We start from the raw sequence: 72,089 nt of genomic DNA, 5'->3' as shown, positions 1-72,089 counted from the left end.
GCCAAAGGCATGTGTCCAGGTAGATTGATTTGTACCGGGTTATTCGAACCCATTGTTGTAGAAATATCTCCGGAAACAGGTAAAGGAGTGTGCTCTGCCTGGCCCTGCAATAACCTTTTGGCCAGATCATCAGTTCTTTCCTTGGATAGGATTAGTTCCCTTCTGAGAGCATTAGTCTCCTGGTGGGCTGAGTGCACTTCTGCCCGTAATTCCTCTAAAAGATGGGCCAGCTGATCTGTCTCGGAAGTCTCCATAGCGCCCAGGTGGGAAATTGTGGTAAGGCTTCGCGTTCTGTAACGCTCACCTGGTTCCCACGGAGGCGCGGCGTCGAAGGCGCAGAACTCTGAAGATGGACAGGAAGGGCCCTTCTATTCTGGCTTCCCTGGCTCGTTGGATACCCTCCTGTGCGTGAAAAGGGAGTATTACCAACTGTGGAACAATGCTCAAGCCTCCCACTCCCTTCCAACCCTCCACGATACCTCCTCCACGATTCCCCGTGAAGCCTCACCTTAGGGTTTGGAAGGATGAGCTCTCCATCCTGCTTCTGATGCAGGGGCGCGTTGAAACCCAGTTACTTCACTGAATTGAGGATTGATGGGAGTTCAGGTAAGCTTGACTGTTCAGGTAAGGCGCTGTAAAAGTTCTGTTCAAAAGTTCAAGCTTAATAATAATGTTCGTTGTCTAATTGCAGCAAGCGCTAATGCTTATGTCTTTTTCCCCTTAGGGGCCGGGGTTCGGAGTGCCGGAGATATGGAGCCGACCCGAAGTGAAACAGTTCTGGATGAGCGCTCAGGTAATGTCTTTGCATTCGCTCATTCAATGTCTTTGTCTTTTTTCCCCATAGGGGCCGGGGTCCGGAGATGCCAGGAAGCGGCAGGACCCGAAATGCAGTGGGAATAATCCAACAGGTAAGACTTAAAAGGAAACTGAGCTTTCCTTATTCCTTTTCTCCCTCTCACCTTTGTTCTTGTCTTTTTTCCTCTAGGCGCCGGGGCGTAGCTGAATCCGGAAGATCGGTGCTGAAGATGGAAGCGCCTTGCAAAGGTGAGTAAAATGCAGCGCTGCAGCGATCGAAACGAAATGCCTTTAAAATGATTTCTTCCTTTTCAGGGCCGTTGGAGAAATGACTCCGGGATGCAGATTTAGCAGGTAAGGGCTTTTCTTCTCCTATTCTCTTCCTTTCTCCCCTTGCAGGTGTTCCAGGGTGCTGGCAGGCGTGGCTGAAGTCAGGATGCAGGAGCTGACACGGTGAGCGTCCAGCTGCTAGGTGCAGAACAACGCGAAGCATGTGTGGCTGTTCGGGTGGGGTTTAAATAGCCTTGGAAGAAGTTCCTGGTATGTATCCTTCCACCAATCAGGTATGTATCCTTCCCCGACCACACCCGGGTGGTGAAGTAGTCCTACAGGTTAAGTAGTCCCATTCAGGCCTCAAGAGGGCCTGGATGAAGCAGCAAGGTCTGCATCAGGTAAGTGTGCACCCAAGCACTTAAACACATATCCTCTTCTATGAGCCTGGCGCCTAAGGCGCCAGGACTGGGGTCCGCTATGAGCCTGGCGCCTAAGGCGCCAGGACTGAGTCCAAAGGGCCCTGACTTGGGCCCGCTGAGACTTCCCTGGGGAAAATGATGTCTGCCTCTGGGGTTGCTGGGCCCGGCCTGGCTCCTTAGAGGTAGGCATCATGACAGTACCCCCCCTCAAGGCCCCTCCCAAGGTCTTTTCCTCCGGGGGTTTTGGTTTGTGCGGGAATCTTCGATGGAATCTTTGAATTAATCGTGGTGCGTGAACATAGTTACTGGGTTCCCAAGATCTTTCCTTAGGTCCATATCCTTTCCAATCAACAAGATAGAAGAGTTTCGACTTAACTATGTTGGAATCTAAAATGTCTTTCACTTCGAATTCTAATTCTCCATCAATTTGGACAGGGCCTGGGGGCTCAGACAGTCTGGTTCCAGGTTGTACTGGTTTTAGAAGAGATGCGTGAAAAACGGGATGAATCCGCATGTTGGATGATAAATCGAGTTTAAAGGCCACTGGGTTGATAATAGCTTTGATGGGGTAAGGCCCAATGAATCTGGGATTAAAAGTTCGCTGACCCTTGAGGGGTAGATGTTTAGTTGCTAGCCATACCTGATCTCCTACTTGGTAAGGAGGAGTTTTACTTCGGTGCAAATCAGCGTTTTCTTTATACTTTTTCTTGGCTTGCTGTAAGTGGGTTGTAGCTTCTTTGAAGGCTTGGGTTATTGTGGAATGTAGGTGATTTACTGCAGGCATCTCCAGGGTCAGAGGTGGATCTAGGTCAGAGGTCCGAGGATGGTGACCATACAGGGTATAAAAAGGAGTCTGTCCGGTTCCAGAATGCACTGAATTGTTGTATGCATATTCTGCAATCCAAAGGATGTCCTTCCAATTCAACTCGGATTGGTGTAACATGCACCGCAGATATTGATCGAGAGTCTGATTGGTTCTCTCGGTTTGTCCGTCGGTCTGGGGGTGGTGGCTGGTGGATAACCGCACGTCTATTTGTGCTAGTTGGCAACATTTCTTCCAAAAGTGGGAGATAAATTGACTTCCACGGTCTGAGACTAATATGGAAGGGAAACCATGTAACCGCACTATATTTTCCATAAATTCCTTGGCCAAGGTGGAAGCTGACGGCAATCCTTTTAAAGGGATAAAATGGGCCATTTTGGAGAATAGATCCACTATTACGAGAATCGTGTTGTAACCACCACAAGGAGGCAGGTCAGTTATAAAGTCCATTGACAAGGTGTGCCAAGGTGCTGGTGGAATGTCCAAAGGTTGAAGTAGGCCGGCTGGCCTTTTCTTTTGACTCTTATTTTGGGCACAGATTCCGCAAGACAACACAAATGACTTTATGTCTTTTCTCCAAGAAGGCCACCAGAAGTGGCGTTTGACATTTTCTTCTGTTTTCGCGATACCGGGGTGTCCTTCCATTAATGATTCATGATGACGGGTAATGACAAGTTCCTGCAATTCTTTACTTGGCAGAAATAACCGCTCTTGGAAGTAGGGTAAATCATCCTTAACGGTGTAGTGAGGACCCTTTTGACTCCATTCCAGTAAGGCAGAAGAGTCAAAAAGCTGTTTTACTTGAGCTTGGATGTCCTCAATGGTTTTCAATGAAGTCAAGCCCAGAATTCTTTGTTCCGGTATGATTGGCACAGGTTCTAAACTCGAATTGGGTTCTTCCATGCCTATCCGGGATAAGGCATCTGCCTTACCATTCTTGCAGCCAGGGCGATAGGTAATTACAAAATCAAATTCCGCAAAGAATAAAGCCCATCGGAGTTGTCGCGAAGATTGAGCTTTGGCCGTCTTTAAATACTGCAAATTTCTGTGGTCCGTAATTACGGTGATGGTGTGTCTTGCACCGAGAAGATAGTGACGCCAAGCCTTGAAAGCTGATTTAATAGCCAGTAGTTCTTTGTCGGTAATTGCGTAATTGAGTTCAGGTGGAGAGAATTTTCTGGACCAAAAGGCTACAGGGTGTAGTTGGTTAGTTTCTGGGTCTCTTTGCGACAGGACAGCTCCCATGGCCGAACTGAATGCATCGGTTTCCACGATGTAAGGGAGATCTGGGCGCGGGTGCTTCAATACAGGTGCAGAGGTGAATTTGGTTTTCAGGTCCTGAAAGGCTTGTTCAGCCTCAAGAGTCCATTCAAAGCGTTTGTTTTTCTTTAGGAGAGCTGTGATGGGTTGAACAGTTCGAGAAAATTCCGGGATGAACCTTCGATAGAAATTGGCAAAGCGTCCACTTTTCGCGAGTCCATTCGGATTCCTTGAGGTGTCAGGATGAATCCGAGAAACTCCACTTCTGTGGTATGAAAAACGCATTTTTCGAGCTTGGCAAATAATTTGTGCTGGCGCAATTTCTCAAGAACTGCCCTAACATGGTTTCTGTGATCAGATTCTGAGGAGGAATACACCAGGATGTCGTCAATATAAACGATGACACAAACATCGATAAGTTCCCGAAGAACATCATTCATGAAGTACTGAAAGGTGGCAGGTGCGTTGCACAAACCGAAGGGCATTACTTGATATTCGAAGAGCCCAAATTTGGTGCGGAATGCAGTCTTCCACTCGTTGCCCTCTTTTATACGTACCAGGTGGTAAGCTCCTCGGCGATCTAGCTTGGTGTACATACGAGCATCTTTTACTTGGTCGATAAGCTCAGGTATCAGGGGCAAAGGGTAACGATTCTTAATCGTTATCTGATTTAGGGCGCGGTAGTCAATACAGGCCCTAAGGTCTCCTTCCTTTTTAGGTACGAAGAACAAAGCGGAAGAGACTGGTGACTTTGATGGGCGAATGAAACCATTGGCCAGGTATTGATCCAAATACTGGCGCAAATGCAGGTTCTCAGGTTCAGTAAGAGCATAAATCCTACTACAAGGTAGTTGTGCATTGGGTACCAAGTCGATTTGGCAATCGTAAGATCGATGGGGAGGTAAGGTGTTAGCCTGCTCTTTCTGAAAAACGTCTTGGAATTCTTGGTATTCAGATGGTAGCTGTACAGGGGTGGAAGTTACAGAGGCTAGACCCATAGCTGGATTCCTTGGGTAACAGGTTGGTTCACAATCAGGAAAAGTTATCTTCTTTGCTCGCCAGTCTATTCTCGGATTATGTGTTTCTAACCAAGGGATACCAAGAAGTACTTGAAATTGTGGGGCCTTGATCACATCAAACACGATTGCTTCCCAATGTCCATCCTGACCCACCAGTGTCATTTCAACAGTGGAATGCGTTACAGGCCCTGAGGCTATTTCGGTTCCATCAACTGTAGTAATTACATCTTGGGTTACTTTCGGGCGGAGAGGAAGCTTGATCCTGGAAGCCAATTCACGGTCTATGTAATTTCCAATAGCTCCACTGTCTATGTATGCTTTTATAGCATGCAACTGCTGAGGCTGTTTTGGGTTCACAAGCACCATTGGCATGACAAAATGCGAGGTCAAAGAGTTTGTTTTCAAGCTCGGCAAGCGGACCCCTATGCTTGTCGGGCTAGGTCGTTTCCCGAACCAGGTGTCAATAACTCGTTATCAGTGGCTCCAACCACCTTCTTGGGTGGTTTAACTGGACAACTTTGAAGAAAGTGACCGGAAGTTCCGCAATACAGACAAAGTTGCATTTGTCGCCTTCTCTCTCGTTCCTTCTGCGTTAATGGTCCTTTAACACTGCCAATTTGCATAGGTTCGGAAACGTCAGTACTCTTGGAGTTAACGTGGGTCTTGATAGGTACTCTGGTTTCATACTTGAGCCGATCTGCTTTTCTATTTTGAAGTCTGTGATCAAGTTGAACCACTAAGTCTATGTAGTCTGCGCAGGCCTGGGGTGGATCTACTATCTGAGCTATAACATCTTTAAGCTCTCCGCGCAGGCCTCGATGAAACAATGTGATCCTTTTATTTTCAGGCCATCCAGTTTCCACAACTAGTCTATTAAAGGTGGCGATATAGGACAAAAGATCCTGATTACCTTGTCGTAAGGATAGCAGTTCGTTGTCAAGGGCCTGTCCCTGCGAGTGTCGAGCGAACAATCTTTCCATGCTGGCCTGGAAGCCCTGGAAATCCCGGAGAATGGGATCATCCTGATTTACCAATGGAATAGACCAATCGGCAGCACAGCCACTGAGGTAAGATAGTACAAAGGCTACTTTGGTCTGGTCGTTGGGGAAGGCCCCGGGCCTGCATAAAAAGTGTAAACGGCATTGGTTCATAAAAACGGCATATTTCTTGGGATCCCCCGCAAAACGTTCCGGCGGGGCCAAAGGCATGTGTCCAGGTAGATTGATTTGTACCGGGTTATTCGAACCCATTGTTGTAGAAATATCTCCGGAAACAGGTAAAGGAGTGTGCTCTGCCTGGCCCTGCAATAACCTTTTGGCCAGATCATCAGTTCTTTCCTTGGATAGGATTAGTTCCCTTCTGAGAGCATTAGTCTCCTGGTGGGCTGAGTGCACTTCTGCCCGTAATTCCTCTAAAAGATGGGCCAGCTGATCTGTCTCGGAAGTCTCCATAGCGCCCAGGTGGGAAATTGTGGTAAGGCTTCGGAGGCGCGGCGTCGAAGCCGCAGAACTCTGAAGATGGACAGGAAGGGCCCCTCTATTCTGGCTTCCCTGGCTCGTTGGATACCCTCCTGTGCGTGAAAAGGGAGTATTACCAACTGTGGAACAATGCTCAAGCCTCCCACTCCCTTCCAACCCTCCACGATACCTCCTCCACGATTCCCCGTGAAGCCTCACCTTAGGGTTTGGAAGGATGAGCTCTCCATCCTGCTTCTGATGCAGGGGCGCGTTGAAACCCAGTTACTTCACTGGATTGAGGATTGATGGGAGTTCAGGTAAGCTTGACTGTTCAGGTAAGGCGCTGTAAAAGTTCTGTTCAAAAGTTCAAGCTTAATAATAATGTTCGTTGTCTAATTGCAGCAAGCGCTAATGCTTATGTCTTTTTCCCCTTAGGGGCCGGGGTTCGGAGTGCCGGAGATATGGAGCCGACCCGAAGTGAAACAGTTCTGGATGAGCGCTCAGGTAATGTCTTTGCATTCGCTCATTCAATGTCTTTGTCTTTTTTCCCCATAGGGGCCGGGGTCCGGAGATGCCAGGAAGCGGCAGGACCCGAAATGCAGTGGGAATAATCCAACAGGTAAGACTTAAAAGGAAACTGAGCTTTCCTTATTCCTTTTCTCCCTCTCACCTTTGTTCTTGTCTTTTTTCCTCTAGGCGCCGGGGCGTAGCTGAATCCGGAAGATCGGTGCTGAAGATGGAAGCGCCTTGCAAAGGTGAGTAAAATGCAGCGCTGCAGCGATCGAAACGAAATGCCTTTAAAATGATGTCTTCCTTTTCAGGGCCGTTGGAGAAATGACTCTGGGATGCAGATTTAGCAGGTAAGGGCTTTTCTTCTCCTATTCTCTTCCTTTCTCCCCTTGCAGGTGTTCCAGGGTGCTGGCAGGCGTGGCTGAAGTCAGGATGCAGGAGCTGACACGGTGAGCGTCCAGCTGCTAGGTGCAGAACAACGCGAAGCATGTGTGGCTGTTCGGGTGGGGTTTAAATAGCCTTGGAAGAAGTTCCTGGTATGTATCCTTCCACCAATCAGGTATGTATCCTTCCCCGACCACACCCGGGTGGTGAAGTAGTCCTACAGGTTAAGTAGTCCCATTCAGGCCTCAAGAGGGCCTGGATGAAGCAGCAAGGTCTGCATCAGGTAAGTGTGCACCCAAGCACTTAAACACATATCCTCTTCTATGAGCCTGGCGCCTACGGCGCCAGGACTGGGGTCCGCTATGAGCCTGGCGCCTAAGGTGCCAGGACTGAGCCCAAAGGGCCCCGACTTGGGCCCGCTGAGACTTCCCTGGGGAAAATGATGTCTGCCTCTGGGGTTGCTGGGCCCGGCCTGGCTCCTTAGAGGTAGGCATCATGACAGTACCCCCCCTCAAGGCCCCTCCCAAGGTCTTTTCCTCCGGGGGTTTTGGTTTGTGCAGGAATCTTCGATGGAATCTTTGAATTAATCGTGGTGCGTGAACATAGTTACTGGGTTCCCAAGATCTTTCCTGAGGTCCATATCCTTTCCAATCAACAAGATAGAAGAGTTTCGACTTAACTATCTTGGAATCTAAAATGTCTTTCACTTCGAATTCTAATTCTCCATCAATTTGGACAGGGCCTGGGGGCTCAGACAGTCTGGTTCCAGGTTGTACTGGTTTTAGAAGAGATGCGTGAAAAACGGGATGAATCCGCATGTTGGATGGTAAATCGAGTTTAAAGGCCACTGGGTTGATAATAGCTTTGATGGGGTAAGGCCCAATGAATCTGGGATTAAAAGTTCGCTGACCCTTGAGGGGTAGATGTTTAGTTGCTAGCCATACCTGATCTCCTACTTGGTAAGGAGGAGTTTTACTTCGGTGCAAATCAGCGTTTTCTTTATACTTTTTCTTGGCTTGCTGTAAGTGGGTTGTAGCTTCTTTGAAGGCTTGGGTTATTGTGGAATGTAGGTGATTTACTGCAGGCATCTCCAGGGTCAGAGGTGGATCTAGGTCAGAGGTCCGAGGATGGTGACCATACAGGGTATAAAAAGGAGTCTGTCCGGTTCCAGAATGCACTGAATTGTTGTATGCTTATTCTGCAATCCAAAGGATGTCCTTCCAATTCAACTCGGATTGGTGTAACATGCACCGCAGATATTGATCGAGAGTCTGATTGGTTCTCTCGGTTTGTCCGTCGGTCTGGGGGTGGTGGCTGGTGGATAACCGCACGTCTATTTGTGCTAGTTGGCAACATTTCTTCCAAAAGTGGGAGATAAATTGACTTCCACGGTCTGAGACTAATATGGAAGGGAAACCATGAAACCGCACTATATTTTCCATAAATTCCTTGGCCAAGGTGGAAGCTGACGGCAATCCTTTAAAAGGGATAAAATGGGCCATTTTGGAGAATAGATCCACTATTACGAGAATCGTGTTGTAACCACCACAAGGAGGCAGGTCAGTTATAAAGTCCATTGACAAGGTGTGCCAAGGTGCTGGTGGAATGTCCAAAGGTTGAAGTAGGCCGGCTGGCCTTTTCTTTTGACTCTTATTTTGGGCACAGATTCCGCAAGACAACACAAATGACTTTATGTCTTTTCTCCAAGAAGGCCACCAGAAGTGGCGTTTGATCTTTTCTTCTGTTTTCGCGATACCTGGGTGTCCTTCCATTAATGATTCATGATGACGGGTAATGACAAGTTCCTGCAATTCTTTACTTGGCAGAAATAACCGCTCTTGGAAGTAGGGTAAATCATCCTTAACGGTGTAGTGAGGACGCTTTTGACTCCATTCCAGTAAGGCAGAAGAGTCAAAAAGCTGTTTTACTTGAGCTTGGATGTCCTCAATGGTTTGCAATGAAGTCAAGCCCAGAATTCTTTGTTCCGGTATGATTGGCACAGGTTCTAAACTCGAATTGGGTTCTTCCATGCCTATCCGGGATAAGGCATCTGCCTTACCATTCTTGCAGCCAGGGCGATAGGTAATTACAAAATCAAATTCCGCAAAGAATAAAGCCCATCGGAGTTGTCGCGAAGATTGAGCTTTGGCCGTCTTTAAATACTGCAAATTTCTGTGGTCCGTAATTACGGTGATGGTGTGTCTTGCACCGAGAAGATAGTGACGCCAAGCCTTGAAAGCTGATTTAATAGCCAGTAGTTCTTTGTCGGTAATTGCGTAATTGAGTTCAGGTGGAGAGAATTTTCTGGACCAAAAGGCTACAGGGTGTAGTTGGTTAGTTTCTGGGTCTCTTTGCGACAGGACAGCTCCCATGGCCGAACTGGATGCATCGGTTTCCACGATGTAAGGGAGATCTGGGCGCGGGTGCTTCAATACAGGTGCAGAGTTGAATTTGGTTTTCAGGTCCTGAAAGGCTTCTTCAGCCTCAAGAGTCCATTCAAAGCGTTTGTTTTTCTTTAGGAGAGCTGTGATGGGTTGAACAGTTCGAGAAAATTCCGGGATGAACCTTCGATAGAAATTGGCAAAGCTAAGCATGCTTTGCACTCCCTTCACAGAGCTAGGAGATGGCCATTTGAGAATGGCGTCCACTTTTCGCGAGTCCATTCGGATTCCTTGAGGTGTCAGGATGAATCCGAGAAACTCCACTTCTGTGGTATGAAAAATGCATTTTTCGAGCTTGGCAAATAATTTGTGCTGGCGCAATTTCTCAAGAACTGCCCTAACATGGTTTCTGTGATCAGATTCTGAGGAGGAATACACCAGGATGTCGTCAATATAAACGATGACACAAACATCGATAAGTTCCCGAAGAACATCATTCATGAAGTACTGAAAGGCGGCAGGTGCGTTGCACAAACCGAAGGGCATTACTTGATATTGGAAGAGCCCAAATTTGGTGCGGAATGCAGTCTTCCACTCGTCGCCCTCTTTTATACGTACCAGGTGGTAAGCTCCTCGGAGATCTAGCTTGGTGTACACACGAGCATCTTTTACTTGGTCGATAAGCTCAGGTATCAGGGGCAAAGGGTAACGATTCTTAATCGTTATCTGATTTAGGGCGCGGTAGTCAATACAGGCCCTAAGGTCTCCTTCCTTTTTAGGTACGAAGAACAAAGCGGAAGAGACTGGTGACTTTGATGGGCGAATGAAACCATTGGCCAGGTATTGATTCAAATACTGGCACAAATGCAGGTTCTCAGGTTCAGTAAGAGCATAAATCCTACTACAAGGTAGTTGTGCATTGGGTACCAAGTCGATTTGGCAATCGTAAGATCGATGGGGAGGTAAGGTGTTAGCCTGCTCTTTCTGAAAAACGTCTTGGAATTCTTGGTATTCAGATGGTAGCTGTACAGGGGTGGAAGTTACAGAGGCTAGACCCATAGCTGGATTCCTTGGGTAACAGGTTGGTTCACAATCAGGAAAAGTTATCTTCTTTGCTCGCCAGTCTATTCTCGGATTATGTGTTTCTAACCAAGGGATTCCAAGAAGTACTTGAAATTGTGGGGCCTTGATCACATCAAACACGATTGCTTCCCGATGTCCGTCCTGACCCACCAGAGTGATTTCAACTGTGGAATGCGTTACAGGCCCTGAGGCTATTTCGGTTCCATCAACTGTAGTAATTACATCTTGGGTTACTTTCGGGCGGAGAGGAAGCTTAATCCTGGAAGCCAATTCACGGTCTATGTAATTTCCAATAGCTCCACTGTCTATGTATGCTTTTATAGCATGCAACTGCTGAGGCTGTTTTGGGTTCACAAGCACCATTGGCATGACAAAATGCGAGGTCAAAGAGTTTGTTTTCAAGCTCGGCAAGCGGACCCCTACGCTTGTCGGGCTAGGTCGTTTCCCGAACCAGGTGTCAATAACTCGTTATCAGTGGCTCCAACCACCTTCTTGGGTGGTTTAACTGGACAACTTTGAAGAAAGTGACCGGAAGTTCCGTAATACAGACAAAGTTGCATTTGTCGCCTTCTCTCTCGTTCCTTCTGCGTTAATGGTCCTTTAACAATGCCAATTTGCATAGGTTCGGAAACGTCAGTACTCTTGGAGTTAACGTGGGTCTTGATAGGTACTCTGGTTTCATACTTGAGCCGATCTGCTTTTCTATTTTGAAGTCTGTGATCAAGTTGAACCACTAAGTCTATGTAGTCTGCGCAGGCCTGGGGTGGATCTACTATCTGAGCTATAACATCTTTAAGCTCTCCGCGCAGGCCTCGATGAAACAATGTGATCCTTTTATTTTCAGGCCATCCGGTTTCCACAACTAGTCTATTAAAGGTGGCGATATAGGACAAAAGATCCTGATTACCTTGTCGTAAGGATAGCAGTTCGTTGTCAAGGGCCTGTCCCTGCGAGTGTCGAGCGAACAATCTTTCCATGCTGGCCTGGAAGCCCTGGAAATCCCGGAGAATGGGATCATCCTGATTTACCAATGGAATAGACCAATCGGCAGCACAGCCACTGAGGTAAGATAGTACAAAGGCTACTTTGGTCAGGTCGTTGGGGAAGGCCCCGGGCCTGCATAAAAAGTGTAAACGGCATTGGTTCATAAAAACGGCATATTTCTTGGGATCCCCCGCAAAACGTTCCGGCGGGGCCAATGGCATGTGTCCAGGTAGATTGATTTGTACCGGGTTATTCGAACCCATTGTTGTAGAAATATCTCCGGAAACAGGTAAAGGAGTGTGCTCTGCCTGGCCCTGCAATAACCTTTTGGCCAGATCATCAGTTCTTTCCTTGGATAGGATTAGTTCCTTCTGAGAGCATTAGTCTCCTGGTGGGCTGAGTGCACTTCTGCCCGTAATTCCTCTAAAAGATGGGCCAGCTGATCTGTCTCGGAAGTCTCCATAGCGCCCATGTGGGAAATTGTGGTAAGGCTTCGCGTTCTGTAACGCTCACCTGGTTCCCACGGAGGCGCGGCGTCGAAGGCGCAGAACTCTGAAGATGGACAGGAAGGGCCCCTCAATTCTGGCTTCCCTGGCTCGTTGGATACGCTCCTGTGCGTGAAAAGGGAGTATTACCAACTGTGGAACAATGCTCAAGCCTCCCACTCCCTTCCAACCCTCCACGATACCTCCTCCACGATTCCCCGTGAAGCCTCACCTTAGGGTTTGGAAGGATGAGCTCTCCATCCTGCTTCTGATGCAGGGGCGCGTTGAAACCCAGTTACTTCACTGGATTGAGGATTGATGGGAGTTCAGGTAAGCTTGACTGTTCAGGTAAGGCGCTGTAAAAGTTCTGTTCAAAAGTTCAAGCTTAATAATAATGTTCGTTGTCTAATTGCAGCAAGCGCTAATGCTTATGTCTTTTTCCCCTTAGGGGCCGGGGTTCGGAGTGCCGGAGATATGGAGCCGACCCGAAGTGAAACAGTTCTGGATGAGCGCTCAGGTAATGTCTTTGCATTCGCTCATTCAATGTCTTTGTCTTTTTTCCCCATAGGGGCCGGGGTCCGGGGATGCCAGGAAGCGGTAGGACCCGAAATGCAGTGGGAATAATCCAACAGGTAAGACTTAAAAGGAAACTGAGCTTTCCTTATTCCTTTTCTCCCTCTCACCTTTGTTCTTGTCTTTTTTCCTCTAGGCGCCGGGGCGTAGCTGAATGCGGAAGATCGGTGCTGAAGATGGAAGCGCCTTGCAAAGGAGAGTAAAATGCAGCGATGCAGCGATCGAAACGAAATGCCTTTAAAATGATGTCTTCCTTTTCAGGGTCGTTGGAGAAATGACTCCGGGATGCAGATTAAGCAGGTAAGGGCTTTTCTTCTCCTATTCTCTTCCTTTCTCCCCTTGCAGGTGTTCCAGGGTGCTGGCAGGCGTGGCTGAAGTCAGGATGCAGGAGCTGACACGGTGAGCGTCCAGCTGCTAGGTGCAGAACAACGCGAAGCATGTGTGGCTGTTCGGGTGGGGTTTAAATAGCCTTGGAAGAAGTTCCTGGTATGTATCCTTCCACCAATCAGGTATGTATCCTTCCCCGACCACACCCGGGTGGTGAAGTAGTCCTACAGGTTAAGTAGTCCCATTCAGGCCTCAAGAGGGCCTGGATGAAGCAGCAAGGTCTGCATCAGGTAAGTGTGCACCCAAGCACTTAAACACATATCCTCTTCTATGAGCCTGGCGCCTAAGGCGCCAGGACTGGGGTCCGCTATGAGCCTGGCGCCTAAGGCGCCAGGACTGAGTCCAAAGGGCCCCGACTTGGGCCCGCTGAGACTTCCCTGGGGAAAATGATGTCTGCCTCTGGGGTTGCTGGGCCCGGCCTGGCTCCTTAGAGGTAGGCATCATGACAGTACCACCCCTCAAGGCCCCTCCCAAGGTCTTTTCCTCCGGGGGTTTTGGTTTGTGCGGGAATCTTCGATGGAATCTTTGAATTAATCGTGGTGCGTGAACATAGTTACTGGGTTCCCAAGATCTTTCCTGAGGTCCATATCCTTTCCAATCAACAAGATAGAAGAGTTTCGACTTAACTATCTTGGAATCTAAAATGTCTTTCACTTCGAATTCTAATTCTCCATCAATTTGGACAGGGCCTGGGGGCTCAGACAGTCTGGTTCCAGGTTGTACTGGTTTTAGAAGAGATGCGTGAAAAACGGGATGAATCCGCATGTTGGATGGTAAATCGAGTTTAAAGGCCACTGGGTTGATAATAGCTTTGATGGGGTAAGGCCCAATGAATCTGGGATTAAAAGTTTGCTGACCCTTGAGGGGTAGATGTTTAGTTGCTAGCCATACCTGATCTCCTACTTGGTAAGGAGGAGTTTTACTTCGGTGCAAATCAGCGTTTTCTTTATACTTTTTCTTGGCTTGCTGTAAGTGGGTTGTAGCTTCTTTGAAGGCTTGGGTTATTGTGGAATGTAGGTGATTTACTGCAGGCATCTCCAGGGTCAGAGGTGGATCTAGGTCAGAGGTCCGAGGATGGTTACCATACAGGGTATAAAAAGGAGTCTGTCCGTTTCCAGAATGCACTGAATTGTTGTATGCATATTCTGCAATCCAAAGGATGTCCTTCCAATTCAACTCGGATTGGTGTAACATGCACCGCAGATATTGATCGAGAGTCTGATTGGTTCTCTCGGTTTGTCCGTCGGTCTGGGGGTGGTGGCTGGTGGATAACCGCACGTCTATTTGTGCTAGTTGGCAACATTTCTTCCAAAAGTGGGAGATAAATTGACTTCCACGGTCTGAGACTAATATGGAAGGGAAACTATGTAACCGCACTATATTTTCCATAAATTCCTTGGCCAGGGTGGAAGCTGACGGCAATCCTTTTAAAGGGATAAAATGGGCCATTTTGGAGAATAGATCCACTATTACGAGAATCGTGTTGTAACCACCACAAGGAGGCAGGTCAGTTATAAAGTCCATTGACAAGGTGTGCCAAGGTGCTGGTGGAATGTCCAAAGGTTGAAGTAGGCTGGCTGGCCTTTTCTTTTGACTCTTATTTTGGGCACAGATTCCGCAAGACAACACAAATGACTTTATGTCTTTTCTCCAAGAAGGCCACCAGAAGTGGCGTTTGATCTTTTCTTCTGTTTTCGCGATACCGGGGTGTCCTTCCATTATTGATTCATGATGACGGGTAATGACAAGTTCCTGCAATTCTTTACTTGGCAGAAATAACCGCTCTTGGAAGTAGGGTAAATCATCCTTAACGGTGTAGTGAGGACCCTTTTCACTCCATTCCAGTAAGGCAGAAGAGTCAAAAAGCTGTTTTACTTGAGCTTGGATGTCCTCAATGGTTTGCAATGAAGTCAAGCCCAGAATTCTTTGTTCCGGTATGATTGGCACAGGTTCTAAACTCGAATTGGGTTCTTCCATGCCTATCCGGGATAAGGCATCTGCCTTACCATTCTTGCAGCCAGGGCGATAGGTAATTACAAAATCAAATTCCGCAAAGAATAAAGCCCATCGGAGTTGTCGCGAAGATTGAGCTTTGGCCGTCTTTAAATACTGCAAATTTCTGTGGTCCGTAATTACGGTGATGGTGTGTCTTGCACCGAGAAGATAGTGACGCCAAGCCTTGAAAGCTGATTTAATAGCCAGTAGTTCTTTGTCGGTAATTGCGTAATTGAGTTCAGGTGGAGAGAATTTTCTGGACCAAAAGGCTACAGGGTGTAGTTGGTTAGTTTCTGGGTCTCTTTGCGACAGGACAGCTCCCATGGCCGAACTGGATGCATCGGTTTCCACGATGTAAGGGAGATCTGGGCGCGGGTGCTTCAATACAGGTGCAGAGGTGAATTTGGTTTTCAGGTCCTGAAAGGCTTGTTCAGCCTCAAGAGTCCATTCAAAGCGTTTGTTTTTCTTTAGGAGAGCTGTGATGGGTTGAACAGTTCGAGAAAATTCCGGGATGAACCTTCGATAGAAATTGGCAAAGCCAAGCATGCTTTGCACTCCCTTCACAGAGCTAGGAGATGGCCATTTGAGAATGGCGTCCACTTTTCGCGAGTCCATTCGGATTCCTTGAGGTGTCAGGATGAATCCGAGAAACTCCACTTCTGTGGTATGAAAAATGCATTTTTCGAGCTTGGCAAATAATTTGTGCTGGCGCAATTTCTCAAGAACTGCCCTAACATGGTTTCTGTGATCAGATTCTGAGGAGGAATACACCAGGATGTCGTCAATATAAACGATGACACAAACATCGATAAGTTCCTGAAGAACATCATTCATGAAGTACTGAAAGGCGGCAGGTGCGTTGCACAAACCGAAGGGCATTACTTGATATTCGAATAGCCCAAATTTGGTGCGGAATGCAGTCTTCCACTCGTCGCCCTCTTTTATACGTACCAGGTGGTAAGCTCCTCGGAGATCTAGCTTGGTGTACACACGAGCATCTTTTACTTGGTCGATAAGCTCAGGTATCAGGGGCAAAGGGTAACGATTCTTAATCGTTATCTGATTTAGGGCGCGGTAGTCAATACAGGCCCTAAGGTCTCCTTCCTTTTTAGGTACGAAGAACAAAGCGGAAGAGACTGGTGACTTTGATGGGCGAATGAAACCATTGGCCAGGTATTGATCCAAATACTGGCGCAAATGCAGGTTCTCAGGTTCAGTAAGAGCATAAATCCTACTACAAGGTAGTTGTGCATTGGGTACCAAGTCGATTTGGCAATCGTAAGATCGATGGGGAGGTAAGGTGTTAGCCTGCTCTTTCTGAAAAACGTCTTGGAATTCTTGGTATTCAGATGGTAGCTGTACAGGGGTGGAAGTTACAGAGGCTAGACCCATAGCTGGATTCCTTGGGTAACAGGTTGGTTCACAATCAGGAAAAGTTATCTTCTTTGCTCGCCAGCCTATTCTCGGATTATGTGTTTCTAACCAAGGGATTCCAAGAAGTACTTGAAATTGTGGGGGCTTGATCACATCAAACACGATTGCTTCCCGATGTCCGTCCTGACCCACCAGAGTGATTTCAACTGTGGAATGCGTTACAGGCCCTGAGGCTATTTCGGTTCCATCAACTGTAGTAATTACATCTTGGGTTACTTTCGGGCGGAGAGGAAGCTTAATCCTGGAAGCCAATTCACGGTCTATGTAATTTCCAATAGCTCCACTGTCTATGTATGCTTTTATAGCATGCAACTGCTGAGGCTGTTTTGGGTTCACAAGCACCATTGGCATGACAAAATGCGAGGTCAAAGAGTTTGTTTTCAAGCTCGGCAAGCGGACCCCTACGCTTGTCGGGCTAGGTCGTTTCCCGAACCAGGTGTCAATAACTCGTTATCAGTGGCTCCAACCACCTTCTTGGGTGGTTTAACTGGACAACTTTGAAGAAAGTGACCGGAAGTTCCGCAATACAGACAAAGTTGCATTTGTCGCCTTCTCTCTCGTTCCTTCTGCGTTAATGGTCCTTTAACACTGCCAATTTGCATAGGTTCGGAAACGTCAGTACTCTTGGAGGTAACGTGGGTCTTGATAGGTACTCTGGTTTCATACTTGAGCCGATCTGCTTTTCTATTTTGAAGTCTGTGATCAAGTTGAACCACTAAGTCTATGTAGTCTGCTCAGGCCTGGGGTGGATCTACTATCTGAGCTATAACATCTTTAAGCTCTCCGCGCGGGCCTCGATGAAACAATGTTATCCTTTTATTTTCAGGCCATCCGGTTTCCACAACTAGTCTATTAAAGGTGGCGATATAGGACAAAAGATCCTGATTACCTTGTCGTAAGGATAGCAGTTCGTTGTCAAGGGCCTGTCCCTGCGAGTGTCGAGCGAACAATCTTTCCATGCTGGCCTGGAAGCCCTGGAAATCCTGGAGAATGGGATCATCCTGATTTACCAATGGAATAGACCAATCGGCAGCACAGCCACTGAGGTAAGATAGTACAAAGGCTACTTTGGTCTGGTCGTTGGGGAAGGCCCCGGGCCTGCATAAAAAGTGTAAACGGCATTGGTTCATAAAAACGGCATATTTCTTGGGATCCCCCGCAAAACGTTCCGGCGGGGCCAAAGGCATGTGTCCAGGTAGATTGATTTGTACCGGGTTATTCGAACCCATTGTTGTAGAAATATCTCCGGAAACAGGTAAAGGAGTGTGCTCTGCCTGGCCCTGCAATAACCTTTTGGCCAGATCATCAGTTCTTTCCTTGGATAGGATTAGTTCCCTTCTGAGAGCATTAGTCTCCTGGTGGGCTGAGTGCACTTCTGCCCGTAATTCCTCTAAAAGATGGGCCAGCTGATCTGTCTCGGAAGTCTCCATAGCGCCCAGGTGGGAAATTGTGGTAAGGCTTCGCGTTCTGTAACGCTCACCTGGTTCCCACGGAGGCGCGGCGTCGAAGGCGCAGAACTCTGAAGATGGACAGGAAGGGCCCCTCTATTCTGGCTTCCCTGGCTCGTTGGATACCCTCCTGTGCGTGAAAAGGGAGTATTACCAACTGTGGAACAATGCTCAAGCCTTCCACTCCCTTCCAACCCTCCACGATACCTCCTCCACGATTCCCTGTGAAGCCTCACCTTAGGGTTTGGAAGGATGAGCTCTCCATCCTGCTTCTGATGCAGGGGCGCGTTGAAACCCAGTTACTTCACTGGATTGAGGATTGATGGGAGTTCAGGTAAGCTTGACTGTTCAGGTAAGGCGCTGTAAAAGTTCTGTTCAAAAGTTCAAGCTTAATAATAATGTTCGTTGTCTAATTGCAGCAAGCGCTAATGCTTATGTCTTTTTCCCCTTAGGGGCCGGGGTTCGGAGTGCCGGAGATATGGAGCCGACCCGAAGTGAAACAGTTCTGGATGAGCGCTCAGGTAATGTCTTTGCATTCGCTCATTCAATGTCTTTGTCTTTTTTCCCCATAGGGGCCGGGGTCCGGAGATGCCAGGAAGCGGCAGGACCCGAAATGCAGTGGGAATAATCCAACAGGTAAGACTTAAAAGGAAACTGAGCTTTCCTTATTCCTTTTCTCCCTCTCACCTTTGTTCTTGTCTTTTTTCCTCTAGGCGCCGGGGCGTAGCTGAATCCGGAAGATCGGTGCTGAAGATGGAAGCGCCTTGCAAAGGTGAGTAAAATGCAGCGCTGCAGCGATCGAAACGAAATGCCTTTAAAATGATGTCTTCCTTTTCAGGGCCGTTGGAGAAATGACTCTGGGATGCAGATTTAGCAGGTAAGGGCTTTTCTTCTCCTATTCTCTTCCTTTCTCCCCTTGCAGATGTTCCAGGGTGCTGGCAGGCGTGGCTGAAGTCAGGATGCAGGAGCTGACACGGTGAGCGTCCAGCTGCTAGGTGCAGAACAACGCGAAGCATGTGTGGCTGTTCGGGCGGGGTTTAAATAGCCTTGGAAGAAGTTCCTGGTATGTATCCTTCCACCAATCAGGTATGTATCCTTCCCCGACCACACCCGGGTGGTGAAGTAGTCCTACAGGTTAAGTAGTCCCATTCAGGCCTCAAGAGGGCCTGGATGAAGCAGCAAGGTCTGCATCAGGTAAGTGTGCACCCAAGCACTTAAACACATATCCTCTTCTATGAGCCTGGCGCCTAAGGCGCCAGGACTGGGGTCCGCTATGAGCCTGGCGCCTAAGGCGCCAGGACTGAGCCCAAAGGGCCCCGACTTGGGCCCGCTGAGACTTCCCTGGGGAAAATGATGTCTGCCTCTGGGGTTGCTGGGCCCGGCCTGGCTCCTTAGAGGTAGGCATCATGACAGTACCCCCCCTCAAGGCCCCTCCCAAGGTCTTTTCCTCCGGGGGTTTTGGTTTGTGCGGGAATCTTCGATGGAAGCTTTGAATTAATCGTGGTGCGTGAACATAGTTACTGGGTTCCCAAGATCTTTCCTGAGGTCCATATCCTTTCCAATCAACAAGATAGAAGAGTTTCGACTTAACTATCTTGGAATCTAAAATGTCTTTCACTTCGAATTCTAATTCTCCATCAATTTGGACAGGGCCTGGGGGCTCAGACAGTCTGGTTCCAGGTTGTACTGGTTTTAGAAGAGATGCGTGAAAAACGGGATGAATCCGCATGTTGGATGGTAAATCGAGTTTAAAGGCCACTGGGTTGATAATAGCTTTGATGGGGTAAGGCCCAATGAATCTGGGATTAAAAGTTCGCTGACCCTTGAGGGGTAGATGTTTAGTTGCTAGCCATACCTGATCTCCTACTTGAAAAGGAGGAGTTTTACTTCGGTGCAAATCAGCGTTTTCTTTATACTTTTTCTTGGCTTGCTGTAAGTGGGTTGTAGCTTCTTTGAAGGCTTGGGTTATTGTGGAATGTAGGTGATTTACTGCAGGCATCTCCAGGGTCAGAGGTGGATCTAGGTCAGAGGTCCGAGGATGGTGACCATACAGGGTATAAAAAGGAGTCTGTCCGGTTCCAGAATGCACTGAATTGTTGTATGCATATTCTGCAATCCAAAGGATGTCCTTCCAATTCAACTCGGATTGGTGTAACATGCACCGCAGATATTGATCGAGAGTCTGATTGGTTCTCTCGGTTTGTCCGTCGGTCTGGGGGTGGTGGCTGGTGGATAACCGCACGTCTATTTGTGCTAGTTGGCAACATTTCTTCCAAAAGTGGGAGATAAATTGACTTCCACGGTCTGAGACTAATATGGAAGGGAAACCATGAAACCGCACTATATTTTCCATAAATTCCTTGGCCAAGGTGGAAGCTGACGGCAATCCTTTAAAAGGGATAAAATGGGCCATTTTGGAGAATAGATCCACTATTACGAGAATCGTGTTGTAACCACCACAAGGAGGCAGGTCAGTTATAAAGTCCATTGACAAGGTGTGCCAAGGTGCTGGTGGAATGTCCAAAGGTTGAAGTAGGCCGGCTGGCCTTTTCTTTTGACTCTTATTTTGGGCACAGATTCCGCAAGACAACACAAATGACTTTATGTCTTTTCTCCAAGAAGGCCACCAGAAGTGGCGTTTGATCTTTTCTTCTGTTTTCGCGATACCGGGGTGTCCTTCCATTAATGATTCATGATGACGGGTAATGACAAGTTCCTGCAATTCTTTACTTGGCAGAAATAACCGCTCTTGGAAGTAGGGTAAATCATCCTTAACGGTGTAGTGAGGACGCTTTTGACTCCATTCCAGTAAGGCAGAAGAGTCAAAAAGCTGTTTTTCTTGAGCTTGGATGTCCTCAATGGTTTGCAATGAAGTCAAGCCCAGAATTCTTTGTTCCGGTATGATTGGCACAGGTTCTAAACTCGAATTGGGTTCTTCCATGCCTATCCGGGATAAGGCATCTGCCTTACCATTCTTGCAGCCAGGGCGATAGGTAATTACAAAATCAAATTCCGCAAAGAATAAAGCCCATCGGAGTTGTCGCGAAGATTGAGCTTTGGCCGTCTTTAAATACTGCAAATTTCTGTGGTCCGTAATTACGGTGATGGTGTGTCTTGCACCGAGAAGATAGTGACGCCAAGCCTTGAAAGCTGATTTAATAGCCAGTAGTTCTTTGTCGGTAATTGCGTAATTGAGTTCAGGTGGAGAGAATTTTCTGGACCAAAAGGCTACAGGGTGTAGTTGGTTAGTTTCTGGGTCTCTTTGCGACAGGACAGCTCCCATGGCCGAACTGGATGCATCGGTTTCCACGATGTAAGGGAGATCTGGGCGCGGGTGCTTCAATACAGGTGCAGAGTTGAATTTGGTTTTCAGGTCCTGAAAGGCTTCTTCAGCCTCAAGAGTCCATTCAAAGCGTTTGTTTTTCTTTAGGAGAGCTGTGATGGGCTGAACAGTTCGAGAAAATTCCGGGATGAACCTTCGATAGAAATTGGCAAAGCCAAGCATGCTTTGCACTCCCTTCACAGAGCTAGGAGATGGCCATTTGAGAATGGCGTCCACTTTTCGCGAGTCCATTCGGATTCCTTGAGGTGTCAGGATGAATCCGAGAAACTCCACTTCTGTGGTATGAAAAATGCATTTTTCGAGCTTGGCAAATAATTTGTGCTGGCGCAATTTCTCAAGAACTGCCCTAACATGGTTACTGTGATCAGATTCTGAGGAGGAATACACCAGGATGTCGTCAATATAAACGATGACACAAACATCGATAAGTTCCCGAAGAACATCATTCATGAAGTACTGAAAGGCGGCAGGTGCGTTGCACAAACCGAAGGGCATTACTTGATATTCGAAGAGCCCAAATTTGGTGCGGAATGCAGTCTTCCACTCGTCGCCCTCTTTTATACGTACCAGGTGGTAAGCTCCTCGGAGATCTAGCTTGGTGTACACACGAGCATCTTTTACTTGGTCGATAAGCTCAGGAATTAGGGGCAAAGGGTAACGATTCTTAATCGTTATCTGATTTAGGGCGCGGTAGTCAATACAGGCCCTAAGGTCTCCTTCCTTTTTAGGTACGAAGAACAAAGCGGAAGAGACTGGTGACTTTGATGGGCGAATGAAACCATTGGCCAGGTATTGATCCAAATACTGGCGCAAATGCAGGTTCTCAGGTTCAGTAAGAGCATAAATCCTACTACAAGGTAGTTGTGCATTGGGTACCAAGTCGATTTGGCAATCGTAAGATCGATGGGGAGGTAAGGTGTTAGCCTGCTCTTTCTGAAAAACGTCTTGGAATTCTTGGTATTCAGATGGTAGCTGTACAGGGGTGGAAGTTACAGAGGCTAGACCCATAGCTGGATTCCTTGGGTAACAGGTTGGTTCACAATCAGGAAAAGTTATCTTCTTTGCTCGCCAGTCTATTCTCGGATTATGTGTTTCTAACCAAGGGATTCCAAGAAGTACTTGAAATTGTGGGGGCTTGATCACATCAAACACGATTGCTTCCCGATGTCCGTCCTGACCCACCAGAGTGATTTCAACTGTGGAATGCGTTACAGGCCCTGAGGCTATTTCGGTTCCATCAACTGTAGTAATTACATCTTGGGTTACTTTCGGGCGGAGAGGAAGCTTAATCCTGGAAGCCAATTCACGGTCTATGTAATTTCCAATAGCTCCACTGTCTATGTATGCTTTTATAGCATGCAACTGCTGAGGCTGTTTTGGGTTCACAAGCACCATTGGCATGACAAAATGCGAGGTCAAAGAGTTTGTTTTCAAGCTCGGCAAGCGGACCCCTACGCTTGTCGGGCTAGGTCGTTTCCCGAACCAGGTGTCAATAACTCGTTATCAGTGGCTCCAACCACCTTCTTGGGTGGTTTAACTGGACAACTTTGAAGAAAGTGACCGGAAGTTCCGCAATACAGACAAAGTTGCATTTGTCGCCTTCTCTCTCGTTCCTTCTGCGTTAATGGTCCTTTAACACTGCCAATTTGCATAGGTTCAGAAACGTCAGTACTCTTGGAGTTAACGTGGGTCTTGATAGGTACTCTGGTTTCATACTTGAGCCGATCTGCTTTTCTATTTTGAAGTCTGTGATCAAGTTGAACCACTAAGTCTATGTAGTCTGCGCAGGCCTGGGGTGGATCTACTATCTGAGCTATAACATCTTTAAGCTCTCCGCGCAGGCCTCGATGAAACAATGTGATCCTTTTATTTTCAGGCCATCCGGTTTCCACAACTAGTCTATTAAAGGTGGCGATATAGGACAAAAGATCCTGATTACCTTGTCGTAAGGATAGCAGTTCGTTGTCAAGGGCCTGTCCCTGCGAGTGTCGAGCGAACAATCTTTCCATGCTGGCCTGGAAGCCCTGGAAATCCCGGAGAATGGGATCATCCTGATTTACCAATGGAATAGACCAATCGGCAGCACAGCCACTGAGGTAAGATAGTACAAAGGCTACTTTGGTCTGGTCGTTGGGGAAGGCCCCGGGCCTGCATAAAAAGTGTAAACGGCATTGGTTCATAAAAACGGCATATTTATTGGGATCCCCCGCAAAACGTTCCGGCGGGGCCAAAGGCATGTGTCCAGGTAGATTGATTTGTACCGGGTTATTCGAACCCATTGTTGTAGAAATATCTCCGGAAACAGGTAAAGGAGTGTGCTCTGCCTGGCCCTGCAATAACCTTTTGGCCAGATCATCAGTTCTTTCCTTGGATAGGATTAGTTCCCTTCTGAGAGCATTAGTCTCCTGGTGGGCTGAGTGCACTTCTGCCCGTAATTCCTCTAAAAGATGGGCCAGCTGATCTGTCTCGGAAGTCTCCATAGCGCCCAGGTGGGAAATTGTGGTAAGGCTTCGCGTTCTGTAATGCTCACCTGGTTCCCACGGAGGCGCGGCGTCGAAGGCGCAGAACTCTGAAGATGGACAGGAAGGGCCCTTCTATTCTGGCTTCCCTGGCTCGTTGGATACCCTCCTGTGCGTGAAAAGGGAGTATTACCAACTGTGGAACAATGCTCAAGCCTCCCACTCCCTTCCAACCCTCCACGATACCTCCTCCACGATTCCCCGTGAAGCCTCACCTTAGGGTTTGGAAGGATGAGCTCTCCATCCTGCTTCTGATGCAGGGGCGCGTTGAAACCCAGTTACTTCACTGGATTGAGGATTGATGGGAGTTCAGGTAAGCTTGACTGTTCAGGTAAGGCGCTGTAAAAGTTCTGTTCAAAAGTTCAAGCTTAATAATAATGTTCGTTGTCTAATTGCAGCAAGCGCTAATGCTTATGTCTTTTTCCCCTTAGGGGCCGGGGTTCGGAGTGCCGGAGATATGGAGCCGACCCGAAGTGAAACAGTTCTGGATGAGCGCTCAGGTAATGTCTTTGCATTCGCTCATTCAATGTCTTTGTCTTTTTTCCCCATAGGGGCCGGGGTCCGGAGATGCCAGGAAGCGGCAGGACCCGAAATGCAGTGGGAATAATCCAACAGGTAAGACTTAAAAGGAAACTGAGCTTTCCTTATTCCTTTTCTCCCTCTCACCTTTGTTCTTGTCTTTTTTCCTCTAGGCGCCGGGGCGTAGCTGAATCCGGAAGATCGGTGCTGAAGATGGAAGCGCCTTGCAAAGGTGAGTAAAATGCAGCGCTGCAGCGATCGAAACGAAATGCCTTTAAAATGATGTCTTCCTTTTCAGGGCCGTTGGAGAAATGACTCCGGGATGCAGATTTAGCAGGTAAGGGCTTTTCTTCTCCTATTCTCTTCCTTTCTCCCCTTGCAGGTGTTCCATGGTGCTGGCAGGCGTGGCTGAAGTCAGGATGCAGGAGCTGACACGGTGAGCGTCCAGCTGCTAGGTGCAGAACAACGCGAAGCATGTGTGGCTGTTCGGGTGTGGTTTAAATAGCCTTGGAAGAAGTTCCTGGTATGTATCCTTCCACCAATCAGGTATGTATCCTTCCCCGACCACACCCTGGTGGTGAAGTAGTCCTACAGGTTAAGTAGTCCCATTCAGGCCTCAAGAGGGCCTGGATGAAGCAGCAAGGTCTGCATCAGGTAAGTGTGCACCCAAGCACTTAAACACATATCCTCTTCTATGAGCCTGGCGCCTAAGGTGCCAGGACTGGGGTCCGCTATGAGCCTGGTGCCTAAGGCGCCAGGACTGAGTCCAAAGGGCCCTGACTTGGGCCCGCTGAGACTTCCCTGGGGAAAATGATGTCTGCCTCTGGGGTTGCTGGGCCCGGCCTGGCTCCTTAGAGGTGGGCATCATGACAGTACCCCCCCTCAAGGCCCCTCCCAAGGTCTTTTCCTCCGGGGGTTTTGGTTTGTGCGGGAATCTTCGATGGAATCTTTGAATTAATCGTGGTGCGTGAACATAGTTACTGGGTTCCCAAGATCTTTCCTGAGGTCCATATCCTTTCCAATCAACAAGATAGAAGAGTTTCGACTTAACTATGTTGGAATCTAAAATGTCTTTCACTTCGAATTCTAATTCTCCATCAATTTGGACAGGGCCTGGGGGCTCAGACAGTCTGGTTCCAGGTTGTACTGGTTTTAGAAGAGATGCGTGAAAAACGGGATGAATCCGCATGTTGGATGATAAATCGAGTTTAAAGGCCACTGGGTTGATAATAGCTTTGATGGGGTAAGGCCCAATGAATCTGGGATTAAAAGTTCGCTGACCCTTGAGGGGTAGATGTTTAGTTGCTAGCCATACCTGATCTCCTACTTGGTAAGGAGGAGTTTTACTTCGGTGCAAATCAGCGTTTTCTTTATACTTTTTCTTGGCTTGCTGTAAGTGGGTTGTAGCTTCTTTGAAGGCTTGGGTTATTGTGGAATGTAGGTGATTTACTGCAGGCATCTCCAGGGTCAGAGGTGGATCTAGGTCAGAGGTCCGAGGATGGTGACCATACAGGGTATAAAAAGGAGTCTGTCTGGTTCCAGAATGCACTGAATTGTTGTATGCATATTCTGCAATCCAAAGGATGTCCTTCCAATTCAACTCGGATTGGTGTAACATGCACCGCAGATATTGATCGAGAGTCTGATTGGTTCTCTCGGTTTGTCCGTCGGTCTGGGGGTGGTGGCTGGTGGATAACCGCACGTCTATTTGTGCTAGTTGGCAACATTTCTTCCAAAAGTGGGAGATAAATTGACTTCCACGGTCTGAGACTAATATGGAAGGGAAACCATGTAACCGCACTATATTTTCCATAAATTCCTTGGCCAAGGTGGAAGCTGACGGCAATCCTTTTAAAGGGATAAAATGGGCCATTTTGGAGAATAGATCCACTATTACGAGAATCGTGTTGTAACCACCACAAGGAGGCAGGTCAGTTATAAAGTCCATTGACAAGGTGTGCCAAGGTGCTGGTGGAATGTCCAAAGGTTGAAGTAGGCCGGCTGGCCTTTTCTTTTGACTCTTATTTTGGGCACAGATTCCGCAAGACAACACAAATGACTTTATGTCTTTTCTCCAAGAAGGCCACCAGAAGTGGCGTTTGACATTTTCTTCTGTTTTCGCGATACCGGGGTGTCCTTCCATTAATGATTCATGATGACGGGTAATGACAAGTTCCTGCAATTCTTTACTTGGCAGAAATAACCGCTCTTGGAAGTAGGGTAAATCATCCTTAACGGTGTAGTGAGGACCCTTTTGACTCCATTCCAGTAAGGCAGAAGAGTCAAAAAGCTGTTTTACTTGAGCTTGGATGTCCTCAATGGTTTGCAATGAAGTCAAGCCCAGAATTCTTTGTTCCGGTATGATTGGCACAGGTTCTAAACTCGAATTGGGTTCTTCCATGCCTATCCGGGATAAGGCATCTGCCTTACCATTCTTGCAGCCAGGGCGATAGGTAATTACAAAATCAAATTCCGCAAAGAATAAAGCCCATCGGAGTTGTCGCGAAGATTGAGCTTTGGCCGTCTTTAAATACTGCAAATTTCTGTGGTCCGTAATTACGGTGATGGTGTGTCTTGCACCGAGAAGATAGTGACGCCAAGCCTTGAAAGCTGATTTAATAGCCAGTAGTTCTTTGTCGGTAATTGCGTAATTGAGTTCAGGTGGAGAGAATTTTCTGGACCAAAAGGCTACAGGGTGTAGTTGGTTAGTTTCTGGGTCTCTTTGCGACAGGACAGCTCCCATGGCCGAACTGAATGCATCGGTTTCCACGATGTAAGGGAGATCTGGGCGCGGGTGCTTCAATACAGGTGCAGAGGTGAATTTGGTTTTCAGGTCCTGAAAGGCTTGTTCAGCCTCAAGAGTCCATTCAAAGCGTTTGTTTTTCTTTAGGAGAGCTGTGATGGGTTGAACAGTTCGAGAAAATTCCGGGATGAACCTTCGATAGAAATTGGCAAAGCCAAGCATGCTTTGCACTCCCTTCACAGAGCTAGGAGATGGCCATTTGAGAATGGCGTCCACTTTTCGCGAGTCCATTCGGATTCCTTGAGGTGTCAGGATGAATCCGAGAAACTCCACTTCTGTGGTATGAAAAACGCATTTTTCGAGCTTGGCAAATAATTTGTGCTGGCGCAATTTCTCAAGAACTGCCCTAACATGGTTTCTGTGATCAGATTCTGAGGAGGAATACACCAGGATGTCGTCAATATAAACGATGACACAAACATCGATAAGTTCCCGAAGAACATCATTCATGAAGTACTGAAAGGTGGCAGGTGCGTTGCACAAACCGAAGGGCATTACTTGATATTCGAAGAGCCCAAATTTGGTGCGGAATGCAGTCTTCCACTCGTTGCCCTCTTTTATACGTACCAGGTGGTAAGCTCCTCGGCGATCTAGCTTGGTGTACACACGAGCATCTTTTACTTGGTCGATAAGCTCAGGTATCAGGGGCAAAGGGTAACGATTCTTAATCGTTACCTGATTTAGGGCGCGGTAGTCAATACAGGCCCTAAGGTCTCCTTCCTTTTTAGGTACGAAGAACAAAGCGGAAGAGACTGGTGACTTTGATGGGCGAATGAAACCATTGGCCAGGTATTGATCCAAATACTGGCGCAAATGCAGGTTCTCAGGTTCAGTAAGAGCATAAATCCTACTACAAGGTAGTTGTGCATTGGGTACCAAGTCGATTTGGCAATCGTAAGATCGATGGGGAGGTAAGGTGTTAGCCTGCTCTTTCTGAAAAACGTCTTGGAATTCTTGGTATTCAGATGGTAGCTGTACAGGGGTGGAAGTTACAGAGGCTAGACCCATAGCTGGATTCCTTGGGTAACAGGTTGGTTCACAATCAGGAAAAGTTATCTTCTTTGCTCGCCAGTCTATTCTCGGATTATGTGTTTCTAACCAAGGGATTCCAAGAAGTACTTGAAATTGTGGGGCCTTGATCACATCAAACACGATTGCTTCCCGATGTCCGTCCTGACCCACCAGAGTGATTTCAACTGTGGAATGCGTTACAGGCCCTGAGGCTATTTCGGTTCCATCAACTGTAGTAATTACATCTTGGGTTACTTTCGGGCGGAGAGGAAGCTTAATCCTGGAAGCCAATTCACGGTCTATGTAATTTCCAATACCTCCACTGTCTATGTATGCTTTTATAGCATGCAACTGCTGAGGCTGTTTTGGGTTCACAAGCACCATTGGCATGACAAAATGCGAGGTCAAAGAGTTTGTTTTCAAGCTCGGCAAGCGGACCCCTACGCTTGTCGGGCTAGGTCGTTTCCCGAACCAGGTGTCAATAACTCGTTATCAGTGGCTCCAACCACCTTCTTGGGTGGTTTAACTGGACAACTTTGAAGAAAGTGACCGGAAGTTCCGCAATACAGACAAAGTTGCATTTGTCGCCTTCTCTCTCGTTCCTTCTGCGTTAATGGTCCTTTAACACTGCCAATTTGCATAGGTTCGGAAACGTCAGTACTCTTGGAGTTAACGTGGGTCTTGATAGGTACTCTGGTTTCATACTTGAGCCGATCTGCTTTTCTATTTTGAAGTCTGTGATCAAGTTGAACCACTAAGTCTATGTAGTCTGCGCAGGCCTGGGGTGGATCTACTATCTGAGCTATAACATCTTTAAGCTCTCCGCGCAGGCCTCGATGAAACAATGTGATCCTTTTATTTTCAGGCCATCCGGTTTCCACAACTAGTCTATTAAAGGTGGCGATATAGGACAAAAGATCCTGATTACCTTGTCGTAAGGATAGCAGTTCGTTGTCAAGGGCCTGTCCCTGCGAGTGTCGAGCGAACAATCTTTCCATGCTGGCCTGGAAGCCCTGGAAATCCCGGAGAATGGGATCATCCTGATTTACCAATGGAATAGACCAATCGGCAGCACAGCCACTGAGGTAAGATAGTACAAAGGCTACTTTGGTCTGGTCGTTGGGGAAGGCCTGCATAAAAAGTGTAAACGGCATTGGTTCATAAAAACGGCATATTTCTTGGGATCCCCCGCAAAACGTTCCGGCGGGGCCAAAGGCATGTGTCCAGGTAGATTGATTTGTACCGGGTTATTCGAACCCATTGTTGTAGAAATATCTCCGGAAACAGGTAAAGGAGTGTGCTCTGCCTGGCCCTGCAATAACCTTTTGGCCAGATCATCAGTTCTTTCCTTGGATAGGATTAGTTCCCTTCTGAGAGCATTAGTCTCCTGGTGGGCTGAGTGCACTTCTGCCCGTAATTCCTCTAAAAGATGGGCCAGCTGATCTGTCTCGGAAGTCTCCATAGCGCCCAGGTGGGAAATTGTGGTAAGGCTTCGGAGGCGCGGCGTCGAAGCCGCAGAACTCTGAAGATGGACAGGAAGGGCCCCTCTATTCTGGCTTCCTTGGCTCGTTGGATACCCTCCTGTGCGTGAAAAGGGAGTATTACCAACTGTGGAACAATGCTCAAGCCTCCCACTCCCTTCCAACCCTCCACGATACCTCCTCCACGATTCCCCGTGAATCCTCACCTTAGGGTTTGGAAGGATGAGCTCTCCATCCTGCTTCTGATGCAGGGGCGCGTTGAAACCCAGTTACTTCACTGGATTGAGGATTGATGGGAGTTCAGGTAAGCTTGACTGTTCAGGTAAGGCGCTGTAAAAGTTCTGTTCAAAAGTTCAAGCTTAATAATAATGTTCGTTGTCTAATTGCAGCAAGCGCTAATGCTTATGTCTTTTTCCCCTTAGGGGCCGGGGTTCGGAGTGCCGGAGATATGGAGCCGACCCGAAGTGAAACAGTTCTGGATGAGCGCTCAGGTAATGTCTTTGCATTCGCTCATTCAATGTCTTTGTCTTTTTTCCCCATAGGGGCCGGGGTCCGGAGATGCCAGGAAGCGGCAGGACCCGAAATGCAGTGGGAATAATCCAACAGGTAAGACTTAAAAGGAAACTGAGCTTTCCTTATTCCTTTTCTCCCTCTCACCTTTGTTCTTGTCTTTTTTCCTCTAGGCGCCGGGGCGTAGCTGAATCCGGAAGATCGGTGCTGAAGATGGAAGCGCCTTGCAAAGGTGAGTAAAATGCAGCGCTGCAGCGATCGAAACGAAATGCCTTTAAAATGATGTCTTCCTTTTCAGGGCCGTTGGAGAAATGACTCTGGGATGCAGATTTAGCAGGTAAGGGCTTTTCTTCTCCTATTCTCTTCCTTTCTCCCCTTGCATGTGTTCCAGGGTGCTGGCAGGCGTGGCTGAAGTCAGGATGCAGGAGCTGACACGGTGAGCGTCCAGCTGCTAGGTGCAGAACAACGCGAAGCATGTGTGGCTGTTCGGGTGGGGATTAAATAGCCTTGGAAGAAGTTCCTGGTATGTATCCTTCCACCAATCAGGTATGTATCCTTCCCCGACCACACCCGGGTGGTGAAGTAGTCCTACAGGTTAAGTAGTCCCATTCAGGCCTCAAGAGGGCCTGGATGAAGCAGCAAGGTCTGCATCAGGTAAGTGTGCACCCAAGCACTTAAACACATATCCTCTTCTATGAGCCTGGCGCCTAAGGCGCCAGGACTGGGGTCCGCTATGAGCCTGGCGCCTAAGGCGCCAGGACTGAGTCCAAAGGGCCCCGACTTGGGCCCGCTGAGACTTCCCTGGGGAAAATGATGTCTGCCTCTGGGGTTGCTGGGCCCGGCCTGGCTCCTTAGAGGTAGGCATCATGACATGCATCCCCTTTGCTCACCCACTCCTAGGTCACATGACCCGCACTACAGCCTTCTTCCTGAATCGCTTGCTGTGTTTCTTGCATGCATCCCCTTTGCTCACCCACTCCTAGGTCACATGACCCGTAATACATGCTTCTTCCTGAATCTCTTCCTGTGTTTCTTGCATGCATCCCTGTTGCTCACCCACTCCTAGGTCACATGACCCACACTACATGCTTCTTCCTGCATCTCTTCCTGTGTTTCTTGCATACATCCCTGTTGCTCACCCACTCCTAGGTCACATGACCCGCACTACAGGCTTCTTCCTGAATCTCTTCCTGTGTTTCTTGCATGCATCCCCTTTGCTCACCCACTCCTAGGTCACATGATCCTTACTATATGCTTCTTCCTGAATCTCTTCCTGTGTTTCTTGCATGCATCCCCTTTGCTCACCCACTCCTAGGTCACATGATCCTTACTAAATGCTTCTTCCTGAATCTCTTCCTGTGTTTCATGCATGCATCCCTGTTGCTCACCCACTACTAGGTCACATGACCCGCACTACAGGTTTCTTCCTGAATCTCTTCCTGTGTTTCTTGCATGCATCCCCTTTGCTCACCTACTCCTAGGTCACATGATCCTTACTATATGCTTCTTCCTGAATCTCTTCCTGTGTTTCATGCATGCATCCCTGTTGCTCACCCACTCCTAGGTAACATGACCTGCAATACAGGCTTCTTCCTGAATCTCTTCCTGTGTTTCTTGCATGCATCCCCTTTGCTCACCTACTCCTAGGTCACATGATCCTTACTATATGCTTCTTCCTGAATCTCTTCCTGTGTTTCTTGCATGCATCCCCTTTGCTCACCTACTCCTAGGTCACATGATCCTTACTGTATGCTTCTTCCTGAATCTCTTCCTGTGTTTCTTGCATGCATCCCCTTTGCTCACCCACTCCTAGGTCACATGACCCGCACTACAGGCTTCTTCCTGAATCGCTTTCTGTGTTTCTTGCATGCATCCCCTTTGATCACCTACTCCTAGGTAACATGATCCTTACTATATGCTTCTTCATGAATCTCTTCCTGTTTTTCATGCATGCATACCTGTTGCTCACCCACTCCTAGGTCACATGACCCGCACTACAGGCTTCTTCCTGAATCTCTTCCTGTGTTTCTTTCATGCATCCCCTTTGCTCACCTACTCCTAGGTCACATGATCCTTACTATATGCTTCTTCCTGAATCTCTTCCTGTGTTTCTTGCATGCATCCCCTTTGCTCACCTACTCCTAGGTCACATGATCCTTACTATATGCTTCTTCCTGAATCTCTTCCTGTGTTTCTTGCATGCATCCCCTTTGCTCACCCACTCCTAGGTCACATGACCCGCACTACATGCTTCTTCCTGAATCTCTTCCTTTGTTTCTTGCATGCATCCCCTTTGCTCGCCCACTCCTAGGTCACATGACCCACACAACATGACTTGCTTCCTGTGTTTCTTGCATGCATCCCCTTTTGCTCACCCACTCCTAGGTCACATGACCCGCACTACAGGTTTCTTCCTGAATCTCTTCCTGTGTTTCTTGCATGCATCCCCTTTGCTCACCTACTCCTAGGTCACATGATCCTTACTATATGCTTCTTCCTGAATCTCTTCCTGTGTTTCATGCATGCATCCCTGTTGCTCACCCACTCCTAGGTAACATGACCTGCAATACAGGCTTCTTCCTGAATCTCTTCCTGTGTTTCTTGCATGCATCCCCTTTGCTCACCTACTCCTAGGTCACATGATCCTTACTATATGCTTCTTCCTGAATCTCTTCCTGTGTTTCTAGCATGCATCCCCTTTGCTCACCTACTCCTAGGTCACATGATCCTTACTGTATGCTTCTTCCTGAATCTCTTCCTGTGTTTCTTGCATGCATCCCCTTTGCTCACCCACTCCTAGGTCACATGACCCGCACTACAGGCTTCTTCCTGAATCGCTTCCTGTGTTTCTTGCATGCATCCCCTTTGATCACCTACTCCTAGGTAACATGATCCTTACTATATGCTTCTTCATGAATCTCTTCCTGTTTTTCATGCATGCATACCTGTTGCTCACCCACTCCTAGGTCACATGACCCGCACTACAGGCTTCTTCCTGAATCTCTTCCTGTGTTTCTTTCATGCATCCCCTTTGCTCACCTACTCCTAGGTCACATGATCCTTACTATATGCTTCTTCCTGAATCTCTTCCTGTGTTTCTTGCATGCATCCCCTTTGCTCACCTACTCCTAGGTCACATGATCCTTACTATATGCTTCTTCCTGAATCTCTTCCTGTGTTTCTTGCATGCATCCCCTTTGCTCACCCACTCCTAGGTCACATGACCCGCACTACATGCTTCTTCCTGAATCTCTTCCTTTGTTTCTTGCATGCATCCCCTTTGCTCGCCCACTCCTAGGTCACATGACCCACACAACATGACTTGCTTCCTGTGTTTCTTGCATGCATCCCCTTTTGCTCACCCACTCCTAGGTCACATGACCCGCACTACAGGTTTCTTCCTGAATCTCTTCCTGTGTTTCTTGCATGCATCCCCTTTGCTCATCTACTCCTAGGTCACATGATCCTTACTATATGCTTCTTCCTGAATCTCTTCCTGTGTTTCATGCATGCATCCCTGTTGCTCACCCACTCCTAGGTAACATGACCTGCAATACAGGCTTCTTCCTGAATCTCTTCCTGTGTTTCTTGCATGCATCCCCTTTGCTCACCTACTCCTAGGTCACATGATCCTTACTATATGCTTCTTCCTGAATCTCTTCCTGTGTTTCTAGCATGCATCCCCTTTGCTCACCTACTCCTAGGTCACATGATCCTTACTGTATGCTTCTTCCTGAATCTCTTCCTGTGTTTCTTGCATGCATCCCCTTTGCTCACCCACTCCTAGGTCACATGACCCGCACTACAGGCTTCTTCCTGAATCGCTTCCTGTGTTTCTTGCATGCATCCCCTTTGATCACCTACTCCTAGGTAACATGATCCTTACTATATGCTTCTTCCTGAATCTCTTCCTGTGTTTCATGCATGCATCCCTGTTGCTCACCCACTCCTAGGTAACATGACCTGCAATACAGGCTTCTTCCTGAATCTCTTCCTGTGTTTCTTGCATGCATTCCCTTTGCTCACCTACTCCTAGGTCACATGATCCTTACTATATGCTTCTTCCTGAATCTCTTCCTGTGTTTCTAGCATGCATCCCCTTTTCTCACCTACTCCTAGGTCACATGATCCTTACTGTATGCTTCTTCCTGAATCTCTTCCTGTGTTTCTTGCATGCATCCCCTTTGCTCACCCACTCCTAGGTCACATGACCCGCACTACAGGCTTCTTCCTGAATCGCTTCCTGTGTTTCTTGCATGCATCCCCTTTGATCACCTACTCCTAGGTAACATGATCCTTACTATATGCTTCTTCATGAATCTCTTCCTGTTTTTCATGCATGCATCCTTGTTGCTCACCCACTCCTAGGTCACATGACCCGCACTACAGGCTTCTTCCTGAATCTCTTCCTGTGTTTCTTTCATGCATCCCCTTTGCTCACCTACTCCTAGGTCACATGATCCTTACTATATGCTTCTTCCTGAATCTCTTCCTGTGTTTCTTGCATGCATCCCCTTTGCTCACCTACTCCTAGGTAACATGATCCTTACTATATGCTTCTTCCTGAATCTCTTCCTGTGTTTCTTGCATGCATCCCCTTTGCTCACCCACTCCTAGGTCACATGACCCGCACTACATGCTTCTTCCTGAATCTCTTCCTGTGTTTCTTGCATGCATCCCCTTTGCTCGCCCACTCCTAGGTCACATGACCCACACAACATGACTCGCTTCCTGTGTTTCTTGCATGCATCCCCTTTTGCTCACCCACTCCTAGGTCACATGATCCGAACTAGATGCTTCTTCCTGAATCTCCTCCTGTGTTTCTTGCATGCATCCCTGTTGCTCAGCCACTCCTAGGTCACATGACCCGCACTTCATGCTTTTTCCTGAATCTCTTCCTGTGTTTCTTGCATGCATCCCTGTTGATCACCCACTCCTAGGTCACATGACCCGCACTACATGCTTCTTCCTGCATCTCTTCCTGTGTTTCTTGCATACATCCCTGTTCCTCACCCACTCCTAGGTCACATGACCCGCACTACAGGCTTCTTCCTGAATCTCTTCCTGTGTTTCTTGCATGCATCCCCTTTGCTCACCCGCTCCTAGGTCACATGATCCTTACTATATGCTTCTTCCTGAATCTCTTCCTGTGTTTCATGCATGCATCCCTGTTGCTCACCCACTCCTAGGTAACATGACCTGCAATACAGGCTTCTTCCTGAATCTCTTCCTGTGTTTCTTGCATGCATCCCCTTTGCTCACCCACTCCTAGGTCACATGATCCTTACTATATGCTTCTTCCTGAATCTCTTCCTGTGTTTCATGCATGCATCCCTGTTGCTCACCCACTCCTAGGTCACATGAGCCGCACTACAGGTTTCTTCCTGAATCTCTTCCTGTGTTTCTAGCATGCATCCCCTTTGCTCACCTACTCCTAGGTCACATGATCCTTACTGTATGCTTCTTCCTGAATCTCTTCCTGTGTTTCTTGCATGCATCCCCTTTGCTCACCCACTCCTAGGTCACATGACCCGCACTACAGGCTTCTTCCTGAATCGCTTCCTGTGTTTCTTGCATGCATCCCCTTTGATCACCTACTCCTAGGTAACATGATCCTTACTATATGCTTCTTCATGAATCTCTTCCTGTTTTTCATGCATGCATCCCTGTTGCTCACCCACTCCTAGGTCACATGACCCGCACTACAGGCTTCTTCCTGAATCTCTTCCTGTGTTTCTTTTATGCATCCCCTTTGCTCACCTACTCCTAGGTCACATGATCCTTACTATATGCTTCTTCCTGAATCTCTTCCTGTGTTTCTTGCATGCATCCCCTTTGCTCACCTACTCCTAGGTCACATGATCCTTACTATATGCTTCTTCCTGAATCTCTTCCTGTGTTTCTTGCATGCATCCCCTTTGCTCACCCACTCCTAGGTCACATGACCCGCACTACATGCTTCTTCCTGAATCTCTTCCTGTGTTTCTTGCATGCATCCCCTTTGCTCGCCCACTCCTAGGTCACATGACCCACACAACATGACTCTCTTCCTGTGTTTCTTGCATGCATCCCCTTTTGCTCACCCACTCCTAGGTCACATGATCCGAACTAGATGCTTCTTCCTGAATCTCCTCCTGTGTTTCTTGCATGCATCCCTGTTGCTCAGCCACTCCTAGGTCACATGACCCGCACTACCTGCTTTTTCCTGAATCTCTTCCTGTGTTTCTTGCATGCATCCCTGTTGCTCACCCACTCCTAGGTCACATGACCCGCACTACATGCTTCTTCCTGCATCTCTTCCTGTGTTTCTTGCATACATCCCTGTTGCTCACCCACTCCTAGGTCACATGACCCGCACTACAGGCTTCTTCCTGAATCTCTTCCTGTGTTTCTTGCATGCATCCCCTTTGCTCACCCACTCCTAGTTCACATGATCCTTACTATATGCTTCTTCCTGAATCTCTTCCTGTGTTTCATGCATGCATCCCTGTTGCTCACCCACTCCTAGGTAACATGACCTGCAATACAGGCTTCTTCCTGAATCTCTTCATGTGTTTCTTGCATGCATCCCCTTTGCTCACCTACTCCTAGGTCACATGATCCTTACTATATGCTTCTTTCTGAATCTCTTCCTGTGTTTCATGCATGCATCCCTGTTGCTCACCCACTCCTAGGTCACATGACCCCCACTACAGGCTTCTTCCTGAATCTCTTTCTGTGTTTCTTGCATGCATCCCCTTTGCTCACCTACTCCTAGGTCACATGATCCTTACTATATGCTTCTTCCTGAATCTCTTCCTGTGTTTCTTGCATGCATCCCCTTTGCTCACCTACTCCTAGGTCACATGATCCTTACTATATGCTTCTTCCTGAATCTCTTCCTGTGTTTCTTGCTTGCATCCCCTTTGCTCACCCACTCCTAGGTCACATGACCCGCACTACATGCTTCTTCCTGAATCTCTTCCTGTGTTTCTTGCATGCATCCCCTTTTGCTCGCCCACTCCTAGGTCACATGACCCGCACAACATGACTCGCTTCCTGTGTTTCTAGCATGCATCCCTTTTGCTCACCCACTCCTAGATCACATGATCCGAACTAGATGCTTCTTCCTGAATCTCCTCCTGTGTTTCTTGCATGCATCCCTGTTGCTCACACACTCCTAGGTCTCATGACCCGCACTACATGCTTCTTCCTGCATCTCTTCCTGTGTTTCTTGCATACATCCCCGTTCCTCACCCACTCCTAGGTCACATGACCCGCACTACAGGCTTCTTCCTGAATCTCTTCCTGTGTTTCTTGCATGCATCCCCTTTGCTCACCTACTCCTAGGTCACATGATCCTTACTATATGCTTCTTCCTGAATCTCTTCCTGTGTTTCTTGCATGCATCCCCTTTGCTCACCCACTCCTATGTCACATGATCCTTACTATATGCTTCTTCCTGAATCTCTTTCTGTGTTTCATGCATGCATCCCTGTTGCTCACCCACTCCTAGGTCACATGACCCGCACTACAGGTTTTTTCCTGAATCTCTTCCTGTGTTTCTTGCATGCATCCCCTTTGCTCACCTACTCCTAGGTCACATGATCCTTACTATATGCTTCTTCCTGAATCTCTTCCTGTGTTTCATGCATGCATCCCTGTTGCTCACCCACTCCTAGGTAACATGACCTGCAATACAGGCTTCTTCCTGAATCTCTTCCTGTGTTTCTTGCATGCATCCCCTTTGCTCACCTACTCCTAGGTCACATGATCCTTACTATATGCTTCTTCCTGAATCTCTTCCTGTGTTTCTTGCATGCATCCCCTTTGCTCACCTACTCCTAGGTCACATGTTCCTTACTATATGCTTCTTCCTGAATCTCTTCCTGTGTTTCTTGCATGCATCCCCTTTGCTCACCCACTCCTAGGTCACATGACCCGCACTACAGGCTTCTTCCTGAATCGCTTCCTGTGTTTCTTGCATGCATCCCCTTTGATCACCTACTCCTAGGTAACATTATCCTTACTATATGCTTCTTCCTGAATCTCTTCCTGTTTTTCATGCATGCATCCCTGTTGCTCACCCACTCCTAGGTCACATGACCCGCACTACAGGCTTCTTCCTGAATCTCTTCCTGTGTTTCTTTCATGCATCCCCTTTGCTCACCTACTCCTAGGTCACATGATCCTTACTATATGCTTCTTCCTGAATCTCTTCCTGTGTTTCTTGCATGCATCGCCTTTGCTCACCTACTCCTAGGTCACATGATCCTTACTATATGCTTCTTCCTGAATCTCTTCCTGTGTTTCTTGCATGCATCCCCTTTGCTCACCCACTCCTAGGTCACATGACCCGCACTACATGCTTCTTCCTGAATCTCTTCCTGTGTTTCTTGCATGCATCCCCTTTGCTCGCCCACTCCTAGGTCACATGACCCGGACAACATGACTCGCTTCCTGTGCTTCTTGCATGCATCCCCTTTTGCTCACTGTTAGGAAAGATTTCGTAATTGTAGGTAATTTTCCTTCCATGTGGCAACCCCTAAATTTTTTGCTGTTGTTTTTCACCTTGTTCTTGACTTTGCCAGAGAAGTGCAGCCTTCTGCCGCACTCCTCTGGGCTTTCGCTCCTTTTCTTACGGGGAAACTGACATGCCCTTAAGACAGTCAGTACCGGGGAACGCTGTTTCCCGTAGTTTCTTTTATCGTGTTGCGGCTTTAGTGCAACATGACACAAGAGGGCACTGTAAGCTAAGTTACAGCTCTCTTGGGTCTCTAGCCTTCTACAGGCCCTAGATACTCTTTTAGGATGGTATTTGATCGGTGCAAGTCATTCAGGGACTCGAATGGTGGCAGCGATCGTTTTGTTTATTTTGAGCTCCTTTTGGCGTTCTGAGCACGTTTTTCGCACTGAACCCAAAATGGTGGCCTGGCTCCCAAAATGGCCAGACCACGAGGCTCCTTTGTCTTGTCCACTGACCGTCTTGCTCCCTTCACCTTCCCCAGGTCGAGCGACCCGGGGCCTTCCTTATTTGGGCATGTACTTTCCCGCGAAACGTGGTTGCTTTCGCGGGCTTCTACATGTCGTTTGTGTGCCTCCAGGGTGTGGGCTGGGATGTCTGGTCCCAATACACATCCTGGGTGCCAGAGAGTCTAGGGTGGTGTGAATGCCTGGGACCACCGTGGTCCATGATTGGTCCACGCATGGTATGTGTGTTGATGAGCGGATCTCCCATTGGCTCCCCTCCGTTTTGGCGCGAAGGGAACCGTGGATAAGAGGGGGCTGGAAACACCACTACCAGGTCTATCTCCTGAGTTCTCACGAACGAAGGAATACAGGAGCCAAGTATCCTGCAACCAAGAGGCTGGACCGAGGAATCGCTGGTGACCCGCTGAAGGAATCCTCCTTTGCACTGCTGTCGTCCTGTGAAACCCTTTCCTCCTTTGATCGAACCAGAAGGCCTGTACTGGTGCTTCGACCTTTGGAATAGCAGGAACAGCTATTCCCGGCGACTTCATCATCTCCTGCCAAGTAAGCCTTCGGAAGCGTCTCTAGGCCATCCAGTTGACTGACCAGCTTACAAGGGAGTCCTGCTCTGTAACCGCCGCCAGGTTGTGTTGTATTTCGAGTCCTGGTCACTCTCCCACGCTTCGTACACTTGGCGTTCCCAAGTCTGAAGGGAGGAGTGTACATTTGGCTCGAATACACACGGCCGCTCCGTTGTCCTGCTGCGGCAACAAACTGTGCTGGTTTCGTCGATTGGGACGTCTTTTTGCTCTACACGACTACGAGGCGTTCCCTGCTCTTCTGAACCTGCCAGCTGCTGAAACTAACGTGGAGAAGCCTGGGTCTGCTTGCTTCGGGGACCGGTGAGTAGTTTAGCTAGGATCTGGTCGCCCTCCTGCAGTATCCCATTGCTTTTCCCTGCTGTGTAAAAACAGCACCCTTTTGGCCGTACTCGCGCTCTGCTTCTGCCCGCTGTGGAGGCTGCGCTTGAGTTGCGGAACCTGTTCTCCTTCTGCTGTGCACTAACCCGAACTGCCTGACTTCCTCCGAAGAGCTTCCCCTTTTGCCCGTTGGCACCGGCGTGGCAGGTACTTTGAGCACAAGGCTCCACTCTTCGCAGGGCTCGGACTTCCATCTAGTTAGGTGCCTCTGAAGGCGAACTGAGTCTAAAGCGTTATCGCACTGCCTGTTTTCCTTTCCTTTCAGGTGGACTACACATTTCGTGCTTATAACGCTAGCGACTGTTGTATTTGTATATATATTGTGTTGATATGGTATGTGTTGGTTTAATATTGTGATATTGTGATTTTCTCGCTACGGTCATTGTTTTAAAGGCCTTAAAATAAATGTGTATCTATTTTTGATATAACAACTGTTTGGAGTAGTTTGTAAGCGCTCTTGCTTTGTGTGCTCATTGCGGGCTTTCAGTCACCCTCACCCCTCTTGAGACCTAGTCTTGACCGCCGCGATCGCTACCTTGATTGGTCTGGCTTGTCCAGAGGTTACCCTGTTCCAAGTATATAGGTTGGCCTTCTGAACTTCTGCGCCACCAGGACAGAGTTCAGAAATCCGTCTTAACACTCACCCACTCCTAGGTCACATGATCCGAACTAGATGCTTCTTCCTGAATCTCCTCCTGTGTTTCTTGCATGCATCCCTGTTGCTCAGCCACTCCTAGGTCACATGACCCGTACTACATGCTTCTTCCTGAATCTCTTCCTGTGTTTCTTGCATACATCCCCGTTGCTCACCCACTCCTAGGTCACATGACCCGCACTACAGGCTTCTTCCTGAATCTCTTCCTGTGTTTCTTGCATGCATCCCCTTTGCTCACCCACTCCTAGGTCACATGATCCTTACTATATGCTTCTTCCTGAATCTCTTCCTGTGTTTCTTGCATGCATCCCCTTTGCTCACCCACTCCTAGGTCACATGATCCTTACTATATGCTTCTTCCTGAATCTCTTCCTGTGTTTCATGCATGCATCCCTGTTGCTCACCCACTCCTAGGTCACATGATCCTTACTATATGCTTCTTCCTGAATCTCTTCCTGTGTTTCATGCATGCATCCCTGTTGCTCACCCACTCCTAGGTAACATGACCTGCAATACAGGCTTCTTCCTGAATCTCTTCCTGTGTTTCTTGCATGCATCACCTTTGCTCACCTACTCCTAGGTCACATGATCCTTAGTATATGCTTCTTCCTGAATCTCTTCCTGTGTTTCTAGCATGCATCCCCTTTGCTCACCTACTCCTAGGTCACATGATCCTTACTATATGCTTCTTCCTGAATCTCTTCCTGTGTTTCTTGCATGCATCCCCTTTGCTCACCCACTCCTAGGTCACATGACCCGCACTACAGGCTTCTTCCTGAATCTCTTCCTGTGTTTCTTTCATGCATCCCCTTTGCTCACCTACTCCTAGGTCACATGATCCTTACTATATGCTTCTTCCTGAATCTCTTACTGTGTTTCTTGCATGCATCCCCTTTGCTCACCTACTCCTAGGTCACATGATCCTTACTATATGCTTCTTCCTAAATCTCTTCCTGTGTTTCTTGCATGCATCCCCGTTGCTCACCCACTTCTAGGTCACATGACCCGCACTACATGCTTCTTCCTGAATCTCTTCCTGTGTTTTGCTCACCCGCTCCTAGGTCACATGATCCTTACTATATACTTCTTCCTGAATCTCTTCCTGTGTTTCTTGCATGCATCCCTGTTGCTCAGCCACTCCTAGGTCACATGACCCGTACTACATGCTTCTTCCTGAATCTCTTCCTGTGTTTCTTGCATACATCCCCGTTGCTCACCCACTCCTAGGTCACATGACCCGCACTACAGGCTTCTTCCTGAATCTCTTCCTGTGTTTCTTTCATGCATCCCCTTTGCTCACCTACTCCTAGGTCACATGATCCTTACTATATGCTTCTTCCTGGATCTCTTCCTGTGTTTCTTGCATGCATCCCCTTTGCTCACCTACTCCTAGGTCACATGATCCTTACTATATGCTTCTTCCTGAATCTCTTCCTGTGTTTCTTGCATGCATCCCCTTTGCTCACCCACTCCTAGGTCACATGACCCGCACTACATGCTTCTTCCTGAATCTCTTCCTGTGTTTCTTTCATGCATCCCCTTTGCTCGCCCACTCCTAGGTCACATGACCCGCACAACATGACTCGCTTCCTGTGTTTCTTGCATGCATCCCCTTTTGCTCACCCACTCCTAGGTCACATGATCCGAACTAGATGCTTCTTCCTGAATCTCCTCCTGTGTTTCTTGCATGCATCACTGTTGCTCAGCCACTCCTAGGTCACATGACCCATACTACATGCTTCTTCCTGAATCTCTTCCTGTGTTTCTTGCATGCATCCCTGTTGCTCACCCACTCCTAGGTCACATGACCCGCACTACATGCTTCTTCCTGCATCTCTTCCTGTGTTTCTTGCATACATCCCTGTTGCTCACCCACTCCTAGGTCACATGACCCGCACTACATGCTTCTTCCTGAATCTCTTTCCTGTGTTTCTTGCATGCATCCCCTTTGCTCACCCACTCCTAGTTCACATGATCCTTACTATATGCTTCTTCCTGAATCTCTTCCTGTGTTTCATGCATCCATCCCTGTTGCTCACCCACTCCTAGGTAACATGACCTGCAATACAGGCTTCTTCCTGAATCTCTTCCTGTGTTTCTTGCATGCATCCCCTTTGCTCACCTACTCCTAGGTCACATGATCCTTACTATATGCTTCTTCCTGAATCTCCTCCTGTGTTTCTAGCATGCATCCCCTTTGCTCACCTACTCCTAGGTCACATGATCCTTACTATATGCTTCTTCCTGAATCTCTTCCTGTGTTTCTTGCATGCATCCCCTTTGCTCACCCACTCCTAGGTCACATGACCCACACTACAGGCTTCTTCCTGAATCGCTTCCTGTGTTTCTTGCATGCATCCCCTTTGATCACCTACTCCTAGGTAACATGATCCTTACTATATGCTTCTTCCTGAATCTCTTCCTGTTTTTCATGCATGCATCCCTGTTGCTCACCCACTCCTAGGTCACATGACCCACACTACAGGCTTCTTCCTGAATCTCTTCCTGTGTTTCTTTCATGCATCCCCTTTGCTCACCTACTCCTAGGTGACATGATCCTTACTATATGCTTCTTCCTGAATCTCTTCCTGTGTTTCTTGCATGCATCCCCTTTGCTCACCTACTCCTAGGTCACATGATCCTTACTATATGCTTCTTCCTGAATCTCTTCCTGTGTTTCTTGCATGCATCCCCTTTGCTCACCCACTCCTAGGTCACATGACCCGCACTACATGCTTCTTCCTGAATCTCTTCCTGTGTTTCTTGCATGCATCCCCTTTGCTCGCCCACTCCTAGGTCACATGACCCGCACAACATGACTCGCTTCCTGTGTTTCTTGCATGCATCCCCTTTTGCTCACCCACTCCTAGGTCACATGATCCGAACTAGATGCTTCTTCCTGAAACTCCTCCTGTGTTTCTTGCATGCATCCCTGTTGCTCAGCCACTCCTAGGTCACATGACCCACACTACATGCTTCTTCCTGAATCTCTTCCTGTGTTTCTTGCATGCATCCCTGTTGCTCACCCACTCCTAGGTCACATGACCCGCACTACATGCTTCTTCCTGCATCTCTTCCTGTGTTTCTTGCATACATCCCTGTTGCTCACCCACTCCTAGGTCACATGACCCGCACTACAGGCTTCTTCCTGAATCTCTTCCTGTGTTTCTTGCATGCATCCCCTTTGCTCACCCACTCCTAGGTCACATGATCCTTACTATATGCTTCTTCCTGAATCTCTTCCTGTGTTTCTAGCATGCATCCCCTTTGCTCACCTACTCCTAGGTCACATGATCCTTACTATATGCTTCTTCCTGAATCTCTTCCTGTGTTTCTTGCATGCATCCCCTTTGCTCACCCACTCCTACGTCACATGACCCACACTACAGGCTTCTTCCTGAATCGCTTCCTGTGTTTCTTGCATGCATCCCCTTTGATCACCTACTCCTAGGTAACATGATCCTTACTATATGCTTCTTCCTGAATCTCTTCCTGTTTTTCATGCATGCATCCCTGTTGCTCACCCACTCCTAGGTCACATGACCCACACTACAGGCTTCTTCCTGAATCTCTGCCTGTGTTTCTTTCATGCATCCCCTTTGCTCACCTACTCCTAGGTCACATGATCCTTACTATATGCTTCTTCCTGAATCTCTTCCTGTGTTTCTTGCATGCATCCCCTTTGCTCACCTACTCCTAGGTCACATGATCCTTACTATATGCTTCTTCCTGAATCTCTTCCTGTGTTTCTTGCATGCATCCCCTTTGCTCACCCACTCCTAGGTCACATGACCCGCACTACATGCTTCTTCCTGAATCTCTTCCTGTGTTTCTTGCATGCATCCCCTTTGCTCGCCCACTCCTAGGTCACATGACCCGCACAACATGACTCGCTTCCTGTGTTTCTTGTATGCATCCCCTTTTGCTCACCCACTCCTAGGTCACATGATCCGAACTAGATGCTTCTTCCTGAATCTCCTCCTGTGTTTCTTGCATGCATCCCTGTTGCTCAGCCACTCCTAGGTCACATGACCCGCACTACATGCTTCTTCCTGAATCTCTTCCTGTGTTTCTTGCATGCATCCCTGTTGCTCACCCACTCCTAGGTCACATGACCCGCACTACATGCTTCTTCCTGCATCTCTTCCTGTGTTTCTTGCATACATCCCTGTTGCTCACCCACTCCTAGGTCACATGACCCGCACTACAGGCTTCTTCCTGAATCTCTTCCTGTGTTTCTTGCATGCATCCCCTTTGCTCACCCACTCCTAGGTCACATGATCCTTACTATATGCTTCTTCCTGAATCTCTTCCTGTGTTTCATGCATGCATCCCTGTTGCTCACCCACTCCTAGGTCACATGACCCGCAGTACAGGCTTCCTCCTGAATCTCTTCCTGTGTTTCTTGCATGCATCCCCTTTGCTCACCTACTCCTAGGTCACATGATCCTTACTATATGCTTCTTCCTGAATCTCTTCCTGTGTTTCATGCATGCATCCCTGTTGCTCACCCACTCCTAGGTAACATGACCTGCAATACAGGCTTCTTCCTGAATCTCTCTTCCTGTGTTTCTTGCATGCATTCCGTTTGCTCACCTACTCCTAGGTCACACGATCCTTACTATATGCTTCTTCCTGAATCTCTTCCTGTGTTTCTTGCATGCATCCCGTTTGCTCACCTACTCCTAGGTCACATGATCCTTACTATATGCTTCTTCCTGAATCTCTTCCTGTGTTTCTTGCATGCATCCCCTTTGCTCACCCACTCCTAGGTCACATGACCCGCACTACAGGCTTCTTCCTGAATCGCTTCCTGTGTTTCTTGCATGCATCCCCTTTGATCACCTACTCCTAGGTAACATGATCCTTACTATATGCTTATTCCTGAATCTCTTCCTGTTTTTCATGCATGCATCCCTGTTGCTCACCCACTCCTAGGTCACATGACCCACACTACAGGCTTCTTCCTGAATCTCTTCCTGTGTTTCTTGCATGCAGCCCCTTTGCTCACCTACTCCTAGGTCACATGATCCTTACTATATGCTTCTTCCTGAATCTCTTCTTGTGTTTCTTGCATGCATCCCCTTTGCTCACCCACTCCTAGGTCACATGACCCGCACTACATGCTTCTTCCTGAATCTCTTCCTGTGTTTCTTTCATGCATCCCCTTTGCTCACCTACTCCTAGGTCACATGATCCTTACTATATGCTTCTTCCTGAATCTCAGCCTGTATTTCTTGCATGCATCTCCTTTGCTCACCTACTCCTAGGTCACATGATCCTTACTATATACTTCTTCCTGAATCTCTTCCTGTGTTTCTTGCATGCATCCCCTTTGCTCACCCGCTCCTAGGTCACATGATCCTTACTATATGCTTCTTCGTGAATCTCTTCCTGTGTTTCATGCATGCATCCCCATTGCTCACCTACTCCTAGGTCACATGATCCTTACTATATGCTTCTTCCTGAATTTCTTCCTGTGTTTCTTGCATGCATTCCCTTTGCTCACCTACTCCTGAGTCACACGATCCTTTCTATATGCTTCTTCCTGAATCTCTTCCTGTGTTTCTTGCATGCATCCCCTTTGCTCACCTATATCCTAGGTCACATGATCCTTACTACATGCTTCTTCCTGAATCTCTTCCTGTGTTTCTTGCATGCATCCCTGTTGCTCACCCACTCCTAGGTCACATGACCCGCACTACATGCTTCTTCCTGAATCTCTTCCTGCGTTTCTTGCATGCATCCCCTTTGCTCACCCTTTCTAAGTCCCCAGAACTCTTACTACATGCTTCCTCCCAGAGTGTCTACATTTCACCTGTGAACAATCTATTTTCTGTCGTGCTCCAGGGTCTTTGCTTGCTATTGTATTTGAACTATGGGTGACAGAAACTGGGGACAGAGAGAGGCAGATGAGTGTTGCAATAATTCTCCCCAAACCAGTCAATTATTCCATAAAATGGAGCGGACCAAGGTGCATGAAGAAACCAGCTTTATTTATTTATTGAATAAAAGTAAACAGCCAGAAGAAGCTACCAAGACCTTCTCAAAACACCCCCATCAAGCTCGAGGTTATAAACCCCAAAACCACAACATTTACATAATCATAAAAAACAACATTCTGACACAATAATTAGTTACTATGATATAAACCCCTGTATAACCCCATTCATTGGAACCTACCATTGGTACAACCCCTAATCTCCAACCCCATCCAGGTCCATCCCAATTGATGTGACGTTACTTACCAAACATCATCAGGTCTTATTGGATGGAACATCAACATGCTGACAACAGTGTTGTGCCATTGGTCAATTCTTACTCATGTAGCCCAATTAGTGTTTGATGTGAGGGGAGAGATCAAAACCTAGCTAACAAGAATACTCCCTTCTCCTTTTCCCATGCCGGGCCCCAATAGCTCCAGACATTTTCCGAACCTTGGACCGTTCATCCTGTCCTCCCATCTCGAAACACATTGTTGCCTGCAGGTGCATAATCTAATTAGGTTGTGGAATGCATAGTTACTTTATTAAAAACGTGGTGAGTGACCAGTGTGCAAAACCAATTTCTCTGATTAATTAGTCTTGCCACTGCATTCTAACATGCGTGCACTGGTACTATTTCACCATTAGGGGGCGCTGTGTGTACATCTCGCAGCTGTATTCTAACGTGTGTGCACTGGTACTATTTCACCATTAGGGGCGCTGTGTGTACATCTCGCTGTTGCATTCTAAAGTGTGTGCACTGGTACTATTTTACCATTAGGGGCGCTGAGTGTACATCGCGCTGTTGCATTCAAACGTGTGTGTACTGGTACTATTTCACCATTAGGGGCGCTGTGTGTACATCTTGCTGTTGCATTCTAACGTTCGTGCACTGGTGCTATTTTACCATTAGGGGCGCTGTGTGTACATCTTGCTGCTGCATTCTAACTTGTGTGCACTGGTGCTATTTCACCATTAGGGGGGCTGTGTTTACATCTCGCTGTTGCATTGTAACATGTGTTCACTGGTACTATTTTACCATTAGGGGGTGCTGTGTGTACATCTCGCTGTTGCATTCTAACATGTGTGCACTGATACTATTTTACCATTAGGGGCGCTGTGTGTACATCTCGCTGTTGCATTCTAACGTGAGTGCACTGGTACTTTTTTACCATTAGGGGCGCTGTGTGTACATCTCGCCGTTACATTCTAATGTGTGTGCACTGGTACTATTTCACCATTGGGGGCGCTGTGTATACATCTCGCTGTTGCATTCTAACGTGTGTTCACTGGTACTATTTTACCATTAGGGGGCGCTGTGTGTACATCTCGCTGTTGCATTCTAACGTGTGTGCACTGGTACTATTTTACCATTAGGGGGCACTGTGTGTACATCTCGCTGTTGCATTTGAACGTGTGTGTACTGGTACTATTTTACCATTAGAGCGCTGTGTGCACATCTTGCCGTTGCATTCTAATGTTCGTGCACTGGTGCTATTTTACCATTAGGGGCGCTGTGTGTACATCTCGCTGTTGCATTCTAACGTGTGTGCACTGGTACTATTTTACCATTAGGGCGCTGTGTGCACATCTTGCCGTTGCATTCTAATGTTCGTGCAGTGTTGACATTTTACCATTAGGGGCGCTGTGTGTACATCTCGCTGTTGCATTCTAACGTGTGTGCACTGGTACTATTTCACCATTAGGGGGCGCTGTGCGTACATCTCGCCGTTGCATTCTAACGTCTGTGCACTGGTACTATTTTACCATTAGAGCGCTGTGTGCACATCTTGCCGTTGCATTCTAATGTTCGTGCAGTGTTGATATTTTACCATTAGGGGCGCTGTGTGTACATCTCGCTGTTGCATTCTAACGTGTGTGCACTGGTACTATTTTACCATTAGGGGGCGCTGTGTGTACATCTCGCTGTTGCATTCTAACGTGTGTGCACTGGTACTATTTTACCATTAGGGCGCTGTGTGCACATCTTGCCGTTGCATTCTAATGTTCGTGCAGTGTTGACATTTTACCATTAGGGGCGCTGTGTGTACATCTCGCTGTTGCATTCTAACGTGTGTGCACTGGTACTATTTCACCATTAGGGGGCGCTGTGCGTACATCTCGCCGTTGCATTCTAACGTGTGTGTACTGGTACTATTTTACCATTAGAGCGCTGTGTGCACATCTTGCCGTTGCATTCTAATGTTCGTGCAGTGTTGATATTTTACCATTAGGGGCGCTGTGTGTACATCTCGCTGTTGCATTCTAACGTGTGTGCACTGGTACTATTTTACCATTAGGGGGCGCTGTGTGTACATCTCGCTGTTGCATTCTAACGTGTGTGCACTGGTACTATTTTACCATTAGGGGGCGCTGTGTGTACATCTCGCTGTTGCATTTGAACGTGTGTGCACTGGTACTATTTTACCATTAGGGCGCTGTGTGCACATCTTGCCGTTGCATTCTAATGTTCGTGCAGTGTTGACATTTTACCATTAGGGGCGCTGTGTGTATATCTCGCTGTTGCATTCTAACGTGTGTGCACTGGTACTATTTCACCATTAGGGGGCGCTGTGCGTACATCTCGCCGTTGCATTCTAACGTCTGTGCACTGGTGCTATTTCACCATTAGGGGTGCTGTGTGTACATCATGCCGCTGAGTCTTTGGCTACGGTACTGCATGCACCTGTCAATCAAAGCTTTGTGTGCTCATCTCTGCCATCGTCAGAAACTAAACTAATTGTTGCATATCTGGTCTCGAGCCCTGGGAAAGGCCAACTTGTGCAGTTTCAGGCAACTCTGTTGCATCCCCAGGCTTTATGAGTGCAATGAACCAACACAACTCTATCAAACCATTGAAACTCAAATGCTGTGCAATTCTAACTAAGGGCTTTGCGGGGCCTTGCTTGCACAATGGCGGTGCTAATGCTTGCTTCCCGCCACATATAATGTTCCCCTATGCACCCCATTGCACTATGCAGGCCACCACCCAATGCTTTCCCCGTCAGTGTAGAACACAACCAAAGCCACATGATCCCAGGAGGGGCTATTTATGGCCTCTTTGGCTTATTCACTGAACTGGACAAACGCCTCAGATCCCACAGTACTGCCTTTAAGAAATAAATACATCTTTCATGTACAGCAGAGATCAATCAGAAAGAATCACAATGTTACATTTATTTAAACACATATTCCACAATCAGACCCTTCAACTCAAGGAGAAAGGGCAATGTACCCCTATTGCTAAAACTAGTCTAAGGGAGGGAGAGGAATGTACCGTCTATGCTGTATGATATTCTGAGGGAGGGAGAGGAACGTACCGTCTATGCTATATGATATTCTAAGGGAGGGAGAGAAACGTACTGTCTATGCTATATGATATTCTAAGGGAGGGAGAGAAACGTACCGTCTACGTTATATAATATTCCAAGGGAGGGAGAGAAACGTACCGTCTATGGTATATGATATTCTGAGGGAGGGAGGGGTACGTACCGTCTTCCCTATATGATATTCTGAGTGAGGGAGAGAAAGTACCGTCTATGGTATATGATATTCTGAGGGAGGGAAAGGATATTCTGAGGGAGAGGAACGTACCGTCTATGCTATATGATATTTTGAGAGATGGAGAGGAACATACCCTCTATGCTAAATGATATTCTGAGGGAGGGAGAGGAACATACCCTCTATGCTATATGATATTCTGAGGGAGGGAAAGGATATTCTGAAGGAGAGAAACGTACCGTCTATGCTGTATGATATTCTGAGGGAGGGAGAGGAACGTACCGTCTATGCTATATGATATTCTGAGGGAGGGAGAGAAACGTACCGTCTATGCTATATAATATTCTGAGGGAGGCAGAGGAATGTACCGTCTATGCTATATGATATTCTAAGGGAGGGAGAGAAACGTACCATCTATGCTATATGATATTCTAAGGGAGGGAGAGAAACGTACCGTCTATGCTATATGATATTCTGAGGGAGGGAGAGAAACGTACCGTCTATGCTATATAATATTCTGAGGGAGGCAGAGGAATGTACCGTCTATGGTATATGATATTCTGAGGGAGGGAGGGGTACGTACCGTCTTCCCTATATGATATTCTGAGGGAGGGAGAGAAAGTACCGTCTATGGTATATGATATTCTGAAGGAGGGAAAGGATATTCTGAGGGAGAGGAACGTACCGTCTATGCTATATGATATTTTGAGAGATGGAGAGGAACATACCCTCTATGCTATATGATATTCTGAGGGAGGGAAAGGATATTCTGAAGGAGAGAAACATACCGTCTATGCTGTATGATATTCTGAGGGAGGGAGAGGAACGTACCGTCTATGCTATATGATATTCTAAGGGAGGGAGAGAAACGTACCGTCTATGCTATATGATATTCTAAGGGAGGGAGAGAAACGTACCGTCTACGTTATATAATATCCCAAGGGAGGGAGAGAAACGTACCGTCTATGGTATATGATATTCTGAGGGAGGGAGGGGTACGTACCGTCTTCCCAATATGATATTCTGAGGGAGGGAGAGAAAGTACCGTCTATGGTATATGATATTCTGAGGGAGGGAGAGGAACAACCCTCTATGCTATATGATATTCTGAGGGAGGGAAAGGATATTCTGAAGGAGAGAAACGTACCGTCTATGCTGTATGATATTCTGAGGGAGGGAGAGGAACGTACCGTCTATGGTATATGATATTCTGAGGGAGGGAGGGGTACGTACCGTCTTCCCTATATGATATTCTGAGGGAGGGAGAGAAAGTACCGTCTATGGTATATGATATTCTGAAGGAGGGAAAGGATATTCTGAGGGAGAGGAACGTACCGTCTATGCTATATGATATTTTGAGAGATGGAGAGGAACATACCCTCTATGCTATATGATATTCTGAGGGAGGGAAAGGATATTCTGAAGGAGAGAAACGTACCGTCTATGCTGTATGATATTCTGAGGGAGGGAGAGGAACGTACCGTCTATGCTATATGATATTCTAAGGGAGGGAGAGAAACGTACCGTCTATGCTATATGATATTCTAATGGAGGGAGAGAAACGTACCGTCTACGTTATATAATATTCCAAGGGAGGGAGAGAAACGTACCGTCTATGGTATATGATATTCTGAGGGAGGGAGGGGTACGTACCGTCTTCCCAATATGATATTCTGAGGGAGGGAGAGAAAGTACCGTCTATGGTATATGATATTCTGAGGGAGGGAGAGGAACATACCCTCTATGCTATATGATATTCTGAGGGAGGGAAAGGATATTCTGAAGGAGAGAAACGTACCGTCTATGCTGTATGATATTCTGAGGGAGGGAGAGGAACGTACCGTCCATGCTATATGATATTCTAAGGGAGGGAGAGAAACGTACCGTCTATGCTATATGATATTCTAAGGGAGGGAGAGAAACGTACCGTCTACGTTATATAATATTCCAAGGGAGGGAGAGAAACGTACCGTCTATGGTATATGATATTCTGAGGGAGGGGTACGTACCGTCTTCCCTATATGATATTCTGAGGGAGGGAGAGAAAGTACCGTCTATGGTATATGATATTCTGAGGGAGGGAAAGGATATTCTGAGGGAGAGGAACGTACCGTCTATGCTATATGATATTTTGAGAGATGGAGAGGAACATACCCTCTATGCTATATGATATTCTGAGGGAGGGAGAGGAACATACCCTCTATGCTATATGATATTCTGAGGGAGGGAAAGGATATTCTGAAGGAGAGAAACGTACCGTCTATGCTGTATGATATTCTGAGGGAGGGAGAGGAACGTACCGTCTATGCTATATGATATTCTGAGGGAGGGAGAGAAACGTACCGTCTATGCTATATGATATTCTGAGGGAGGCAGAGGAATGTACCGTCTATGCTATATGATATTCTAAGGGAGGGAGAGAAACGTACCGTCTATGCTATATGATATTCTAAGGGAGGGAGAGAAACGTACCGTCTACGTTATATAATATTCCAAGGGAGGGAGAGAAACGTACCGTCTATGGTATATGGTATTCTGAGGGAGGGAGGGGTACGTACCGTCTTCACTATATGATATTCTGAGGGAGGGAGAGGAACATACCCTCTATGCTATATGATATTCTGAGGGAGGGAGAGGAACATACCCTCTATGCTATATGATATTCTGAGGGAGGGAAAGGATATTCTGAAGGAGAGAAACGTACCGTCTATGCTGTATGATATTCTGAGGGAGGGAGAGGAACGTACCGTCTATGCTATATGATATTCTAAGGGAGGGAGAGAAACGTACCGTCTATGCTATATGATATTCCAAGGGAGGGAGAGAAACGTACTGTCTATGGTATATGATATTTTGAGGGAGGGAGGGGTACGTACCGTCTTCCCTATATGATATTCTGAGGGAGGGAGAGAAAATACCGTCTATGGTATATGATATTCTGAGGGAGGGAAAGGATATTCTGAGGGAGAGGAAAGTACCGTCTATGCTATATGATATTTTGAGGGATCGAGAGGAACATACCCTCTATGCTATATGATATTCTGAGGGAGGCTAGAGGAACATACCCTCTATGCTGTATGATATTCTAAGGGAGGGAGAGGAATGTACCGTCCATGCTATAAAGGCTCCTTTCCTGTCCTGAGCCTGAACTGCAAAATCGTGCCTCCATCGTAGGAGCAGGAGCTCCTAACACTGCAGGAGCAGTGCCCCTGGTCACCAACGATCCCTAAATGCAACAGCCCGTTGCAAGGTAAGCCTCTGCGCTTATTATATGTTATGTTATGTTATGTTATTTTGCACTTATATAGCGCCTTATATACCAGTGGTATGGTCTGAAGGCGCTGGTAGATTGAACGCCCTTGGGAACCGAAGTTCTTGTCAGTAGAGGGAGGAGAGAGGATCCAAAAGGTGCGAGTGCGCATCTGGTATGTGTGCAGCTGGTGCGAAAATTCCTGTGGAAGCTGCTTCATAGCGGTAGGTGTGGTGGCTGAGAGGTCAGGAGTATGTGTTCGAATCTGGCAGGAATTATCCAGACCGAGAGTGGCAGCGTAAGGCCTGAGGAGAACGCCTGGCTGGGGGTGCGAGACCAGCAGTGATTACAATAGGGTGATGTGGAGTGAGCGGCGTCAGATGTTGATATGAGAACAGTTATACCGAATGGTGTCATAGTATCTCTGTGTTCTAGTTGGGTGGTGGTGTAAGGAGAGAGTAAGCGTGGGGTGTGATATGAGGTATGATCTTTTAAATGATCAATGCATTCTAGGTATAATATGGACGTCATGCAGTTAAGCAATTTGTCCGTTCTGCACATTCGTCGGCTCTCCACACGTCCTCTTGCCACACACGTGGTGAATCACTTGAGAGAAAAGCAAATTAGCTAGTCAAGCACTAGCTTTAAACAAAAATGTGGTTGCTTTTCGATATTTCCAGTATTAAATTACTACAAATCAAAAAAGTAATTCCCTCTTTAACCTATGGAGCAGAAGCAATGTTTTACATCCTGAGCATGGTATTGTCTCCGGTGGAGGATCAGTTTTGGAAAAAGGTACTGGGTCTTCCACCATCGACTCCAATCCAGATCATACGTTGTGAGCTGGGCCTCTCTCTCCCCTCGACTGCCGAATCTGGATCTAATCCACAAGGAACTAATATCTCGGAATAGCCTGATGCTGAACGACTGGGCATAGAAAACCACTGTCGAACTGAATAAAATCGGGGGGTGGGGAGGGGGGAATCCCTCCTAACCCAACAAGCATAAAGAAGAAACTGAACGTGAATGATTGGATCCAGACTTTAGAAATCGACAGGAAGCTAACAGCCCATACTTCATTTGGCATCGTAGTCGCAGAAATTAAATGTTCCACCTAAATACTTTTCACAGTTTCCGAACTGAATGTACCAGGACCAGTTTTTGAGAGCAAGATTGAACCGCTTTGGCAATATGTGGCGTAACTCAGAACACTTGTCGCTTTTGCAAAGAGGATTTATATGTGTAAACACTGAAGCACCTTCTATTCTGTCCAGGGCTTAAAGACGAGCGAACTGTGCAACTCGACCACTTGATGTCAGAGTACTTGGTACAGGATCTGAAAGACTGGTGGATTGTCTTGACGAGCGGCGGCAAGACTTTGTATGTGATTGCAGTGGTTACATTTTTTGACGAAACTGTTTAAGGACACAGATTTTGAGCATTAATGATGATGGATGGAAAGGAACATCTGGTTTTTACTACTTTGCTAAAAAAAAAAAATTGTAAATCAATTAAAGGAAGCTTGTAAGATGAATGGCGGAGGTGGCTTGTCTGGCCTGGATCGCTAAAGTAACAGGCCTATATGCAGAAGGAGACTGCTAACAAAAAAAAAAAACGGGACACCCATCCGAAAATATTTGGTAATTCGTTGAGGAATGCCCATTAATTGCGTGACAAGTCCCATATTAGCTGGACCATACCCATTTGCCCATCCTGCTTACAATCACCATTGGGCAACACGAGGCCAGCTACACCGAAGATGGGTGCCCGAGAAATCCGAGCTGCACCTCCTTCCTGATTATCTGCAGCCAACTCCTGATGGGCTATCTGGTGCCTTTTCTGCACCAATCGCGAGCCGGCCTCTCCGGCATGCCGGCCTCTCCGGCATGCCGCACGAAACTCTGCCCCCGTCTGGCAGCCGCGGACCCTCCGATGAGCCCTTGTTAGCAGGTATGAAGTAACGCGCAGAGAGAATTCTACGCCTGCCATATTGCCATATGGCTTCCACTGCCGCTTACTAGTAAGGGTGCCAAGAAGACTGTCCGTTTGTATTGTATATTGCAGACTAAATGAGCACCTCATTGACTCACGGCCACTACCGAGTTGCCTGCCTCCACCGCCCAATGATGGTGTGCCGCCCCTTCTGAGAGCCAATTGCGGAATGCCCCAGCGTTAACCTGGCACTATACAGCCTTGCTACAAACACGCACCAAGGATATAACACCCAGCACAGACTTTCGCCTTTAGCTGCCAAGCATTTCAAACCTACATGTCTACGTGCATATGCTTCGTGTATACTGTCCACTGCAGCGTTCTCTTTGTTACCTAACATGCTATGCTTTTTGAATTCAAATGTCGTAAAGTTATACACGTGGCCCACCGCTGCCCTCACTGTGCTCCCCAGCTGCCTCCTGCACACTGTAGTCATTGCTGCACTGCCACTCACCTGTGTTATGCCATGTCCTAACATCTGCTGGCATCCGATGGGTAATCAAATCCAGATACTGTAACGACCAGTCTATACCTGCCTTTTGGATAATTGTACTTGGGCATTGTGCCTACTGCAGCATTACGTGATTGCTAGCCCACACCTGCCTTGTTGGATATTTGTATCTAGACCCTGTGTTTACTGCTGCACTCACTACCTATCACCTGTGTCATGCCATTTCCTAGCATTCGCTGGCATCTGATGGATAATCGAATCTAGACTCTGTGATCTTACCGCACTGCCACTATCCTCACGTCAAGCCTATCCCCTTACTACCAATATTCTATATTGCCTAGCTTACACCACTATTTATATCTAGCTATAGTGTACAGCATTGTGCTTCCTAGATGCTCACCTATACTGTTCAGTCAATGTCTGCCACTGCTATTCAGCAATAGTGTATTGCAGACTGCACAGTGTCTGCCCCCTACAACTATACCACAACGGGTATACCCTTCTAGCACGCCTCCCTTGATTATTAGCCTGCCTGCCTGCCTCCTGCTCCTCATAAACAAAATAACATTGCCGAGCATGTCATCCTACCCACAGATTACTATGTACTCCACTACACCCAACACTAAACCATCTAGTAGCTCACCCCTAGTCATAAAAAACCCACATCCAGGGCTACCCATTAGCTCCCCCTGCTCTACCGTAGACAGGAATCTTAGACTTAGACTAGCCAAAATCTATGAACCTCTCGCCCGCTCAATGCCCACTGTACAGAGATCAAAATTTATGACTACCAGCCCAAACACCCTCAAATCCTATCTATACCAAGACTCACACCCTAAAACACCACATAGCCCCTCTAAACAGAGCAATCCTGAAACAACACAAATCCACCCTCCCACCATAACCACCGCGAGCCCCCAAATCAAGGGAGCCTTGATTAACGCCAGATCATTAGCAGCTCATGCAACAGAAATAGCAGACCTGATCCTCAAAGAAGACCTCGACCTCCTCGATATCACAGAGACATGGCTCCGTCCGGCAGCAGGCCCTATGCTCATGCTTGCTGTCCCTGACAATTATTCTATCCTGAGACAAGACCGACCCAACGCTAGAGGAGGGGGTGTCGCTATCATCTATAAATGTAGTCTCTCCATGAGATTAGCAACCACTATAAGCGCCCTCTCTTGTGAATTACTCTCAGTTAAAGTCCCCCTCACTAATGCCCAAACCCTCAACATCCATGTGTTCTATCGCCCTCCAGGCCCAATAGGCACATTTGATGAGGATATTAATACCATCCTTTCCAGCAACCTTAAAAGTTCCACTCAAGCACTCATCCTTGGGGACTTTAATATGGGTTTCAATGACCCGGAAGACCAATTCGTCAGTGCCACCCTTAATACTCTTTCGAACTAGGATTTACCCAAAGAAGTATGGAACCTACTCATGCCAAAGGCAGAATACTCGATTGGGTAGCTGACTACAACTGCCTAGCCAATATTACTGACATTACACCGCTAGCCTGGACTGACCACCACCTGATTTCGTTCATGCTTTCTACCACCCGACCCCCACCCTTGCCGACCAGTAGAGCTCCACCCACACTTACGAGAAACAAGAAAAGTATAACTGCAGAAAGACTCATCCCGAACCTACTCCCCACACTTAACACCCCCCCCGACAACCTGGACCCTGAGATCCTGGTGGGAGAATATAATGAAATCATGTCCCCCTCGTTGGACCTAATGGCCCCCCTCAAACTCCGTCCAAGTGAGCCTAAAAGGCACCTGAACAAATGGTATACACCTTTCCTTAAAAACCTAAGGCAGCAAAAGAGAAACTGCGAAGCCATCTGGAAAAAAGTCCCGTCAGTAGCCAACAAACTCAAACTTACTAAACTAGCGGCCCTTTACAAAAAGGAAATCTACTTAGCAAAACAAACCTCCTTCGACTCTCGTATATCATAAGCCAAATCAAACATGAAAGAACTATTCTCCATCCTTAAAGAAGTAGAAACCCCCGTAGCACCACCTGATACTTGTATCAAAGATACAAATTGGTGCTCAGCAATTCAGAATGCTTTAGCTAACAAGATCACCACCTTACAAAACAAAATATCCTGCAAAAAAGCCTCCTTAAATGACCCCCACCTGTCCAAACCTCCTGAGAAGCCTACCCCAAGGGAAACTACCCGCTTTAATTTCTCTAAAGTCACTTCATTGGAAGTAGAAAAAATCATCCTGTCACTTAAACCCTCCAACTGTCTGGGAGACCTGTGCCCTGCACAGCTCATTAAAGACGCTGCCCGCGACCTCTCCCCTTTCATCATGAAGTTAATGAATGCATCCTTCACCACTGGATCTATCCTCAATAATCTAAAACAATCATGGGTATTACCACTACTAAAAAAAACACACTCGACCCTGCCATGCCCACTAACTATAGACCCATAACGACCATACCATTCCTTCTAAAAATTCTGGATAAGGTCGCCTACGTACAAATTCAGAAATACTTGGAAGAACATCACCTGCTAGGAGCCAGACAGTCAGGCTTCCGTCCCCAACATGGGACTGAGGCGGCCCTTATCGACCTCAAATCTCAGATCGATATGCTCAGAGACAATGGCCAAGCTGCCTTACTCCTCCTCCTTGACCTCTCTGCAGCATTCGACCTGGTCGACCACTCTGTCTTATGCTCACACCTCCACTCCTCAGCCCACTTCTCTGATGAGGCCATTACATGGATTAGATCATTCCTCAATAACAGAACCATGAGGGTCTTTTCACCTACAGCCGCAGCAGACCCCGTTCCCATCACTTGGGGTGTGCCACAGGGCTCCTGTGTCTCCCCCACACTGTACAATATATTTACTAAGCCCCTTTTAAGATAATTTGGATCATCTCGGTATCACCTACACCAACTATGCAGATGATACCCAGATCCTCCTTCCACTTTCTGGAGATTATGGGAAGGATTTGGCCTTGGTGAATAGAGTGTACATCATCATCCAGGCATGGATGGCCACCCATGGACTATGCCTGAATGATGATAAAGCTGAACTCATCATCCTGGGCACGACTGCCAGCTTAAAGAAGCTAGACTCCGTCTATTCATCCTTTACGAATGATGGCAATAGTATCAAGGAAGGACTAGAGGTAAAAACGCTGGGCTTCTACTTAGACTCTAATTTCTCTTTCAACAGACAGGTGAACGCCCTAGCCTCTTCCACGGCTTACACGTGCAAATTGATCCGGGAAGCCAAACCCTTTCTGTCTGACAGTAGTTGTTTGACCCTGGCTAAAGCCCTCATACTGTCCCGCCTGGACTACTGCAATGCGCTTTACCTTGGGTCCACCAAAGCCACTACCAGTAAACTTCAAACCCTCCAGAATAATGCTCTCAGAGCGGCCCTGGGCATATCTAGAAGAGATCACATTACAGTCCACAGCCAACAGAACAATTGGCTCTCCATTAATGACAAAATCATTTTAAAAACTGCATCACTCACTCACAAGGCCTTCAATAACGCTGCTCCCATTTACCTGATCAACAGATTTCATAGGCAGATTTCCCTGAGACCCACAAGAACAGCCTACAAAGATTGCCTATCTGTCCCCAACTTTAATCGTGCTACCATAGGGGGTAATAGTTTCCCAGTGAAAGCGGCCAAACTGTGGAACTCTCTAGCACCCAGTCTCAGAATGGACTTACATCACCAAAACAACTGTTCTAAGTTTGTTTCATGGTTGAAGTCGTAAGCCTCCAACTTATTCAGCCTTAAGTTCTCATTCCTGCCTACGGTACCCACTGTATTCTCACATGTTACTTGTAAATTTGTATAGATTCCTGCCAATATTAATATTGTATATATGTACTTGTATATGTTACATTTCATTTTGTGGCAACTAAGCCTCACAAATTCATGTAACTGCTGCGCCTTGTTACCCCAGGGTTTTCTGGCGCATTACAAATAATAAAACAAACGAACAAACAAACATATGATATTCCAACGGAGGGAGCGAAATGTGCCGTCTATGCTATATGATATGCTATATGCTATATGATATTCTGATATTCTGATATATATGATATTCTGAGGGAGGAAGAGGAATGTACCGTCTATGCTGTATGATATTCTGAGGGAGGGAGGGAGAGGAACGTACTGTTTATGCTACTACACACCTCTACATCTATGCGAGTTAAATTAAACATGGGAGGAAGACTATCACCTGCCATCCAGACCCACAGAGGAGTGAAGCAGGGTTGTGCTCTTGCCTCTTTCCTATTCAACTTCTATATTCTGGATATAGGCCCTGTCCTAATGAACTGTGTAACAGATGCGCCTCGTATAGGCTCTCAAAGGGTTCCCTATCTACTATACGCAGATGATCTGGTACTATTATCCTGTACACCTATAGGCTTACAAAACATGTTAAATCAACTAGGCACATATGCAACATCAAACAACCTTGTGATCAACACAGCTAAATCCCAAATATTAGTGTGCAAGAACAACTTCACAAAAAAATATCACCTTGAGTGGTCTCTTCAAAACTGTGTATTAACCAAAGTCGTCAAATATAAATATCTTGGAGTTTATATTGAACATAAAAAAACCCTAAGTACCACGGCAACTGAAACTAGGGTGAAGTTAAACTCCTTGATTTCACAATCGAAAATCATTCTCCGAAGATATGGGAAATTCACAGTGAAACATGTTGTGCAATTCTATAAGGCCAAAGCAATTCCAATTCTGCTATATGGTGTTGAGGCCCTGGTCCCACAAAATCGTAAATTTTGGGATAGCATAGAAGCTAGATATTGGAAAAAAGTTTTAACACTTTCGCCAGGAACACCTTTGGCCATATTGCGACATGAATTGGGTCTGATCTCCTTATATACTCATGTATTATGGAAGCAATGCGCTCTTCTCCGAAAAATGTTGGATGGTATGGGGAAACGCAGCCTTCTACATGTATTGGCCCAAAATTTATTAACCACCAAAATTGGTATGTCGTTGAAGTGGAGAAATCATACGCTAAATGCGATTTCTGATGCTTCAGTAACGATCGAGCTTCTATTGACAAATCCTGATCGTGCCAAAAACAAAATTCACCAAGCAGACTGGATATTCAACATGACAATCTGCTCAAAACTTAAGGATTTTAACCCCGAAGCATTTGGTGTTAAAAGGCATGGGGTAATATCAGAGTATCTACTAAAATATCCATCACCTACATGCCGTCAGAAATATCTAAGATTCAGACTAAATCAATATGAAACTAATGAGATTTTATATAGAAGGAGAGTAATATCAAAGGATCAGAATTTCTGTCGGCACTGTAATGACAAAGGACAATGCGAAACATTGCAACATCTTATAACTGAATGCCCCGCCCTATATAACATAAGAGCAAAATGCTTTGGAAATAAATTGTTGGTCCAGAGTGGTACTAGTCACAGACAGTTATGGAATCTCTTATTTTCTAACCCAAGATTAACAATACAGCTTGCAATTGTGCAATTTCTTAATCAAATATTTCCTGATACGAAGACTGCTTGTATCTATGTGTCAGATTCACCAGGTGAGTAACCTCCTTTCCCAACCTCCTCCTCACCTGACCCTTCGGAGATGTTGTCCTTGGTTTCTGTGGTGGGTTTTCTCCTAGCTTTCTTGTCTTCGGCAGGCAACTGTCTTTGGGATGTCTTCTTCTTTTTATCGCGTAAGTAAGGCCTGGCTCCCTCAGAGGCCACCTTGACAGGGAAGGAACACCTGCCCAAGGGGAACCCCGAGGAGCCAAACCTCCAATGGCAGGGAAAAAGCCAAAAAGGCACAAAAAACCCTGGTAGGATGTATTTCTTCCTTGAGATGGATAGTCAAAGACTGTAGAGATTTCGGAGTCTTTTCTGAGCAACTTCCGGTGTAGATGCGGAATAACAGTATAAGGAGCTTGGACTTCGATGGAGAAAGAAGAAAGGAATATAGAACAGTTCCCACTTACCGAGAGCTCTGGCAGCACCCAGAGAGTGAAGGTACCCAAGTCGCGATCGCGGACGCCAAAAATAAACAACTCCGCGACCGCAAACCAAAACGGGAGTGCCGCGGCGCTGCGAAAAGAAAAGGGAAAAACAGTACCGCAGTGAAGGAAGGAAAAACAGAAACAATACCGCTGCAAACACCGGGTAAGTGCGAAACTAGCGGACAGGACAGGAAGAAATTAACAGGGGAAGGCAGAAACTGGAACACAGGCGAGAAAGGAAAGAATACAAGATATGAAGGACCGAGAGAACGGAAGTCAAGGGTTTAGCGGGGAACTCTAAGAAGAACTGAGGAAGGACGATCCGTAGCTCGCAGCGTTGAAGAGTCTGAAGGAAACACAGATACAACGCGCCGGAAAGGGGGCGTGGTTGCGTCTTATAGCCCAGCGACGCCATGTTGGGTGAGGACTAGACCGAAGTATACTATTATCGGAGACGCCATGAGCTCCACAGCTTCCATGGACGAATCCTGACAGTATACCCCTTTCCCTTCGGGGGCCCTCCGGGTTTCCCCGGGTGGAGGCGGTGGAAACGTTGAATGAGCCTAGGAGCATGGAGATGACCTCTAGGTTCCCACGTTCTCTCTTCCGGAGGATAACCCCTCCAGTGTACCAGATATTGAAGTCTTCCCTTACGGTATCGTGAGTCCACCAGATAAGCCACCTCATACTCCTCTTGAACAGGTGGGTGTAAAGGTTTCTTGTTAGACAGTCTTCGTGCATACGGGTCCGTCTGGTATTCTTTGAGCAAAGAGGTATGGAAGACCGGATGCACCCTTCGGAGTCTGTCCGGTAGTTTAAGTCTGTAAGCCACCGGGTTAATCTGAGCGAGAATGGGGAAAGGCCCTATGTATCGTGGTGCAAATTTGCCAGCATGGACCCATTTTGGCAAAAACCTTGTGGACAACCAGACTAACTGGTTGGGCTTCCAGGCCGGATTACTACCTCTCCTCCGGTCTGCCCATTTCTTGTGCATCTGTCTGCTGGACTCCAGGGCCCTTTTGGCCGTCTTCTTCACTTCTATGAGTTCCACCAACAAGCTATCAATAGCAGGTGTCCTGGTGGAAGGTAAACCTAACCATGGCAAGGGGTTGGGATGGTACCCGTAAGTACAGAGGAATGGGCTCATTTTGATGGATGTATGAAGAGCATTGTTATAGGCGAATTCCGCCTGAGGGAGAAAGGAAACCCAATCTTCTTGCTTATTAGAGCAAAAACATTGAAGGTACTGTTCAAGAGTAGAATTTAACCTCTCGGTCTGACCATTGCTCTGCGGATGGTAACCTGATGACAACGCTCTGTCGATGCCTAGCTGTTGGCATAAGGTGGTCCAGAATCTTGAGGTGTATTGGGATCCTCTGTCCGAGACTATAGTCCTAGGCAGGCCATGTAGTCTGACAATGTCCCTTAGGAATACTGCTGCCATCTCTGGAGCCGATGGTAGATGGGATAAGGCTGAAAAATGTGCCAGTTTGCTGAAGGAATCGATAGTTACCATGATGGTATTCATTCCCTTTGAGAAGGGTAGCTCCACGATAAAGTCTGTGGAGATATGTTCCCAAGCCCTTCCTGGTACTTTTGACTGTTGTAGCAAGCCCATCGGCCTCCCTGTAGGATTCTTGCTACTGGCACACACCGGGCACGAAGAGACGTATTTGTCTACGTCCTTGCGGAGAGTGGGCCACCAAAATTGTCGACATATGAGATCCCGTGTCTTGCGTATGCCAGGATGACCCGACAACTGAGAGTCATGGCACCACTTGAGTATCTGGCTCTGCAGGGTCTTAGAAGGGATATAGAGAGCCTTTCCCAGGTAGTACAAACCGTCTGGGTCTTGAATGACTGACCGAGGCAGTGCTTCTTCCTCCTTATATTGCTCCATGAGTTCATGCAAGAAAGGGATCACGGTGGACACTCTCAGTGCCTTAGAAAGCAGTAATTCATGACCCTGGATCTTGGTGGGTTCTTCTCCTTGGCTTCGGGATAGGGCATCGGCAACATGATTTTCGGTACCAGGTATGTAGGTAAGAATAAAGTCGAACTGTAAGAAATAATATGCCCAGCGGGCATGGCGGGAATTGGTGCATTCCATTTGTTGGAGTACCTTTAAATTCCTGTGGTCAGTGCGAATAAGGAACTTATGGTTTGCCCCTTGCAGCAGATGGCGCCATTCTTGACATGCCAGCTTCATGGCCAATAGTTCCTTTTCGAGGACTGAGTAGTTCTGCTCACTGCTAGTCAACGTCTTTGAATAGTAGGCAACTGGATGTTCCAGTCCGTCCTCTGCCTCTTGTAACAGCACTGCTCCTATTGCTCCAGCTGAGGCATCGGTCTCAAGGACAAAGGGTCGGTTCTGATCTGGCTGGACTAGAATAGGGGCTGTAGAGAAATGTTCCTTTAAACGCCTGAAGGCCTTCCTCTGGTCTTGATCAAATGAAAACTTGACGCCCTTCTTAAGCAAATGAGTGATGGGTTGTACTAGCTGGGAAAAATTCGGAATGAATTGTCTATAAAAGTTCGCCAACCCTAGGAATCTCTGTATCTCCTTGACATTTTGGGGTTCTTTCCAGTCTTGGATCGCCCGTATCTTACTTGAGTCCATCTGTACTCCTGCTGCAGAGAGAATAAAGCCCAGATAAGATACTGACCTGGCTTCAAAAGTACACTTCTCGGGCTTGACTAATAGGTGGTTGGCCTGTAAACGGAATAATACCTCCTTGACCTGATCCCTGTGTTCTGGAAGGCTGCGTGAGTACACCAAGATATCATCCAAGTAAACCACTACTGACACAAACAATAAGTCTGAAAACATTCTGTCCATAAACCGCTGGAATATGGCGGGAGCGTTTACAAGCCCGAACGGCATCACCCTATATTCGAAGAGACCTAAAGGTGTCCGAAAGGCAGTCTTCCACTCATCACCCTTACGGATCCTCAAGAGATGATAGGCTCCTCTGAGATCCAATTTGGTATAGAATTGGGCTCCTTGAACTGCTTCCAGCACGTCCCTTATCAAGGGCATGGGGTAGCGGTCTCTAACCGTTACCTGATTAAGCCCCCGGTAATCTATGCAGGGTCTGAGTTCTGCTGAGTCCTTTTTTGGTATAAAGAACAGTGAAGCTCCGCAAGATGACCTGGATTCTTGGATAAGGCCGTTCTGGAGGTGAGCGTCTAAGTATTCTCTTAAAGCCTTCTTTTCAGGCAAAGACAAAGGGTACATCCGACCAAACGGAACTTGAGAGGAAGGCTCGATGTTGATGGCGCAATCTTCCGACCTGTGGGGAGGAAGTACTCTTGGCAGTATATCCTTGAAGACTTCAGAGTATTCCTGGTACTGGAGTGGGATAGAAGATACTGTCTTCTTTATTGGATTGCTTAATTCTTCTACTCCAATCTGGAGGTTAGGGACCTCCATGCAATGTACCTGACAATAATCCGAATCAAAACATACCTTGTTAGTGAACCAGTCAATTGAAGGGTTGTGCCTTCGAAGCCAGGGAATTCCGATGACCAACGGAAAGTGTGCCGCCTTAATCATATCAAATACCATGTCTTCGGTATGCTGTTCCATCTTCATCCGTAATGGAACGGACTCCTTGACTATGGGCCCTGAGGACAGAGGAGTACCGTCCACTCCTTCCACTGGAATAGGTTTGTTCTTGAGGCGCTCGGGCACCTTGTTTTTCCTGGCCCAGTCTATGTCAATAAAATTCCCTGCGGCCCCGCAGTCCAGCATGGCCAACACCTCGATGGGCTCAGGACTCGTTATCCAGAGTTGGACCTTGAATACCATGAGTCTATTGTCTTCGTCCCCTGTTATTGGTCTTGTAATGAAGCAAGGGCTGTAGCTGGTATCCCCGACACCTCCCTTGCATAGGTTCGGGGGCTGGAGTTTTCCTTTCGACGAGGTGGTACTTCTGGACAGTTGCGAAGTAGATGTTTAGAAGAGCCACAGTACATACACAGTCCTGCTTCGCGACGTCTTCTTCGCTCTTCTGGAGTCAAAGGCCCCCTGGTTGTTCCGATCTGCATGGGTTCATCCCTTTCGGTGTTTTCTCGAGAAGGTTGGAAAAGAGGTGGGGTAGTCAGTTGACGAGGTCTTCTCCTTTCCTTTCGTCGTTCGTTAAGACGGAATTCTATCTGTAAGGCTATAGTAGTGAGTTCCTGGAAAGACGAAGGGCGAGCAATCCGAGCCAGCTCGTCCTTAATCTCCTCATGAAGACCTCTTCGGAATATTGTCTGTTTGGCAGAGTCCGGCCAGTCTGCCTTCGTGGCAAGCCGGATAAAACGGGATAAGTAGGTTTGGACATCTGTAGTGCCCTGTATTACATCCAAAATGGCCTCAAAAGAAGTGTACAGGACCTCCGGGCGATCAAATCTCTCCTTGAACAGTTGTATGAAGCGGTCGTAATCCTGTAGCGCAAGGTCATTATTTGTGACCAACGGAGTGGCCCAAGCCAGGGCGTTACCAGTTAGGTTAGCTATGATGAATCCCACTCTGGTCCGGGCTGTCTGGTAGGCATAGGGACGGAATGTGAAATACACCTGGCAGGCATCCAAGAACTCCTTAAGACCTCCAGGAAGCCCATCATACTTCCCAAACGACAGGGCCATAGGGGGTAGATCTCCCCGGTCATCTCTGTGCAGGACTACCTGCTGTCTTAAAGCTACATTCTCTGCTTTCAATGCCTGTACTTCAACCGTAAGGTTCTGCATCGCCACCACCAACTCCTGATACTGCTCCAAGGACGCCATGGGGGACTTAAGGCGTTGTATTCTGTCAGATTCACCAGGTGAGTAACCTCCTTTCCCAACCTCCTCCTCACCTGACCCTTCGGAGATGTTGTCCTTGGTTTCTGTGGTGGGTTTTCTCCTAGCTTTCTTGTCTTCGGCAGGCAACTGTCTTTGGGATGTCTTCTTCTTTTTATCGCGTAAGTAAGGCCTGGCTCCCTCAGAGGCCACCTTGACAGGGAAGGAACACCTGCCCAAGGGGAACCCCGAGGAGCCAAACCTCCAATGGCAGGGAAAAAGCCAAAAAGGCACAAAAAACCCTGGTAGGATGTATTTCTTCCTTGAGATGGATAGTCAAAGACTGTAGAGATTTCGGAGTCTTTTCTGAGCAACTTCCGGTGTAGATGCGGAATAACAGTATAAGGAGCTTGGACTTCGATGGAGAAAGAAGAAAGGAATATAGAACAGTTCCCACTTACCGAGAGCTCTGGCAGCACCCAGAGAGTGAAGGTACCCAAGTCGCGATCGCGGACGCCAAAAATAAACAACTCCGCGACCGCAAACCAAAACGGGAGTGCCGCGGCGCTGCGAAAAGAAAAGGGAAAAACAGTACCGCGGTGAAGGAAGGAAAAACAGAAACAATACCGCTGCAAACACCGGGTAAGTGCGAAACTAGCGGACAGGACAGGAAGAAATTAACAGGGGAAGGCAGAAACTGGAACACAGGCGAGAAAGGAAAGAATACAAGATATGAAGGACCGAGAGAACGGAAGTCAAGGGTTTAGCGGGGAACTCTAAGAAGAACTGAGGAAGGACGATCCGTAGCTCGCAGCGTTGAAGAGTCTGAAGGAAACACAGATACAACGCGCCGGAAAGGGGGCGTGGTTGCGTCTTATAGCCCAGCGACGCCATGTTGGGTGAGGACTAGACCGAAGTATACTATTATCGGAGACGCCATGAGCTCCACAGCTTCCATGGACGAATCCTGACACTATGTGAAGTAAAAGGCAATCTGGTAGTCATAACATTATACATTTTACTGTTTTATGCTGCCTTGTAATGATTTGTAATGAGATACAAAGAATGATTGACTTTCTTTTAACGTTGTAAGTATGGAAATGTAACTACAAAAATGATAATAAGTGTAAATATTTGAAAAGTTGGTTTACCAGCTAAAACAAATAATTAAAAAAAAAAAGAAGGCGAAAAAAAAAAAAAAAAAATATGATATTCTGAGGGAGGGAGAGGAACGTACCGTCTATGCTATATGATATTCCGGGGGAGGGAGAGGAACGTACCGTCTATGCTATATGAAATTCTGAGGGAGGGAGAGGAACGTACCGTCTATGCTATATGATATTCTAAGGGAGGGAGAGGAACATACCCTCTATGCTATTTGAAATTCTGAGGGAGGGAGAGGAACGTACCGTCAATGCTATATGATATTCCAGGGGAGGGAGAGGAACGTACCGTCTATGCTATATGAAATTTTGAGGGAGGGAGAGGAACGTACCGTCTATGCTATATGATATTCTGAGGGAGGGAGAGGAACGTACCGTCTATGCTATATGATATTCTGAGGGAGGGAGAGGAACGTACCGTCTATGCTATATGATATTCTGAGGGAGGGAGAGGAACGTACCGTCTATGCTATATGATATTCTAAGGGAGGGAGGTGAACATACCGTCTATGCTATATGATATTCTAAGGGAGGGAGAAGAACGTACCGCGTATGCTATATGATAATGTATTGTTTTTCAGCCTTTGCAGAAGTTCAGGGAATTTGCTCCTCTCCTCATTCCTATCACTCTTCGCTCTTTAACCTCTCTCCTTCTATCTGCACCTTCTCTGCCTGCTTCAAAGCGCTGCAGTCCCATGATCTCAACGAAGCTTCCAGCGGCCACCACAAACATGCTAAACCTTTTCACTGTGTGTACTCATTGGGGACCCCTTAGAAGCTCACCACACCTTGAGACTTAGCTTAGACCTCTCGTCACTGCTACCTTGGACTGTTTTGGCTACAGCTCCCAGTTGTGCCTGTCACTAAACTAGGTTTGCCCTCCATACATCTGTCCACCAGGCCAGAGTATAGAAAATCAGTCTATCAGTCTTAACATTAGCCCACATATCTTCACTGAGTCCAGAAACACCAGGGTTGAAAACTCCATCACCACGGTGCTGAGAAGAGAGAGAGAGAGAGGGAGAGAGAGAGAGAGAGAGACTGACTCCAATGTGGCCCGACAGGAAATCTAGAAGCAAGCAGACACTAACACTGCCGACACCGGCATGTCCAACCCACCCTGTTGGGAGCGCTGCAAGGAGCCAGGTCTGTGGACTGCACAGGAAGATGGTAGATGGGATGGCTGAGTGCTACGAGTGGGGAATACAAAACCTGAATCCTTTACTGGCTAAAGAACCAAGGGACAATATAAAAAAGAGCCAAGGAGTCGTAAGTGATACCAAAGAAACTCTAATAAAGAAAGTCAAGAGAGGCATTTTTCACAAGTCCCGAGGGGATAAACGGTGTACAAACCCTGGATGAACCCCGAAAGGAAACTCCAGGGGCTGGTGGGCCAGCAAATAGCCCAAAGCCGAGGTAGGGGGTCCTGAGGGATAAACACTTTGAAAAGATTGAAAGTCAAGAGAACGCTGAATTAAGAAGCGTAAGATTCAGGCAACCCAGAAGTGGACAGACTCAATGGAGCAAGGTGGAACACGGAACGTGGCAGTCTTGGGGGAGAAATGTCCAATAAGCCAGTGGGCTATGAAAGCTGAACTGTTGAATAAGAATGGAGCGGTCTTTCTGAAAGGAACATTTATTTGACTGTTTTGAAAACCCTTGTTCTGACATTTGACAAGCACCTTAGTTCTAGTGTCCTTGGAAAGGAATCCCTTCCTAGCAATAGGGAATGAAAGGCATTGGGCGTCATAATGACGTTGGCGATAGCCGTGCCTGTAATACAGACACGGCTGTCGCTGGTGTCAATTTATTCCGATGCTTGCGAATGGGCAATTACCACATCATTATGGCCCTGCCGGACCCGGTAATTGCCCATTTGCGGGCACCGGAATAAAGATGCACACCATACCCATTTGTCCCCATAGGGATGAATGAGAATGGGGAGGCCGGATGCACCGGCACCGTTTATAACGGTGCCGGTGCATCCGACATGCTGCGCTCGCGGGTGCTGCTCTGCCCGCCAGGTCTGACCTGGCGGGCAGAAAGGCACCCACGAGCACAACTCGAGTTTGCCAGTCAGGGAACTGCGGTACCGGCCTGCTTACTGTTTTAAAACTTTAAGTTGCACGATTTCCTCCGGTCCAGGTCTTAATTCTGGTTTATAAAGATTCTAATGGGAAACAAATATTATCTAAACAGCTTTGGTGGAACATTTGGAAGTCCATATAAGGATTTTCCTGCCCTCAGAGGTGATGAAGAAGGGTTAGTGGCAAGATGGACAAACAAAAACCCTTGTGGCATGGCTATGTTTGGACACTAGCCACAGTAGGTAGCCAAATGCGGTACATGAGGTAAGGGTGAGGTAAAATACAGAAAAAATAGCAAAAAGCAATTGCTGGCACCAGCGTGTTCCTTAGGCAAATCTAAAGTAACCAGAAGTCCACGCGTGTCAGTCTAGGATAAAACAAAAATGTAGCACATAGTACTGAAGTGTAAGATGCATTATACAATGTTAACGCTCCCAAAAGTGCTAAGAAGTGACACGACTAAGGGGGACACTGCTTCCCAGTACTGACAGCCTGGAGGAAATGTCAGTCTCCCCAGAACATGGAGGAGACTGACAGCCGGTCAGATAGCACAGCCAGTAGAGCGCTCGCTTTGACATGCGTGCAGAGCCTGCTAACGCAGGTTCGAATCCGGCAGCGCCAAACTCAGCCTTTCATCCTTCCGAGGTCAATAAATGAGCACCACACACCGTGGGAAATAAGCAGCGCTCAGATACCTGAGGGTTCGTAGTGCTATATAAATGCACAAACAAACAAACAAACAAGTGAGCAAAGGCCAGTGCTGTGAGGCTGAAGGCTTCACTGTACTGCAAAAAGAACAGGTCAGCATCAAAAATATGGATGTCCATAAAAATGGAAGGAAAGGTGCTGTAAAGAGACATCTTTCCTAACAGCTACGAGCCCACCACATCCTCTGCGTGTTCTCGCTTCCAGTCTCCCTGCATCCTGCCCTACACCGGCAGCATCCACTCTGCACAGCTCCTCCCAGGAATCGCCTCCTTCAAGCATGGACTTCTGTATTCATATAGGAGCCTTGGTCCCAGTAAATAACTTGTTACTTATTATCCCATTTTACCTCTGACGAGGGAACAGCATGGGTGTAAGTCAATAAAAGGCTTTCTCAAGTCTACACCCTCCGTGGACCCCATGGAGGAAGAGAGTACAGTTTTCATCCTATCCCAGTGGTACTCAACCCCAAGTTGGCAATAATCTGTGTCAGGAGGGTGGTTGGAATGATCTTTTTCTGGTAGGCGCTACCAACCCTCATGGGTTAGATTCTTCTAGTATCACCGAGCTTCATACCAGTAACCCAAGGTAGACTTTGCCATCTGAAGGGCTGGGTGAGGTCTATATGGGCTCTCAGCTAATCACTGCACCATGTACTGATATCCGAGAGTGCATCGTGGAGGGTGTGCTCCACCCGCAGAAACCTTTGCCATTTCACCTACAATTCCAATCGATATTCACTGTTAAGTGATGATGAAGTCGAAGAGGAGAAGGTTGAAAGAACCCATCCCAGCCAGCCCCCCAAGACCCCTATGGTAGGAGTCAAAATGTTGGTCAAAGAACTCAAGGTACCTAGGACGAACAATCGAGGGGCAAAGGGGAAGAGTGCTAAGGGAGCTGGAGCCGAGGTTGGGCAGACCGGGATCCACCCTCAAGACACCCCGGTAGGGTTAGAATGGTGGGCAAAGGGACCCAGAAATCTGGTAGAGGGAATTTAGGGGCAAGGGGAGCAAGTGGAAAAATACTCCTGTGAGTTTGGTTTGTAATTGCACCTAGGGGGTTGGTATGAAGCATATTTACTTCTGTCTTCAGTGGCAGAGATTTCTCCTCGCCTCATCCTCAGATACCACTGTTTCCCTGAGGAATCCTCGAAAGTCCTCCCAAATGCCTCTAGGACCGCAGCTAGAGGGCAATAAGGACCAGTCTGCTTCCTCCATGTTATTTGCCCGTATAAAATCATTCCTCCATTCTTTCACCATGGGGGAGGGGGCGTATGTTTCCAGCCCAGTAATATGCATTGTCTGGCCAACACCAGCCCCAGGTTCAGAAATCGATGCTCGAGTTCGGGCAGCTTCCCGGTGCAGCCTAGAATACTAACCTGAGGAGTTAACAAAACCTGCATCTCAGTCACAGCCAGTCAGGAGTATTCACACACTGCTATCCAGTATCATGACAGTTTGGGGCATGAAAATAACATGTGCACAAGACCTGGGGCATCGCCCCTCACATTCTACATTGAATCATCGGATCTTGGAAATATTTAGAATTGAGTTGGCTGGAATTTCGAATGATAAGATATCCTCTTTGTCAGACTGCAAAGCATCACCCTTGAAGCCCTTCCCCTCTTTAGTTTACACTCAGGCCCTTTGGGGTTCACGCCGGTTATGACCTGCTTATGTATGATCG

Source organism: Ambystoma mexicanum, chromosome 1q (genome assembly GCF_040938575.1).
Source record: "Ambystoma mexicanum isolate Mex_15411 chromosome 1q, UKY_AmexF1_1, whole genome shotgun sequence".
Lineage (NCBI taxonomy): Eukaryota > Metazoa > Chordata > Amphibia > Caudata > Ambystomatidae > Ambystoma > Ambystoma mexicanum.
The sequence above is the reverse complement of the archived record's forward strand: the minus strand, read 5'-3'. Positions refer to the sequence as shown.